The 72,089-nt window shown below is 38.9% G+C and overlaps 2 protein-coding genes across 5 annotated transcripts in view; one reads left to right on the forward strand and one right to left on the reverse strand.

Moving 5' to 3' along the window:
* Positions 1-2,771: 2,771 nt before the first annotated feature.
* On the forward strand, positions 2,772-57,936 carry npas2 (neuronal PAS domain protein 2). 3 transcript variants are annotated; one of them, XM_058627003.1, is made up of 21 exons: positions 2,772-2,993; positions 41,822-42,018; positions 42,667-42,723; positions 43,129-43,283; positions 43,395-43,486; positions 44,373-44,462; positions 45,205-45,325; positions 46,824-46,937; positions 47,100-47,218; positions 49,416-49,498; positions 49,594-49,700; positions 50,459-50,606; positions 50,705-50,789; positions 50,870-50,996; positions 51,722-51,819; positions 52,746-52,982; positions 53,996-54,262; positions 54,582-54,763; positions 55,120-55,212; positions 55,320-55,530; positions 56,472-57,936. In XM_058627003.1, exons 2-21 carry the CDS (start codon positions 41,963-41,965, stop codon positions 56,730-56,732), a joined length of 2,703 nt encoding a protein of 900 aa, XP_058482986.1. In that variant the 5' UTR covers positions 2,772-2,993; positions 41,822-41,962; the 3' UTR covers positions 56,733-57,936. The 3 variants fall into 3 exon arrangements, with proteins under 3 accessions (XP_058482986.1, XP_058482987.1, XP_058482985.1); XM_058627004.1 differs by lacking the exon at positions 2,772-2,993 and adding an exon at positions 32,650-33,220 and having other exon boundaries at positions 51,725-51,819; XM_058627002.1 differs by lacking the exon at positions 2,772-2,993 and adding an exon at positions 32,651-33,220.
* A 4,207-nt stretch (positions 57,937-62,143) lies between these two features.
* Positions 62,144-72,089, reverse strand: part of radx (RPA1 related single stranded DNA binding protein) — a 13,983-nt gene continuing 4,037 nt past the window's right edge. For both annotated transcript variants that reach the window (XM_058627006.1, XM_058627005.1), the window contains 11 exons: positions 71,179-71,279; positions 70,935-71,054; positions 70,761-70,856; positions 70,509-70,676; positions 68,227-68,384; positions 68,037-68,149; positions 67,561-67,605; positions 67,371-67,483; positions 67,055-67,291; positions 63,738-63,914; positions 62,144-63,642 (listed from right to left, as the gene is read on the reverse strand). In XM_058627006.1, coding sequence (XP_058482989.1) covers positions 63,506-63,642; positions 63,738-63,914; positions 67,055-67,291; positions 67,371-67,483; positions 67,561-67,605; positions 68,037-68,149; positions 68,227-68,384; positions 70,509-70,676; positions 70,761-70,856; positions 70,935-71,054; positions 71,179-71,279 — 1,465 coding nt within the window. In that variant the 3' untranslated portion in view covers positions 62,144-63,505. The remainder of the gene's footprint in view (positions 63,643-63,737; positions 63,915-67,054; positions 67,292-67,370; positions 67,484-67,560; positions 67,606-68,036; positions 68,150-68,226; positions 68,385-70,508; positions 70,677-70,760; positions 70,857-70,934; positions 71,055-71,178; positions 71,280-72,089) is intronic.

Below are 72,089 nucleotides of genomic sequence, written 5' to 3' on the forward strand. Positions count from 1 at the left end.
TGGATCAGGATCTGCCCCCCACCAGACGCTCTGTCTCCTTATTTCATAATCATTTGAATCATACTGTACATATAAAGAACTGTAAGACCTTGTTCGACTCTGTATGATCAGGAAAAGCGTATATCTTATTGTTTTGTGCTGTTCTTCTCACTATAATGACAATTTCAGACAAACTAAGACTGGGCCTACAAAGGCAACTGAAAAACACCAAAATGCATTTTTATTTCCATCTTCTTCTTTCAATTCATTCATGTATTTTCTCATCGTCGACACTCACATGGGTAGAACACAAACTTCTTTCAGAAAGACCCTCAGTCGCACTGGGAACCAAACTGGTGACCTTCTTACTGTGAGGCAATTTTTTTTTAAATTCCTCTTTTAAGTATTCCTTAAAGTATAAAATAATTAATTCTCTTGCCATGTAGTTAGAGATCAGTAAATCACTTTGTTAATATGTTTATTCATGGTTATTTGTATTATTCAATCAGTTATTGTGTGTAAGAGAAAAATGGAAACATGACCACCTTGGTGGAGGTAATGATTAGCATGTCAACTGGAGCCGTCATCATGTATGTGTGACTGTAATGCTAAACCGGAATTCTCAGGACACGTGCATCCTGGTGTGGCCAAATGTGAGCACCAGTGGTGAGCACTGTTCCTTTAGTAGAAAACGGTTACCGAGAAGTGACGATTTGTAACATTTATCCAATCACCGTCTAGCTCACCACAGTGATAAAGAGCTATCTCATCTGTCTCATAGAGACTAATTGAAGCTTCAACTGGTTTTAATGTGTGGTGTTGCTACGGGAATGTATAAGAAGAGAATTGCATCTGACAATATGTGATAAACGTTTCTGAACGCACAAGTCATATAGTTCATCAATTTCCAGCGTGCTTTTAGAACTTAAATGTAATACACCAGTAAATATTGACCATTTATTTTGTCTTGGAGCTATCACCTCTGATGAAAACCTACCTCGGCCTCTGTCATACTTTCTGCATTCCATGTCAGCTGAGAGCCACTTTGCATTTCATCAGGGTTCACACTAGCAATCGACACATATGCAATCGGTCTCACATTCCATTCCGTTTCAGCATCAGAACTAGGAGTTCTTCCTTTTTTGTATGTCCTTGCATTTTTATGGAGCTTTAGTTGTACTTGTGTGGGTACCGGCGGAGTGTCCATGGTTACCATCTTCTTTGTTGACCAAAACAAGAGTGCTATGGACTGAGAGAGTGTTGTGCTACAGGGAGCACACACAGTCTGCATGAACTCAAACTTTACATTACATGGACCCTAGTGAACCTCTGCAGACAAGCGGACACGGAAACCTTACATTTTGTGACCCTGCAGGGTGTTCTCTGTATCACATGCTCCCTGTAGCACAGCACTCATGTTTTGGTCAAAAGATACAGGAACAGGATGACAGACTCTTGCTTGAGATTACGTATGTGAGGATAGCTCAGCCTTTTTCAAACTCTGGGGCGGGTGGGGGTGGGGGGGTTCTGTTTTTTTTAAAGTCCTAACTAAAGTTTAGCAATGTTTCAGAAACTAACAACAAGCCAACGTCAGCCCAACGGAACAATGATTCACGATGACCAAAACCCAAGACGAGAAAATGCCACCAAAGACCTCTGTGTGTTGTGTCTCAAAACATTGGCAGGGAACAGCATTTGTATTGCTAAAACAAAAAAGTGTTTGATATTAGTAAAGTATTCTTTGTTATACAAATGTATTTACTGTTTAAAAAAATGACACTATTATGGTTATAATTGCACATTTCATATTTTTGTTTGAAAATTGCTTTCTCACTAAGCAGTATTGAGGTTATTTGTATTGCTAAAGCAAAAATGTTCTTTGCACAACAGATTATTGAAATAAAAGTGAAACGTTGGTTCTAATATTGATTCAATAAATGTTATACTTGACACTTTGTTACAAATTTGAGAGAGTTGCGGGGCCCCCGGGAAATTTCTTCCTCCAAAGGGGGGCCCAACAGAAAAAGTTTGAGAATCATTGGGTTAGCTCAAAGAAAGGGCTCACAACAAAGGACAAACTCTTTCAGAGATATTATGTGAAATACATTTTTAGTATGAATGGAGCTGTGGCCATGCTCAGTATGCACAAGTGGAAATGTGTGGGAGCTCTTTGCAGAAATAGAACATGGAAAGAATGACCCACACACACATGCATACGCAGGTTTGTGCATCTATCCTTTCATGGACTCATGCATTCACCTCAATTCAATTAAACAGCCTACATCAGGAACATTGCTCATTGTTAATTGGGCAGCCTAAATTGACTGCAAAATAAATACAATTAAACAGTACAATATGTCTAACTAATTTAATGTGAAACAAATACGACAAAAGTGCTATTAATGGTAAAAGTAGTAGTGTTTGTATGATGGCAGCCATCTTGGAATCCCAAGATGCCAGGTTGGTGAGGTTGCTCTGAGTTTCAGCTTTTGGAAATCAGAGTTCAGGTGGTTGACCTTGACCTCAGATATTGTTAGATATTGAGTCCCGACTACAAATGGAACAAACCACAAACCCATTCCAAACTCTAAAACTACGTCTTAACCCTCGAAAGGCCTTTAAAGTTTCGTAACACAATTATGTAAGTCTTCTCAGCCTACTACTGCTACACACACACACAGCGAGAGAGAGAGGGAGAGAGAGGGAGAGGGAGGGAGAGAGGCACTTTATTTGGGAGTGTATGTAGTCCAGTGGGCGGGGCACATACCGTCTGTGGAGTCTCCACTCTGCTCTCTGTCAGTGTCAGTGAAGGGAACACGTCGCTCAGTGGATCGAAGGTGTGTGCGGTCTGACGGGACAGTGGACCCACTCAGATCAACTTCACCGGCAATTATCACTTGAAGACGGCGGTGAGTCGTCGGTGCAGTTTCGTGTCTGGAGAACTTTATTTTGGAATATAGGACAGTTTTCTTCTTCTCCTCCGGATCCTTCTGGACTGTATTACGCAGAATAAGGTAAGCAAGCACCTTCCTGTTGTAGGACCTAACGGTTCAGTATACACACACACACAGCGTCTGTCTCCTGTTAAAAATGACAGAAACTACAGTTTACTTTGTTTTCTCCTCCTAAGACTCATTTTCCTCAGCTTCATGTGCTTCACATATATGTAAAGATGCTGTTTGACAGTCAGTGTGGTCGTTTGTTTAAGTGCCAGTCAGTGAATGCATCTTTAAATGACTGTTATCGATAAAACATTACTGCCGTAACTGGATAATGACATTTTCCCTGCTTTTAAAGGTACAGAAAACACGATTTATTTCATGTGTCATTGGTAATTTCACAATGGCCCATTGAGCATAACGTTAACCAGGTGTTCTGAGAGAAAACAACACTTCTTGACCTCCTGTGTTTACAGCCTCCACATCTAATCTAATCTCTTAGCATCATGGGAGGATTTCACCAATCACAGGGCAGTTCAAACAAATCACTTATTTTCTCTATGGACTTTGCTGCAAGAGAGTGAGTGTTTGACAAAGCAACAGAAACATCAGTTTTCAAGGAGAACATTGTATAATTGTGACATAAGCCCACAGACAGCCAATGGCCAAGTGGAAATGGAACTTGGCTTGTAACTGGAGGGTTGCCGGTTTGGTCCCCACCAGGTCAAAAAGGGCTGGGGTACTCCTGAGCAAGGTACCCAACCCCCATTGCTGTCTGGGCGCAGCTCAGTGGCTGCCCGCTGCTCCTAATTCTAGGAAGGTTTCTAGGTGAGGATAGGTTACATGCAGAGAAGGAATTTCTCCAGCAGGACTGATGAAGACCTAATTTATAAACCAGCTAACTTTGGTTTTATATGGTCAACTTAAAACTCTAGTACGTATTTTTTATATATAGACATTCAAACCAGTGTCAAATTAGTTCACACAATGCTGAGTTTATTGTCTCTGCACGACTCTCTGTGTTTCTCTGTATAGCAGTGTTTAGTTTCTTGGCAATATTATCATGCTTCACACAGGAAGTGATTTATTATATGTCAAGACAGATGGCGGCGACTGTGCTAGTGAAGTGAGCCAAATGCAAAATAACACATGGTATATATGGTTATATAGAACTTCTGCAGTCTAATCAAAGCTGCTTTATATGTCCATCTATCACACATCTTTCACACCCATTCACAATGCATGGCTAAGTGTCTTACCCAAGGACACATCGGCATTTAAACTAGTGGAGCAGGGAAGTGAACCCACAACCTTCAAGTTGAAAGATGACTCACTCTACAACCCACAATTGACCAAAATCACTGAAAATGCCAAAACGCTCCCACGAAAAGTTCCTGAAGTGGATTTCACTGCTCAAAGAAACATGGTCACGCTCTGCTGCTGTATACACACAAACGCTCCCTCAATCAGGTCTGATAATATTCAGTAATTGCAGTAAAGGCAGTAATAACGCCATATGCTCCATTTATTATATCATGCCTCTTAATATTTGGGGCAGCCTTATGACTCATACAGTCTTCATCTGCCTTCTGCTAATTTTCTACATAAACAATGTAGGATAGAACTTGAATGGATGACTCATTTTCCACTGCCACTACTGCCTTGGCTTTAAACGGTATCCATCTGCATACATTACATATCTTTTAACAATCCATTTGTACCCATATTGCAATTTAAAAAATTCAACAACCACCACAACCTGTGACATATAATGTAATCAGTCGGCCCAAAGTTCAGTTCAGGAGTCCAGAGTCTCTCACACTGTCACAGTGTCATATGAGTCATAATAATTCAATTTGTTTGGTTGATGGAGCTGCTATCCACGTCATTGGTGCTCTGTTTATTTAGTTGCCTGTTTGGTTTAGTTGGGTGTTTTTCAGCTAGGAACACAGAGATGTACATGCTTCTCCCTCCCCTTCTCCCTCTTCTTCTTTACACAAAACATATTTGTCACAATATCATTTTACAGTTTTGCTGTTGTACTTGTACAGTCCAGCATGTGACAGATAAATCTTCTTGAATTGAATACATCTTACAGCACTATGTTTTTCACCTAGACTGTGAACTAGACTGGAGTCCCTCTGGAGATTTCTGCACATGATGGTCTGTTTTAGCTTAAGCAGAGCACTGCTCTTGCTGAAACGTATGCTGTGGTGAAGGTTAGTTAACTGATGACACACAGCCTCGTCTCTGATGTTACAGGGCATGTTGTGGGGAAAGTAGGTTAGTGGGCCATGTCCTGCAAGCTTAAACTGAACACTAGTCTGAATATTGCTGGAGCTGCTTAGTGTGACTGGGCATGCAGAAATGGGGCAGGTCTGTGCAGCGGCAAAGGGATCATTTCCCTTCTCTGTCTCTTTAAGAAAACAGTGTGGCGCTCCACACAGAATGAATGTTGAATGTTCAGCCTAGGTTGATTCATCTCAAACAGTCATGGCACAGAGAAATCTGACAACAGGTTGACAAATGACACAGGTTGATAAATGAAACCTTATTTACCTTAAATAGTTCTTTAACGCCGGGCGACATTGCTTATGAATAATATTAATATATTTTTAGGCTATAACGTGATATATGAGATATATAGGGATATAAAGCTACACACAGGTTGTTTCTCTGGACTCATGTAGAGTTTGTGCTTCTCAGTATACAGTGTATACTCTAAAATAAGATATCTACTGTTTATGATCTGTATGCATTTTGTGTATTTTGCTAATTTATTCAATATAATAAATATGATGATTATCAATGCTACAGCCTTTAAAACCAGGAAAAGTCATCACAGATGCCTTATCACGATATCCAAAATCTAACATGTAACAATATAGATACAATATCCATATTGTCCAGCACTATATGAATGGTCTCATCTCTTTGTATGTGAGCAGCCCAAAGACAATCAGTTACTTTACAGGTGTTAGCAAAATCCACAATCCAATTTACAATATAAACATCCGTGCAGCATATGAATACACGCAACAGTTGCAGTGCAGAACAAGAGGAGTGAGCAGTAATAGATAGACAGATTTAGGGTATATCCACATCCTAACTTTCTTTGTCGTTTTCTGTAAACACGGCATGGTTTCAGGAAATGTCTTCATCCACATGAAACCTCTAATACGACTCTTAACACTGGAGTACCTATGCCAGGCCTGTATGGGGCACTGTAGCGCAGCTTTATTCAAATAGATATACGTTACAATGTATACAATCACAGAATGAATGAAAAAATTTGGGTAAAAAATGAATGTATTTCAAATTATGGGCATACATGGACACAAGTAATCGAAATACAGGCCTGATCGCAATTAACATATATCATGTAAACATACCAATCCAAAATCTGTTGTATCTGTTCCGATACAGCCCATTTGGAAGCAAATTTAATTCTGAAAGAGAGTGCTGGTATATGCTGATTGTAATTCAGATTGGTGTTCATATAAGCAGTTGATCCGAGTTTTGTAGCTGCTGTATTTGCATTCCAAAAAAGTCACAGATGCGTAAGAGGAGGACGAGACAAGATGAGACACATAGCAGACAGCGACGGGACGGAACAGACACGTGCAGTGTACGGAAGTGAAGCTTCTCCTTCTGGTTCTACTTCTGGAAAATTAGACAATACTGCACATGTCAAAATAGTCTATTGAGACTGAACGCTTCATGCATGTGTACGCACGCCACAATCGGATCATTTGATTTTGCGTCCATGTGAAAGATTTTCCTTTTTGGAATGAAGACATTTTGCACAGTATGGACCTCATTGTTGTTGAAATAAATCTTGGACTTTGTCTTTATAAATAATTCAAACAGAAGGGCAGGTGTTAGTCTTGTGTATTGTATGGAAACTATCATGTTGCTGTCTTTGTACTGTACAGTAACCTATAGTCTTTGTACAGTAGTCGCTGAGTTTTTTACACACATGGCTTTAACAGTAGTTGGCCTTCGTTAAAACAAACTTGATATGGCGCCATAGTCTCCCACAGTGTTTTGTCGTATGATTTAAAATTGAAACTATATTCTACAGTAAACTGTCCACATAAACTGTATTTATCTAGGTTAGTAGCAGAAACCTCAGTCAGTCCATATACTGTACATGAGATACCTGACACAGACACCCGAGACTTACTTGGGTGAACTAAGCAACAGCAACAAAAAAACGGACAAAGTAAAGCAAGGAAAACCCGAGAAGAGATGGAAACAGACACTGTGCCTGTATTATACAGGTATTGAAAGTATTATGATGTTATTAGCTCCTGAACAGCATAGTTTCTGATATAGTTTCCATGTGTTTGGCCATAAATAATGATTATTATTATTATGATATGATTATATGTACACTTGTGTAAAATAATAATTAGGGCTGTCAATCGATTAAAAAAAATGAAATGAAAAAGGTACTATTTAATCGCACAATTTTCTGTAATTCATCGCGATTAATGGCTTTCTTTAAACTTTTCTAAAACTTTAAACACAGTTTCTTTTCTGTGAAGCACAATTTGGCACAAAAAAGGCATCTTTCTTATATTCTCGAATAGAAATAACAACAAAACCCAGGCCCATGTTAAAGTGCAGGTTGAATATCAAAACCACCAAGGCCAATAAAATTAGACATCAGCTGAAATGGCAATTATTTCTTATATGAACTAATAACATAAATGATAACAACAGAAATACAGTATGTTCCATCTTTGTGCCAGTTCGATTTCAAAAATTTACAGTACATTCAGCCAGTTACGGAGGCATTATCAGGGGACAAAGAAGCTCGCTTCTTTTGAATGATGTGGTCTGAGAGTGAGAAGGGTTAAGTGGGCTGTGCAAGGCAGGTTTTCAAATGGAAGTAGCTTACCATGTTACGGGCACTGTCAGTGCCAAATGTGGTTAATTTTGATTTTCCATTCGTTTGCAACATCCAGAAAATGGTTAGCACATGCCTCGGCATAGTGTCGCTCCAATGTTTTACTCGTGTTTTACTGCAGAGTCCAGTCTTTATCAATGAAATGTGCTGTGATGCCCAGGTAGTTGTTGTTGGTCACAGAAGTCCAGCGGTCTCCTGTGAGAGCGATGTCCTTTGCTTGCTCGAGCATGTTCCTCCGCCGTGCTCTCTCATCCTCATACAAAGTGTCTATTCTTGACACGATGGTTGCTCTTGAGGACGCAAACACAAATGACTTCTTTCAGCCCTTCATCTTCCACTGGGTCAGTCGCCACCGGAAGTAAACAAACAACGTTAACTGTGGTAATTTTTTTAAAGGCGACATAGACCGGAAGCTCCAATTAACGCTGCGTTTGTGTGTGTGTATCTGCGTCATTACCTCGTTTATGAAACCCTAAAGTTTCAGAACAACAGTTCAGCCACTGCTGAGAAAATAGTGTTGTATTGTTTTCCTGGGCTCTGCGAAGCGGATCGGCACTTCCCTATGCTGATGATGTCATCAGAAATCCTCACCACTCCTCTCACCACCGTAGCGCCTCCTGGTGCGGGCACTAGTCCGGGCACATCCGGTTGCGTACATTCAACCGCAGAAGAAGAAGAACTACTCTCGTTGTAGCTGCTGAGATGCAGAGCATCCACCGTGCCAGAGGGGGAGCTGTGTATCTGAGAGCTGGCCTATCTATTATGTCACTTCCAGGTACCTGGCCAATCACAGGACAGTAGGAAAGCTCTCGTTGGCTGGCCAATCACAACACAGTCCACGTTCTGGGGGTGTGGTTTTGGTCTGAAACAGCATGGCTGACGAGAGCATCAGTGAGGAGATATTTTGATCGGCTCGTTTGCAGCGATTAGGAGGTTTTTAATCATGAAAACAAGTTAATATATGTAAGTAGACCTCCATAACTAACATATATGTGTGATACAAGCATTCTATGTCGCCTTTAACATGTTAAATTATTTAAATGAATTGCCAAAATTAAACAAACTGAAAAAAGATGAATTCATTTATTTGCAAAGATATTGCGTAAAAGACACAGTGAGATGAAATAAGAATAAGAGCAACAACAAAGACAAATAAAGGCAAATAAGAGATGTTTGATTAGAGCATCTTATGAAGCTGAGTTGTTATTTGGGCCATAAAATGTTAGCAAATGGAGATTGATCATTAGTGTTTCCCAAACTTCACAATCATATGGTCATTGATTCATTTGATATCCACAAACCAAAGATATTCAGGTCACTATTACATCTTCTTTTATGTAGTAAGATTGCACTTTAATTGTGAGATGCACACTTGTCTGTTGTAGAAACATGGTGGCTCAGGCTGGCAGCCTCCATAAAGCAAGGCCTTTGACTAAAGTACATACTGTAGAAATGTCTCATTTAGAAGCTGCGAAAACCAAATAATTTTTATGTTGAAATGATTAAACACTTATACAAACATTCCCATGGGTAATGTATTACGTTTCTGTTCTAAATATACACATGTTGCAGCTGAATATCCCCCACCTCATACTTCCCTTCTAAGCGTGTTGGAGAACATAGCCTTCAGTTAGCACCTAAACTCAAAAGAAGTTTCATTTGTTTGTTGTGGTACAAAATTGTGGCCTCCATAGAGCTGACCTGGCTTCTGATGTATAACAGGCTGATTCAGGGGGTAATGAAAGGAAATAATCCATACAATCAGGCTATTGTATGCTTATAATATGTAAAGAATATAAATTCTTCACACACTTCATACACTGGACCTTTAAGTGATGAAGGATTGCATTGTTGCAGCACATGATTTTAAATGACAACTGCTTGTCTGTATTTATAACCAATTACTCTGTCTATTATTTTCTCGATTGATAGATTAGTTCTTTGGTCAGATCTTTCAAGAGGCTGAAAGCTTGAGAGCTTGTCTTCATTGTTAAAAAATACAATCAAACTGATTAATCCATTGTTAAAATAGTTGACCATTCATTTAGTAATTGATTCATAATTAAGTCATTGTTGCAGCTCAATTAGTTTGATTATACCCCGTTCACAGTCCGATTAAGTATTTTGTGTGGAGACACGTCAGCATGGGATTGAACCCCACGACCTTCCAGTTAAAAGACAACAAACTGTACCCACCGAGTCATAGTTGTTGTACTTTTCTAAATATATTGAATGAGTGGCCTGTCTTCACTGAAGAGATCCTTTTGAAGCCTTGACTGAGGAAAGTGGTGTGACATGATAACAGCGCACAGTAGATTATTCTGTGTGCTCCGATGCCTGGCTGATGTCTTGGTGAGCTGGAACTATGTTGCACATGACTCCTGAGAATATGACTGGTATTCATGTCACCCTCTGACCTCGTAACTATGACAGACAAAATGTTCAGCTGGAGTTATATAACTGCATCCACGGACGTCATCATCCACACAGTCACCGTCCTCACTGCTGATCTCTTGCTCCAAAGCACGCAGTCATTGCACTGAGTGGCTTCAGGCTCATAACCACTTTCCCATTTCTTCTGCCTCGTAGACTCATGACCTTATGTAAAGTTGCTTCCTCCCTTTATATTCATGGTATGAAAGGCGTGTCACAAACATCTGAACATTATGTGAAACCTTTTTCAAAGACTCTGACGTTATAACCCATAAGGCCCAAAAATGAACCCTCATCAACTGCGAAATGTGAAGGGATGAACTGATACCATATTCAATATCGGTATTGGTCCGATACTGGTCAGAATTATCGGCTCGGATTTCGGACGGATAAAAATGTAAAATACAATACAATACAAAAATGTAATATATGGCATGCTTCACTATGTACAGCCTTTTAGCTGAGTCGTGTTGTGGTTGTTTATTTCTAATTATTGGAAGAAAAATGTGTTACACAATTGCAGAATTATCTTGAAATGGCACAAATGTGTTGTTGTTTTAAAAAAGGTCTAAAAGACTGTATTGAACTGATATCAGTATTGGAGGTTTGTGATATCCTATCGATATGCCATCCCTAGAAATGTGTTGTGTAAATCTGTAATAAAATAAACTATATGAAATATTTATAAGATTATATGAAATATAGTGATTTGGACAAGTCTGTCCTGGATAATTTTGTGCACATTAAAAAGGTGGATGGCAAATCATATCCATCAGCTAAACACTTTGGTCCATTTAAAGTCTAAAATCCATCTCATGTTGATTCCGAGAATGATCTAAAAGGAGTAGTTTGAGCTGTGGTTGTGTGAGGTACTGACACAGCTTTAGACACAGACGTTCACATGGCTGCCAGCACAAAGAAAAACTAATTTATGCTGCAGTCCATTTGTATTCGTAACTTTCGAGGGCATGAGGTATTCTATACACAGGAAAGCTGTTATGCTTGTTGTGTTGGTGTGTTTGTGTTTTTGCCTCCACTCTACATGTAGATGTCTTTTGTACAGCACATAGACATCCTGTATTTAACTGTGCTTTAGGAATAATTACAAAGAAACCTTGTCTGCGTACTTACTGCACTCAGTGTCTCCTGTATTTTGATTAGCTGACACAGCTTCTGTCGTCTGTCTATTGTTGGAGTTTGCTTTTTCTTCTGGAGACCCTGTCTATTTTATATAACTGATTCACAGGACTGGAGGTCCAGCTTTATTGTGTCTTTCATAACAAAAGGTCACTGTGAAGAAGCAGGTGTGGCCGCACTGTGTTTCAGATGAAGGGAAAAAATGTTTCACAATACAGAATGAGTGGGCCCAGCCTCTGTGTGTGACCTAGATATGATTCACATCTTCAGCTCAAGGGGTGTTGGCTGCATGTGCTTTACAACCCTGTTTGATTTTGTGAAGTAAAATACACAACAGAGGAGGACCATAGATGTCAGCTCTGATGCTGAAATAAAGAAAACACTCCTAACACACACCCCTTAATCCTTTTGATGTCATTTTGTAAGTCATATGCAAGTCTGTGATGTCAACAGGCAAAACCTGCTCATTATACTGACTATATACACACACACACACACACACACATGTTGGACATTCACGACTTGAGGGGACATTGCATTGACTTACATTCATTTCCTGGAGACTTACTCTAACCTTAACCACAGTTACTACTGATTCTTGGTGGCAAACAAAAAGGAAGGTTTTGGCTCAAGGTAAAGCTTATTTTTCATAAAGTTCTTCTTCCACATCGTTTTAACATAGTTGAACAACTTTTTGCTTTGTACTGTAATGGACAAAATAATTGCTTACAATTCATGTGGTTGTCTTTTATAGTGAGAAGTAGAAATTTGTGTTAGTTGTGTTTCTTCGTACGTAAAAAATATGCTATAAAATATATATCTTTTAGATTGATTAACAGGTGGGGCCGTCTGTCTTCTGATTTTCCTTTGTTAAGTGCACAGATATGCATGAATATCTGTTACAGAAGAAACAGTTGAACTAGTGACAAAAAATACTTACAAAATCGACCAGACCTGCTGTTGCTAAAAGGCATGACACGATATAAAGTGGCAAACCGGCAGTGCTTGAAGTGGGCTGGTACTGTCTGGTACTTAATTTTAGTATTTTGCGTGTCGGCACTTTTATTTGCGGAGTTTTTATAAATTAATATTAATCGATAAATACACATGGTGCACTGTGTTTTTGGGCTGTGTGTTGGGAGGATTTCTCATGCCAAGTTTGAAGCCTGTCAAGTGACCCATTGGACAGTTACACTATTAACAGATTGACAGATGTTTCATGCATTCATAGATACAGTATATAGAAGACCTGAAACTGGTGATAGAGACCATTAATTCCTCAGGAAAATGATTACTGATGTCACAAAACAAGTATATTAATTTTCTATGTATGGTCCATGGGTAAAATCTCTTGACCTTACATTTACTGAAAGTATATACACTGACTGACTACAGTAGACCACACTACACAAACAGTGTGGTATAGTAGTATTCATTATATAGTCTAGTAGTTATATATATTTATATATATATATATATATATATATATATATATATATATATATATATATATATATATGTGTATATATATATGTATAATTGTTAGTTAGTAATAATGTCACCATATAACCACTAGAAAACAGTCAGGACCTAACCAGTGAGGTAATGTCTTTATTTATTATATGTACTATATTTGTACTTCTACTGAAGACAAATATTTACCTACACCTTATTCTTGTTCACAATCATTTACAATCATTTCCCATATACATTCCAGTATAAATGTACAGTATATGGGAAATGACAAAAAGGCAACCCTTATAATTGTCGCACAGAAGGTGGTGCGTTGAAAAATATGGATGCACACATACATTTTTTGCTGGTGCACCTAAATAAAACAGTAAGGCACACTAGTGCGACCAATGCAAAAAGTCATTCTGGAGACAGCATTTAACTCGCCTGAGAAATCCACATCTACCAACTTACTGTGAGTATTTTTTATCATCATGTATGATAGAAAGCATATGTTGGCCCATCGCTAGTGCAATCATCCTGTCATGGATTTGTGTTCCTCTGGATTCTTGTGATTTCATGTTTATTTATAATTTAGAATGCATTTTTACTGAAATAAAGAAATCATTTAAAAGTGCTCAAAACTGGAGGTCCACAGTGAGTGGGGTCAGTGGACAGCAGGTTTCACAGAGTTGGAAGTGATTGGAGCAAAGAGGTTTGCTCAAGGACACACATGGGTGAAAAAAGCATTGTCACAGTGAATCACGGTTTTTGCATTCACTACATCAGTCTGCTCTTTTCCTCAGTGCCAGTTGCTATGTTGCATAATTAATGCATGTTCTACTCCATTCACACAAACTGTGGTCTTTTTAAGCAGCCGGTTTATCTATATTTCACTGTGTTTTTATCAGTGTCAACACTCAATATCAATGTGAATTTTTTTCCACATTCCCAATGAATATAGCTTTTTGCATAGTTTTTTCGCCAAGGAGGTTGTGTTTTCATCAGTGGGGGTTTATCTGTGAGTTTGTCCTCCTTATGGCAACTTCCTGTCCACTTCCTGTTTTTGACTGATCAATCTGAATTTTTGTGATGGTCGGTGATCACCCAAGTATCCAAAATCTACACTGCCTGGCCAAAAAAAAAGGGTCACTCACTCTAATGTGAATTTCTCTGTGAGATGAATAAAGTATATATCTATCTATCTATCTATCTATCTATCTATCTAATATACTTTAGCTTTGATTACGGCACTCATTCGCTGTGGCGTTGTTTTCATAAGCTTCTGCAATGTCACAAGATTTATTTCCGTCCAGTGTTGCAATCATTTTTCCCCAAGATCTTGTATTGATGATGGGAGAGTCAGACCACTGAGCAAAGCCTTCTCCAGAACATCCCAAAGATTCTCAATGGGGTTAAAGTCTGGACTCTGTGGTGTCCCATCCATGTGTGAAAATGATGAACCACTCTTTCACAATTTGAGCCTGATGAGTCCTGGCATTGTCATCTTGGAATATACCCGTGCCACCAGGGAAGAAAAAATCCATTGATGGAATAATGTGGTCATTCAGTATATTCAGGTAGTCAGCTGACCTCATTCTTTGGGCACATAATGTGGCTGAACCTAGACCTGACCAACTGTCAAGACTACCAACAATAAACGGCTACTTTATTTTTTGGCCAGGCAGTGTAGAATAGAATAGAAAAGAAAGCCTTTATTGTCATGGAACAGTATGCTGCAGGTACAACGATACTGCACTGAGGACGTCACTCAAAATGTACGGAATATGGATTTGGCAGCAATTTAAATGTAACATGGTTCAGCCCCATTTAACAACATCAAATGTGTATATCTCAGCAAATTCTTAACAGATCAGGATGAATTATGTCAAATGTATGTAAGGTAATAGCTCTAAGCAGGTTAAGTTCTATACAGATGATCCAGTGGATCAGAATGTAAGGAGAAAAAAGATACTATTGGAGTTCTACTGAAATGTAAAACATATGTTTAATAGTCTAGTTGTCAGTGTTGTCAGTTAACATGTCACTACTGTCCTTGACATTTGTATTTTGTGTATTAAACATAAGTAAGGATGGGGAAAATAACCTCAATTCTTAAATGTTTTTTAATACTCTCTTGAACGAACATCAAAAAACAAACGTTTCCGTTACCTGCCTCTGTGGTGTCTGCTAATGCCATGGAATAATCTGAGAGTTAAATATTCAGGAAAAAAACACAGTGATCAGCTGTGTCTCCATGAATTCTTACATTTGTAAGCTGCAGCTTTTGACCCTCTCTCCTTCTCTGTTCTGTTTCAGTAGGACAGTGTGGCTCTATAGTCACATGCTTTGCTGATATTTTATTTAACCTTTATTTACCAGGAAGTCACATTGAGATTAGAATGCCTTTAACAAGTCAGATTTAGCAAAGACAGTGTCAGTTAGCAACACTGTCATGGAATAGACCCTCTTTTAACCCACGTCACCATGGTAACTCAGGCTCTGAACATAACCTTGTCCTGACCAGGTTATGTTCAGAGTTTGGGATTTCATTTCACTCTTTCTCTTCTAGATGATATACTCTTTGACAGATTTAGATTTGTGGATTAAGAAAAAGGTTTTGTATGTAATTCTAGTAAAGTCTAGTAATAATGCTGACAGATTTAGGAGGTCTGTGCAGAGGTCTGCATTCTCTGAATGCTTTTTTTGTTTTTCATGTGACTCCTGTGTCAATTATATGTTCAGTACTTTTTCTTTCAAAAGGTGAAAAGAATATACCATCTTTATTCACAAAACCATTTTCTTATTAATGTAGTGTCTGAGGTGAAGAGTCACAGACCATGCTGAATATATCTTATCGTCTAACTGAATGAATGAGTATGTATAAAACACTGAGGATGATGATTTTATGGTCTTTGTCTGTTTCTTATGACTGGTTTTGCAGGTAATAAAATATTGATCAATTATTAAGTCTAATCTCAGGTCTGTATTACAGATGGTGAAATGGGTCAATAAGATTTGTTTAATGTTGATTTGCCCCAAAACTTTTGAATTTGCCCGCATCCTTTATTGGTGATTATTATGTGATATCAGTTTAAACAGGTCTACAAATGTCTAATAAACACATAAAAGGAAATAAATTACATTGCCATAAAATTAGACATATGGTCCTATAGTGCAATTCAGTGTTCAGCTACTTGTCTGTTGTCTGTGTTTTCTTTCAGAAAAACCATGAATCTAAAAAGAGAGATGTGTGTGCTTTAGTACAGATGGCAGAGTTTCATAATAAGGGAAAAACATTGCAATAGTTAGGAATGAAGATATTTTTTGACTGCGTGCAAAAGGCTACTTCATTTTAGAGTCTGAGCATGAGAGAGCGACACAGAGGGAGAGAGAGAGAGAGAGAGAGCTTTTGGTTTTACTGATCAAATCATAATGATGATATTATGCTGGTTATTAGCTCAAACAATCGATGCACTTCCAAAGGTAGGAAGTGAATCAAAGACGTTTCCTACAATAGAATCACAAAGAAAGAGCTGAGCTGCCCTTTCCACCCTTGCCCTACAACTGTGACCCACGTATTTTGCCCACACACTGCCTTAGGTAATTGCATCTTTTCCTGAGCAGCAGCATCAGACAATGACAGGCTTGAAATCATTTGGTGATAATTTGGTTTAGAATATCTGAAAAAGGGTGATTATGAGAACATTTGAGAGTAGGTCTACCTAGTAAAAGGAAGTTTGCTCTGTGGGTCTGCTTTGTCATGGAAATGATGCAGCCACCCACCACGAGGTTGTGCTTTGTGGCGAGCGTGTAATTACAAGCCACTTTTGGGTTAGGCATCCTCAAAATCATTGACCAGTTTTGTCAACTAAGCACAGGAAGTAAACACTGAATAAGTGAAAGGAGCTGTACAGTTAGACTCAACACTCAACAGGAATAAGCTAATTGTACACAAAAAAATATTGTGGAAAAACAAAAACGTTATTATTGTGGCTCTGAAAGGTCTGCAACACAGTACAACTTTTGGTTATGTAATGAATGATTGAATTAATTAATGTTCGTGTGTGTCTATTTTATATAATATATATTTGTATAGCTGTTTTCTTAATTTGTCTATGTTTACTTTGCATGTGATTCTTTAAAGTGATAGTCCAGGTTTGGATGTGTGAGGTACATTTTCAGTGCTGACTGAGCTGTGCATGTCCCTGGCACAGCCTTCAGTGTGGGTCAGGAACCACCTTGACACACAGACACACTTGCTCTCACTCACAACGTGGCTTCCAGCAGGGACACAAGGAAAAACAGATTAATGAAAGGCTCACCTAATTGAATTAAGCTTCTTTCACACTGACTTTAGGGGATAAAAAAAAAAAAGTTCCATTACCATTGTATGGAAGCGGAGACCTGCCACAGGGGAGAATATTAGAGGGGTAGTTTTAATGTGAGAAGAGTTTTTTTTTTTGTAATTATAAGGAGATTGTTTCACATTATAACCATAAATGACTCCACTACGGCAGTTCTTCACTTCAAACATTAATGCAAACGGCTGCAAACATTAATAACTAACATGTTCACCCAGGTCAATAAGGGCAGAAGCTGAAGACAACCCAAGTGCGTTGCAGAGTCATTTGACCTGGGAGTGAATACTGGTGATAATCCCATTTAAACCTGGGATTAAACAGTTTTTTTCCACCAGTGGGAATAAGGTATCAGACAGGCTTTTGGAAACTCCCTGCACCAAAGTCCCTAGTTTTCTTGATGAACTTTGGTGTGTGAGAGTGAGCAATTTACAAACTCCAGTTTCTCGTGTGATTAAGAGCGAGATAAAGCAGCAGTTGGTTCCTACAATATTCTAGACTTAAGCAGGAGCAGATTTTATCAAGTGAGCCTTTTGTTAAGTGGCACGATCTGTTTTTCACTGTGTTAGCAGACCATGCCAGCTGTGAAGAGATGGTAACTCCAAGAAACTTAAGATTCTCTACCATCAAACATTACATTAATATTTTGGCCATGGCCACCAGCTGCTGTTTGGTTGAGATGGACAGTACAGCTCAGCAGGGGAACATGATTTTTGTTTCTATACTGACCTCGACCTTTTCCCTTTAGGAAAAAAAGGACATAAGGAAAACATTGGCTAACAATCGATTTGTTCCCAGTCTCCTGCTATGCTGTTGGATAAGGTCTAAAGTTATAAGAAGCGATGCTCCATCTTAGGGGTGGGCGATATGACCTAAAATTAATATCACGGTATTTTTCATCTTTTGAACGGTGACGGTATAATATCACGGTATTACTTTTTTTGGTAGGTTTTTTTTTAAAATAATATTCTAATCTGATATTTGTAGTCCCCAGAGGAATCACGGCTAAACAATACTAACAACGAACAATACAATACTAATGTGGTGGCCTTAAATTTGTTTTTGTTTTCTTTTTTTAATACAAACAGAAAAGGACTTGACAAATTTTCTGAATATGAAATGTTAGGTTTACATAGTGTAACTTACCAATAGCGTTGTGCAGTCTGTGTCCAAAACATGCGAGTCTCGTATATTTATTAATTTCCAGAGCGCGCACCATGTTTGCACCGCTGTCAGTTGTCATGCACATCAGACGCGCTTCATCCAAGCACCAGTCAGAAACGCAATTATTGCTCCGGTGTGGTCTTCGGGGAAGAAGGCGGTCTGGAGGCATCTGCTGCGCAACTTCCAGTCATTGTCAATGAAGTGGATGGTGAGGCTAATGTATGGCTCAGTAGTCCGGCTGGACCATAAATCAGTAGTGGCCGAGTAGGCGTCAAGGTGGCGAATTTCGTTCATTACTCTGTCCCGTACCTCCGTGTACAGCTCTGGCAAGTGCTCGTTACGCTAATTTATTGGCCACTCCCCTTTTACCACCGAATATGTTTTACTTTTTTATTTGCAACAAGATATACAGTATATAAGGACAGGTATTCAGACCACTGAACGTTTGAAGAAAATGTAATGCATTATTATTTAGAATTAGGAGATTATTGGCGCTCAATTGATTTATCACGGTATTGACGGTATTGCAAAATCCATATCATGGCGCAATGTCACACCGGTGCTGACTATGACACCGGTATACCGCACACCCCTACTCCATCTATATTGAATTACATGGTACATATTGTCCTTGACTTAAATATTGCGTAACTTCAACCTGCCAACAGTGTGAATGGATGAGGTGTTATGTAAAAAAAGGGGAAAAAAGAGCAACCATTTCCTGTGACATGGTTCAGATAATACAGGTGGAACATCATTCACTGCTGCTGTTCTCATGTGTCTGAGGGAAGACAAAGCTGAAGGGTTTGAAGGACTGTCCTTGGTGAATCAGTGAGGAAGCAATTATTAATGAGTTATGTAAAATAAGTGTTTCACATCTACCAGCATATTTTTTTTCATATCTACAATAATGTGCAGGGAGTTATTTATTTCAATAGTGCTGTACAATATATTGCTATTATCTCCCTATCTTGACATGATATATTAAAGGCGACATAGAATGCTTGTATCACACATATGTGTTAGTTATGGAGGTCTACTTACATATATTAACTTGTTTTCATGGTTATAAACCTACTAGTCGCTGCAAAACGAGCCGATCAAAATATCTCCTCACTGACGCTCTCGTTAGCCGCGCTGTTTCAGACCAAAACCACACCCCCAGAACGTGGACTGTGTATGTGATTGGCCAGCCAACGAGAGCTTTCCCACTGTCCTGTGATTGGCCAGGTACCTGGAACTGACGTAATTGGTAGGCCAGCTCTCAGATACACAGCTCCCCCTCTGGCACGGTGGATGCTCTGCATCTCAGCAGCTACAACGAGAGTAGTTCTTCTTCTTCTGCGGTTGAATGTGAGAGGAGTGGTGAGGATTTCTGATGACATCATCAACATAGGGAAGTGCCGATCCGCTTTGCAGAGCCCAGGAAAACAATAAAACACTATTTTCTCAGCAGTGGCTGACCTGTTTGTTCTGAAACTTTAGGGTTTCATAAACGAGGTAATGACGCAGATACACACACTTCTCCTTAGGAAGCCATTTACAGCCATATCATTAACACCTAATATCATTTTGAATTGGTAAACAAATCATTACCAGTACACGTTTGGTAAATTAGTTATGCATTCAATGTATCCACATTATTAAAATCAGTGACACATGAATCTGAACTAAAAGGTTAGGGAAATTCAGCAAATGTGTTTGGGGACCCAAAAGAAATCTCCCATGACCCATCTGTGGGTCCCGATCCAGTGATAGAGAGACCCTGCTTTATCATACAGTATATTTATGCCCAGTTCAAAGACTGAGTTTCAGTTGTTATAATGACAAAAGTGCACAGACAGAAGGGCTGACTACCACATGACTGATATTCATTAGACGAAGAAAGGGTTTGAAATGTTTGGAAAATAACATTGATCTGAAAAAAATGGAAGTCCTTCCCTGAATGAACATATAGCTGCCTCGGTTGGGGGGGAAATATACACATATTGTTACCATGGGAACACAGAGCGAACAGCAGGACAGTCTAATTAATGGCAGTCAGTGCTTCGGCAGAGGGCCACAGTGATATCACAGATGTACAGTATAGCTAGAGGCAATATGGCAATTGTTCTTGTCTGGCTGATTATCCAAGTAATCCAGTTTTCCACCAATGTATATGCGAGCAGTCTGGACAATAGGTACGAGATGTAAAGACCCCAGAACTGAGTGTCTCCTGTGAAGTGAGGTCTCCTTACGAACACTAAACGTCACCTCATTATCCAATAGCATGACCTATATATCAGAGCACAACTAATCTCTGTGTAGGCGGACGGTGAATAATGCCGTCAAATGTGTGAGATCTTCATGAATTGTAGTTATCTCTTACTTGTTGGTTTTGGAACAGCAACAGTTAAGTTCAGAGTGATATCAAGGCTACATGCATATGACTACGTTTTTATTTAAAAACAGTGTGAGATACCCCCAAAAATCTAATTATATCCAATGTAATCTTTGAAATAAATCAATAAATGGGTTTGCATGTTCTACCCATGTGGGTTTTCTCAAGGTACTCCCACAGTCCAAAAACATGCTTAATTGGACACTAGGACATGGGTGTTAGTGAATGGTTTTTGTCTCTGTGTATTGGCCATGTGATTGACTGGCATTTCTGGGCCCACCACTGCAGCGGGTCCTGCACGGTGGGAATTTGCAGTGTTTGAAAAAAATCACAGAGCTCTTCATGTGCAGTCGAGTAAAGCCCCACTCTCCCTCCTTTTTTTGCCCCACATAGATAGTGTTATACATATGTTAGATATGTTACACATAGATAGTGTTATACATGTCAGGCTGTATGAACACTATCAAAAAAAAGTGGTCATCAAGACTCAATCCAATGATTTTGACTACCTAATTTCGGACCAATACTTAGGTAATTGCAATTAATTAACCAATTACAGTCATATTTAGCGCGTTATGTTTTTTAATCGCGTTAATCTAATTTTTAATCTCTAAATTTACTGTTTCTGTATGCAAGTTGCTTTTTTTTAAAATACGTTTTTATGTGTTGGGCTTCTTGTGCTGGAGTTGTTGGGGGTGGAAAACAATGGTCAGTCACACCCTGAAGTGGACATTGGCTGTCATTGTGTTTAGAGGGCAGGGTGAGGAGGTGATTACAGAGAGGAGCATGTGAGAGTTTTGTGCCCAATGAACATGACGTTTACCTTTCAAAAACGCCCCGAAGGCACCATTAATAAAGGTGAAGTGATATGCCTTCTGTGTAAGAGAGAGTTTGCTTACCACCAAAGCAGCTCAAGTTTAGCCTACCACGTTAGTGTAAAGCACCTAGTCGCGGGTGCAGCCACAGCTAACGTTAGCAGCCACGACGTTAGCAATTTAGCGAGCCATAGCAAAGCTCTTCGCCAAACTAAACTGTAGGAGAACACCCCACATATGAGCAAGTCACCCTAACACCATCCCAAACTAGAGTCTGAAAATAGAGCATTTTGTTTTCTTCAAGGGTTCAGTTGTAATTGTTATATTGTAGCAAGTAAAAACGTGGAACATCAGCCTTTATATCAGCAGCAGCCTGTGCCTGTGTGTAAAAAGGGAGCAGCTGATCAATTACACCGCGCCAAGGTCATGTCAAAAGTAGCCATTTAAGCTTAAGGCTAATCAAGAAAAGAGACAGTTGTGATAGAACATATCATGAGGGAAGGTCAACTAAAAAGATCTGAAGAGATGATGGGGAGAGGAAAGAGGAGCTCCCTCATTTGAAGCTCATTTTAAATCAGGCTTTGTTGTGTTGTGATAATGGTTGTTCATAAGCTTTCACAAAACACTTGTTTGTGTATATAAAAAGGCAATAACCTGCGGTGATGGGCTAACCAGCGCCATTGGAGCACATCCTAAAATCCACAGTTACATAATGGAAAATTAGATTAGTTTAACCTAGTTAGAAAAAAACAGTTTTTTTTCATAAATGTTGCCAATTTTTATTCAGAGTATGAGTCAATATCATCACAGTGTAGTGTCTCCAAAATCATAATCATATAAACTTTTCTTTTACTTGTCTCTGGTAGATTTTACTTCAACATCATATTTCTGGCTATTTGTCAGTCAGTCATCATCTACCGCTTTATCCTCTACCAGAGGGTCGCTGTGCCAATCTCAGCTACATCGGGCGATAGGCGGGGTACACCCTGGACAGTTCGCCAGTCCATCGCAGGGCCACACACAGATAGAGACAAACAACCATTCACTCTCACACTCACTCCTATGGTCAATTTGGAGTGTCCAATTTACCTATCCCCACATTGCATGTTTTTGGACTGTGGGAGGAAGCCGGAGTACCCGGAGAGAACCCACGCACACACGGGGAGAACATGCAAACTCCATGCAGAAAGGCCCTTGTTCCAACCGGGGCTCGAACCCGGGTCTTCTCGCTGCAAGGCGAGAGTGCTAACCACTACACCACCGTGTGGCCCTTCTGGCTATTTGTATTATTAATAATTAACAATAAATAAATAATCTAATAAAGGTTGGCAATATAACACAATTTTCAATTCAACACAAATATACTTGTGTTACTTGTGACACCAACTCAGACACTAACAACACCTAATCATAATTAGCTGTGGTTTTACCTGTGGCTGCTGATATCACCTTAGCAGTTTCATAGTGTAGCCACTTCTCTGGTACTGGATGATCTTCTGTAGGTTCATTTTAAACGTGAAAGTGAAAAGTGAAAGTGAACAGACCATTCAGTGGCTTCTTCAAATCTAAGGCTTTCAGTCACAGCGGAGGAGAAAAAAATTATACCGTGCTTTGCATCAACATTTTTAATTTGGCCACTGATCAAAACATTCCTGTTCCATTAAAGCCTTATGATAGCTGTTTTTCTAGAAGCAACATTATCTGTCAAAGTTGTTGTTCTGCCTGCTGCGTAAAGCTACACAACTACTGATCGGAAGTCACACACAAACTCAAACAACCAAATAATGGCAGACAGCTACTTACATGTTTGTGCCAAAAGTAAGGACTTTACTCTAGAGCAGGTAAGTAAAGTCTATAATGATTTAATACTACACTGTATTATGGTGTAGATATTAGACATTGGCTTCATCGGAATTGCAATTTACGGTCCCCATGTGTAGTGTCACAGCCAGCTGCTCGTACAGGATGGCTCGTTTAGATGATTGTTCACCTCACATTGGTGGGAAAAATCCACCACTTGTGTCACAAAAATAACAGTAATAATTAGGGCTGCAACGATGAATTGATAATTAATCGATTACCAAATTAATTGTCAACTCATCTTATAATCGAAACAAAACATTCTCTGATTTTTCAGCCTCTTAAAAGCTGGTTTCTTTGCCTCATATAACAAAGAATTCCTTTAAATTGATTCATTTTGGTTTGTGGAGAAGATTTGGAGATTTGGAGTTTTGGGAAACACAGATCAACATATTGCTTTTCACATTTTCTGGACCGAATGATGATTTGGTCAATCAACTAAATAATCCGACAGATAAATGGATTATGAAAATAATTGTTACTTGCAGCTTTTTACTAACAATAAAATAACATATAACAAAAAATAAGAAAAAAGATATGTCTGGCTAAAACTTACATATCTCGTTACCATGTGTTATTAATTCATGTTACAGTTACAATTACTTAGCAGGAACAACTGTTAATGAATGACTAAAATGATGTACTTTGTTCTGAATTTTAGTATCTTTAGTATTCTTTGTTGTAAAGTGGTCATAGAATAGACAGGCTGGTAAATATAAATGTGTTGTGTGGTTCATTGACATCATGTTGCTTGATCCTTGTGTTGAAGGTCAGAATTTTCAGTTTCCTCTTATCTCTTTATGGAGCCCTCATATCTTTCTTTGTAGTCTTGAACTCTTGTACCAATTACGCATCATCTGTTTCTTTTTAAGACTGTGATGCACAGTCTATGACACCATTCTGTAACAAATAATAATAATAATAATAATAATGATACATTTTATTTAAAAACGCCTTTCTGTCACTCAAGGTCACTTTACACTAGGGTTTTTGATGGGGGAAATTGATGAGTTTTCAATTTGGAGGTGAAAATTTGCTCTCAATTTTAGAAAGGTTGGATTTGGTGCCAATCAGAATAATTTCAGTTTTATTGTTGTTTAATTGTAAGAAATTTGAACTGAACCAGGCTTTTATTTCAGATATACAATTGGTGAGGGAGGAAGGTGGCAGTGAGGAGTTGGGTTTACTAGAAAGGTAGAGCTGGGTGTCAATCCACGAAACAGTGAAATTGGATGTTGAACTTGCGGAGGATATTGCCAAGGGGAAGAAGGAAGATGATAAAGAGAAGGGGCCCCAGGACAGAGCCCTGGGGCACACCAGATGAAACGGGGGAGGGATTGAGCGGAAGGTTTTAAGTTGTATGAACTGAGTGTGGCCTAGGAGATAAGAGTGGAACCAGTCAAGGGTGTGAGCAATGCCAATGGAGGATAGTCTATGGAGGAGGATGGAGTGAGAAATAGTGTCAAATGCAACACTCAGATCAAGGAGGATGAGTAAGGAGAGAGGACCAGAGTCGGCTGCCATGAGGAGATCGTTGGTGACTTTAATGAGGGCTGTTTCGGTGCTATGGCGGGGACGGAAACCAGATTGGAATTTTTTGTAGAGTTGGTGACAGCAGCGACAATCGTTTCTAGAATTTTGGAAATGAAGGGTAGGTTGGAAATGGGGTGGAGGTTTTTAAAGTCATTGGGATCTGAACCGGGCTTTTTTAGTATTGGGGTGATAGATGATGTTTTGAAAGCGGATGGAAAACTCCAGTGGTGAAGGATGAATGGATGATGGCAGATATGTGGGGGAGCAGAGAGGTGAGGCAGGATTTGACCAGGAAACTGGAGAGAGGCAGGCAGTGGATGAGATGTTCAGAGGAAGAGAGAGGCAGAGAATTTAGGCTGAGGTGTTGATGGATTTTTTCATTAAAGAAGAACATTCGGGAGTTGCAGGTGTTGCTACACGGGGAGTAGGAGCTCAGGGGGTTGGATAAGTTTGGTGAATAGTGAGAAAAGAGTCTTTGTATTTCCTTGGTTGGTGTGATTGAGGCCGGAGTAGTAACTGGATTTGGCTTGAACAATGGAGTCCTTATAGTGTAGTATCTGGGATTTGTGCATCTCTTTGTGAATAGTGAGTCCAGTTTTCTTGTGTAGCTGCTCAAGTTGACGAGCTTTGGCCTTCAGAAAAGTATGAAAAATCTCTAGTGAGAGGAAAGTTATTATTGTCAATGTGGATATTGATATCTGTGTGCTGTAATAACATGTTATTAGATGAGAGCATGTGTGTCTCAGTATCTGTAGGCAATATAACCCAAGTCAGATTGTGCTACTATTGCTTGTTTGTTAACAAATCTATGCCTAAATTGTGCTTCAGTTTTGCAAATCCAACTTCTGGAAAAAGGGATACTTGATGTTGGTGTGTAAGGTATTGACACATAAACAATACTGACTGTGCTGTAGAACCAGCTTGATATAGGGATGCTCACTCAAAAACATGACACGAGGAAAAAATGATTTTAGCCACTTCACAAAAAAGACATAATTTAATTTACAGTATGTGTCCTCTCGCCATTGGCCTTCTCCAGCTGGAACCAGAAGTTTGCAAATTGCACACTCTCCCACACCACAGTCCATAGAGAAAATGAGCATTTTTAGCTCACAGGGATGTAGGAGCTGCTGGTCTACTGTTGCTTCATTTGTTAAATTTATTTTTTTTGGTAAATCTGAAAGAAGGATTTCAAACACCAAAGTCACAAAATAACACACTTACAAATTTACAAATGTGTATGAGTTGATCCATCAACTGTTGATCCATCCATCATCTGTGATGGACCTTGTGAGTGGCAAAGAGATAAGGCACTAAACGTAATTCTTAAGATGTCATACTTCTTCTTTTCTTTTTTTGGCAAGAGTTTTTTTCTCATTGCTAAAATCTGCAAATTATTTTCCTTGTGTCCTTTGTGGCAGCCAATGAGAGTATGCATCCATGAAACTATGGCAAAGATTATGACAAATTTTGTGCCTGGATGAGTCAGATGAGACAATTTTGATTGTTTATTTTCATTCATTCTTTGTTCTTACTGTTCTTTTTATGTAAGAGCACTTTGCTATTCCAAAAATGCACAAATAGTTTAGCAAATGGTGCAGCATAACAGGAAAATTTGCGTTTGGTATGTTGGCGTCAGTCGCTGCTAAGGTGCTAAGGCTATCTTGCATTAACTGTGCTGTAACGCTGCCACAAAAATATGGAGACTAAGACTTGGAGCATGTGCATAAAGCTTGCACGCTGTGTATAGACCCAGGACGAAGACAACAAAGATGGTGGCAGCGAATGCAAGAGTAAGAGAGGTGGGGCTATTACGTTGTTTTTTCCCCAAAATTGCTTATTGGTTGTATAAACGAAACCTAGGGACCAGTTTTTCCAGTTCCATGTGGATAAAAACCTGATGGGATAAAAACATTGTGCGGTTTCTCCTAAAATGATTCAGTGTGTGTGAACATCATTATTTAAAAAGCTGAGGGAGGAAAACCTCAATTTTCAAAAATACCCACCTACATGTGGACTAGGTCTTAGATTTACCAATCATCCTTGCCTGAACATCCAGACTGTGAGAGAAAAGCAAAGGATTTGGGACTTAACCCATGGGGAGAACATCCAAATATGGGTTATTTTACAACTTTTCTGAGGGTCACATGAGGAAGTGGAACCCCAGATGGTGTTAAGTGGCATGTCACACCCTGGACAAGATGATGAGGATAATAGTGATGATGATCATTTTCATTAATGTTATTCATTTTTGGAATGCTCCTAGTCTTTAGCTTCTTCTCTTTCCTCTCGTTGTAAATGTGATGTTTTGTATGTAATCTGCAGAACTTCTGTACATGTGACACCTACTGTCTGTCCATCCTGGGAGAGGGATCCTTCCTCTGTGGCTCTTCCTGAGGTTTCTCCCATTTTTTCCTCACTCAATGTGAGGGTCTAAGGACAGTGGGTGTCACTTGCTGTACAGACTGTAAAGCCCTTCGAGGCAAGTTGTGTTTGTGATGCTTGGCTATATAAATATAATTTAGTTGACTTGACTTGACAAAATATAGAAATTAACTTGTGTTTTGTGAGGTAAATAAAGAGAATCTGAATGTTTCTGCTGGGCACCAAATATGAACACATTCGTAGTGGTAGTGGTATAAGAGAGACCACTGTGTCAAAACTATTGATTTTATTTACATCAACTGTGAATTTTTTTTTTTTTTTTTTTTTTTTTTTTTAAGAAACCACAAACATCGACAAGAATAATTATTCCTTTGGTGGAGCCATGGTGGAAAAAGTGTTAGGTGTAATTCCATACTTGTTCATACATTTCCAGGTGACTGAATGGAATTGTTTTTCCAGTCCTAATTTACTCTGACCAAAAGCATGTATTTTGTGTCGTGTCTGAGTTGAGTCATTTTCATAATATCCAAACAGTTTCCATATAATTGATGCTGTTGGGTTTTGTCATACCAGTAATTTCCTCATTTGGGAGGGTACAGTAACTACACCTCATCATTCCTGATGTCTTAATGGATTTTTTCCCCTAGTCTGTGGTTACCCAGTGCTCACTCTGATGGTTGACTGCAATGTGAGAGCAAACGGCAGCCTGATTATCTATACTGTACTGTGTATGCTGCAACCTGGCCTGCTACATTTCAGCAACACCTTTTAGTTGCCATAGTTACTTTTAAAAAATATATTGTGATTTACTGTGTGGTTCCTGGTGGCCTCAATGTGTTTAGTCTGGCTGAACTGTAACATGGTTGACATTTTTAGTCAATAAAAAGGTGCAGAATGAAGATTTTACTATTATTTTTTTCATAAACTACTGTGTTATAATGAATAGTCTGACTTTACCAGACTATTCCTGTATTCATAATATATAAAAAATATTATGTATTTAATTGGCATTCACTCCTGAGTCAAAATAATATGCAATGGATGTTGGGTTTAATTGGCTTCTGCTCTGCTCAGCATAAAGTCTGGTTCACACCGGATGCCTTGCCTGTGTGTTGCTGCTGCGTTCGGTCATGTTTTTAATTGCGGCGCTCATGTTAACAGATTAGAGTTTTCACAATCAGGTGTGTCTAATTTTGAGTTGCAGTGTCTTGCCTAATATTCATGCATTAAATGCACAGTTCACAGCAAAACTATACTGAGAGAAGGTCTGTTGATAGTGATATTGACATTCTACCAGCGTAATTACAGTGAAACTGACACCTCTCACTGTAGTTTTAGTGTCCAGGCTGAATTTGAATACATGAAAAACATTTTTCACAGTTTACTGTCAGAGATAAATCAGAATGTGAAGTCAAAATCATATTTGTGGTGTGGGGAGAAGAGCACACGCCAAAAGCAGCAGACACGCAGAGACACACATTAGACACAGAGCAGACATGGATGAACGCGTTATTTTTCTGCTTCTTATGCTTCATCTTTGTCAACATTACAAATGACAGCATCAGTTCTGGTGCAATGCTAAGACACACATTCATCTTCTGGCTGTTAGCATAGCCGTTAGCTGTGAATGTTTTTTAGTGAACCTGACTTTTTACAACTTTGGAAACACAAAAAAATTTAAAAAGTCTTGAAATATTGCATAAAAGCTTTTATGGTTGGGGGTGGAAAAGGTGGCATATTGATAAAAATACATTTGCAAATGAGTGGAAATAGATTCAGGAAATAAAGAATGACTCTTAGAAATCAGGAAACTCAATTGTGAATTGTTACTCAAGATTAATGGAAACCTAACTTACAGTATGGTTCAGTTCCTTACACAACAACACTGCAGGCACGTCCATTATGAGCTCTTGAAATTAGTCATGCACACTGCTGACCCACATTTGGGACTTAAGCTGAAACCAGGAAGTTGTAAAAAAAAACAAAAAAAACAAGGCATAGGAAGTGCATGGGGAAGTACTTGAGGGCAAAAACAAAAGCCCTCAGCTTTCTTGCTAGTGGAGTGAAGAGTAATCATTGGCAGCTCTGTCTTGTTGACAAGGGAGGACAAAATTTACCCTGACCTCCACCAGGCCGAGGTCATGCTCGATGCATGTGCAGTGTGTGAAGCATTTACTTATGAAAATGCCATAAATAAATATGCCACTGTACTGAGCTAAATGCCAGTAGTCTTTAGTATGAATTTATTTATAGCAGACAGGAGGTCACAAACAACATTAAAGTTTTAAGTCGTGCAGGATATTGATGTAAACAGCCTTGTTTAGAGAAACGGGGAGGGGGAGGGGAAGAGACATGAAGAACAGAATTTAGATAAAGAAAGAAAATTCTGTTAAGTTGCTAAAAGTGAAGCCATGTTGTTTTGAAACAGTGAAGGAGCTCAGACCAGATTAGCTGGACATCAAACATCTCCTGTTTCCCAGCGACTGAGTCAGGACTCACAGATGAGTTGAGGGAGATACACATTTGCTGTTTTTTTCTTCAAGACTTTTTTTATTAAATAACAAATGCAAAAATTACATCTTGATATCACATTGTTTATATGTGGTGAGAATACCTGACTGATCTATTCAAAACGTAATGCCTTGAATATAAAGTAGTGGCATGGACATGTTTACCCTTAGTGCTCACGCGGCATGGATCTGTGCTTCAGGTGCATCCATAGTAATTTGCCGTGGGATTAATACACAACTCCTTATATGGATATCCTGGGGGGGGGGGGGGGGGGGGTGTTTATAGGTCACATATTCAGGTTTTAAAAAAAATGTATATAGTTGGTGAAAATTACTTTTTTTTAATCAAATTACCTAAGTTGTGCTGAAAAAAAATTATAAGACACTCTATATTGCACATTTTTATAAACTCTGTATACTGTATGTTTGAACATAGTAATGGAAAAAAGCAATCAACATGCTTTGTGTTCTAAGGGTTAAACCGTTTAATAAATATGCATTTCTACCTCAAGCCTCCATCAGGATGTCAAACAGATAATTCCAATAATAGGAATCTCACATTTGGACATGTGTCGGTGGAGTAAAAAGGGTATAACCCAGTGTTTACCAAACTTTCCACATGAGGACCCACTTCTTAAAGATGGCAAACGATCACTCGTCACAGGAGCACATTGACAAAGGGGCAATTGTGAATTATTTTTGTGATTCAAAATCTGTTTAGTTCTTCATCTGCATTTCATTCAGTGATTGCATTTGTAACATCCCTTGAGTTTAGGTCCTAACCATGTTATTTGGTCGTTGGGTGGAGGAAAGTTCTGAACCAGTTTATCCTGTAGGGTGGAGCGTCTCTTAAAACTGATGATGGTACAGGAATCATCTGTCTGAGTTTATTGTCACTTTTAATTATAACCCAATTTCTTTTTATAATGTGCTTTATGTTTTCTGCCTCCATGTTGTATGTAGTGACAAATACCAACATGTCTTTTGTTTGGTTGTTGGTGTCTGTCCAGGTGTTTAGTTTGAGTGTATGCTATCCGAAACAGTTCATCATGACCATGCTACTGTACTAGAGCCAGATAGTTAATTATAAACTCAAAGATGTGATCGGGAACTTTGAACTATGGAGGGCAGCCTTTCACCGCGTAGTGTACAGCCTTCTGAAAATTATTATTAGAAGTTTCTTTGACTTTGTTTCTACGTGTTTCCCATCGAAATTGCCCCTTTTATTAACACAATATAATTCTAAGAAGCGCTTATACCCAAAGAGTTTTTAAAATTAGGTGCTGTACTCTGTAACAACAGATGTTAGCTGTTAAGCCCAATTCCCATCATACACGTGTGTCGCTGCTGCGTTCCATCATGTTTTTAATTTCGGCACCCATATTAGCCTGTGTTGCATGTCACGCATGACATGCACGGTTTCCAGCAAAAAAAAGGCAGAGGAAAGATAATGATGACAATGATATTGAGATTCTACCTGCAACATTACATAAAACTGACATTTTTAAGTGTACAGGTTGAATGTGAATGCGTGGAAAACATATATATCATATTTATAAAGCCATTTAGCAGCTGTAATAATTACAGTATATCAAGTGAAGGGTGAAGGATTCTCTTTGTCCATCTGAGTAAATCACGTGATGTTTTCTGTCAAGAGATAAATTAGAAACTAAAGACATAAACATTTCAGCGGTGTGGGGGAGATGCGGCAGACACGCCGCATAGCGGTGAAGCTCTCGCCCTGCATCCAAAGTCCAGGCATTACAGTCTGCAACAGCAAATTTGGTCAGGTAGTTTGTTATCTACGGTGCCCCTGAAGGTCAAAACATTTCAGAAAACACAACAACATTACAGTAAAAACAACCACATTTCACAAAACACAACAACATTTCACAAAACATGACATTTCACAATTAGACATTTCACAAAACGCAACATTTTACAAAATGCAACAACATTTCACAAAACGCAACAACATTTCACAAAATGCAACAACATTTCACAAAACGCAACAACATTTCACAAAACACAACATTTAACAAAACACAACATTTCACAAAACGCAACAACATTTCACAAAACACAAAAACATTTCACAAAACACAACAGCATTTCAAAAAACACAACATTTCACAAAACACAACAACATTTCACAAAACACAACATTTCACAAAACACAAAAACATTTCACAAAACACAACAACATTTCACAAAACATGACAACATATCACAAAACACAACCTTCAGGGCCACCGTAGTTACCTTTACGTTGTCTGTAAAAATTCTCTGTGGCTCTTCCTGAGGTTTCTCCCATTTTTTCATGTACAGGGTTTTTTGTGGTATTTTTCCTCACTCGATTTGTGTGATGTTCTTTAAAGTATAAAGTATCCCTGTATAAAATAATTTGGGTGAATTGACATGAAGAGTCAACAGATGACAGGTTTGTCAACAGATTCAGACAACCATTGTTCCAATAGTAGTGTTAGTGTAATAATGTAGTGTATTATTGAATAGTAGTGTTTACTGTATGACCAGTAGGTATGACCCCCCCCCCCCCCAAAAAAAAGGATAAAAAAATAATAATAATAAATTGAATAAAAAAATATATATATAAACAAATAAATAAATGCAAATTAGAAAAAAAAAATCACCCGTTTTTAATCACGCTTGTGTCCACCGCTTTCTTCTGACCTGGCTTCCTCGTGTCTACCACTCACAGTGAGACAAGTGCGTTACACAACCACAGCGTGATTGTTGTAATGACAGGTAGTGCGCAGTTATTGCCAGAGTATGAATTAAGCACGTGTTAACGATTAGCGTGTGTGTGTCCCCCTCCACTCACTCACTCACTTACTCATTCACTCACTCAGGGTCTCTCTCTTCTCTGCTGTTGCTTTTTCTACCGTCGCTGTTGCCGTCGTTAGCCCAGTATTGAGCTACCAGCTGACCTACTTTTCTCTCCTCAGCCTCTCACTGCTGTTTACAAGCCTGTATGTGGCAGCAGCAGCAGTGGAGGAGGAGGATGTTGGAGTCCGGAGGCTGGAAAAACACACGGACACAAGCGAACCGAGCACGACATACGACATTAGCCACTATGTTATGTTGTTGAAGAAGAGAGACTGCTCAGCGGAGATTCACAACAGCACCTTATTCACTTCTAGACCTGGTTATTCAATAGAAGGCTTCGCCTCCTGTCGCCTCCTGTCACTCAGTCAGACGCTGGAGCTGCTAGCTGCTCTCCGCTACTATGTTCTACTTTCCTCCTTTTTTAAAAAGATAACAAAAAGAAACATGGCAGAAAGGATTAAAGTTAAACGCTGAAGTGTGTGTGTTTTCTGCGCGGGAGCCGTTTTCAAGGTATGTGACTGCGCTTTCATTTATTTAAAGCTCTGAGTGTAGCGTCAGTGTTGTCAGAAAATGTCGCTGTATCGTCAAAGTTCTTCTTTTTCTCTATCAAAGTAGTTTGTAATCGTACACAAGAGCCGCCACTGTCAATACCGAGTAAATCATTTTCTACTCTAGTGTGTGTGTGTGTGTGCGTGTGCGTGCGTGTGTGTGCCCAGCTCTCACTCAGTCATCAAGTGTCCTGGTTATTACAACAGTGAAATAACCTATTTCCTCCGCCTCGCTGTAACCATTGCTGATTACATTTATGGCAATAAAAACACTGCAAGGATGTTTTCTCTTTTCTGGCCTCATATCAAAATGGTTGAATGTCACTGAAGAAGAAAAAACCCTTAAATGATTTCCCAGCAGCATTTCTTAGGTCAGGCTGATGTTACCTAACCTGGCAGCTTAGTTAACATTTCTCTGGCTTAGCCTCTCTTTTCTCCTTCTTCTTCTTCTCAAGACCTGTTGAGATTTTTCTCGTTTGCAGCTGACATTTTGTTTGTCTTTTTCTTTATTTTTCGATTTCCTCTGTTTGACCCTGAAGTGGCACAATTACTTATTTACTATGTACATAGTGTGGAGTTGAAGGGTCATTGAGTGCACTCTTTGCCCTCCCGGTGTTTTTCTTTCTTAGGTGATGTTGCCAATAGAAGTGTTTGCTGTTTCCTGAGCATCCCTTGCACCTGAAATCACTAGAACCCTAGTGGCGTGGGGGGTTGATTGCTGAATGATATTCAGTGCTGTATAACTAAATGCGCATCTCGATTATGATGCTGCGCTGTAGAATGTTCCTGTATAGGTGTATGCAGGTGTGTGAGAAAGTGGATATTATATACTAGTGGTGCTTGCCCCACCAGTGAGCAGTATGGTTGAGTGTGTGTGTGAGTGAGAGAGAGAGAGAGTTTACAAACTTCACTTTACTGTCAGAAAAGGTCAAACGACATAAAACAGCAAAAAACATTTTCAAGATATTGTCGGTGGCTAATGTCGTATAGGGCTGTCACTTTTTATTTAAAATTTGTTGTCATTTTGACCATAAGATGGAAAGTTCACATTCAAAATGTAATTACACAATTTAAATGCTGCAATTTTATACAGGCCTATTTAAGTAGTACCCCTTAAAGTCCACCAGAGGGTGCACATAAGGTTTCCTGCCACATCATATGACAGTGCTTAGCCACAGCATTGTGTAGAAACAAGATGTTCAGAGGAAGACACCGATCTTTGGTGAATTAAAACCTCTGCCTTTGGTGGAAAGACATTGGGTGCAACAGCAACTCTGTGTAAGCTGATTCATAAATATCTGTATCCTGATCAGGTTGACAGACTTGTGTTTCTGGCTAATGATTTTAGAAAGTATGTTGGGCTTGACAGTGTTGACAGTATTTTACTTTCAGGGAGTTTTTAATTCCATCCCACTCTACTGAGCAGTTTTGATTTTCTAACGCTAGCAGCACTGTTAATAAGGCAACAATTATTAAAATTGTTAATAAAGTTATGGAAACTGTGACATTTGTGTTGTTCTGCAAACACATGAAGTCCACTAACTACTGTAAATGACTGGAGTAGAAACATTTGTTCTGATGAATGCAAATCCCAGATAAAACATTTTTTTTCCATATTTTTTAGTTGTGAATAGTAACAGTAACTGTTTTGACTTTTTATAATGAAGTGAATAATCAAATAAAAATGCACATCTTACGTAAATAAAGATAATGATTTGACCAATTATAAAATGCAACTAAGCACAGTTAATGAAAAGATATTTTGTCTTTGGATGAAACCAATCTTGTCCATGCCTTGTTAATACTACCTGACACCTAACCTGTCTCCTCACAACCAGATAAATGTGGCAGAGAGTAGTAACCCAGCCTCTGGAGTTAGGTAAGACAGAAGCCAACATCCATCAGCACGTAAACAAAACACAGCCAGCTCTCTTACTGGAATGCCACAGTAAAATTTAAAGAATGTTGTTGGCTTACAGAAAGACAGCACAAAGCTGTTTCTCACCTGGTTTATTTTGTGTTTATTTGCTGTAGCACTACAGGGAAATATCACTAAAAAAGGACAAATATACATGTCATATTGAACGGCTATTGATATCTGCTTATTATTTGTCAATGAAGGAGTTCAGTTTGGGGGAATTTATTGATTTATATGTTTCGCTCTAACAAAGTCAAGCACTCAACTGCTATTTCACAAGATGTGCATGTTTTGTTCTTTAAATTTTGTTCAGTATTGCATTACTAAATAATCATCAACCAACCATTAATTATGTCATTGTTTACAGCTAACCCAGTTTAAAGACAGTTTGAAGACCGTACAGATGCTGTCATGGGGTTTGCATGCGGTCTAATGTGGTTTGTGCATTTTTATGGTTTGGATACTGTGGTTTAGACAAGGCCTGCTGCAGCTACAGTCTCTGTTGCTAGTATCTGAGATATGAGTGATATTTGCTGGGTTTATCCTTTTTCAGTCATTATAAATCAGTGATATGAGTCACCGAGATGAACATTTCTGCTTTGATGAAGAGTTGTTGTCAAGGATAACGTTTTCTTTTTATAGAAACAGTCAGTGTGTGAATCAATACGCATGTACGTGTATTCTACAGTTTATTCACCAGACTATTGAGGATTTTAATATAAAACAAGTTAATTTAACCATGAAAAGCCAACATTGATTATACAATCCTGCTGAGCATCCATGATTGTTTTTAGCAGTAGAATCCAATTCTTAAACTTTTTGTGGGTGCATTTTGGCATTTTCAGTGTAAACTGCGTCACTCACAGTGCAGCAATGTTGCAATGATGACACAAGAAAACCCTGCTATACTGAGAAACACAGAGAGAGTCATGGGAACTGATGTACTTAATCAGCATAGTTTGGACTAATTTGACATTTGGTCATTTGGTTTGTATGTAATGGACATTCATTTATAAGTATGTATGTATTTTACCTTTATTTAACCAGGTAAGTCAGTTGAGAACCAATTCTCATTAACAATGACAACCTGGGCAAGAGGCAGCACATGTATTATTTCTATTTATTCATTAGTTTACCTTGAAAACCAATGAATTGATCATCAAAATAATAATTCATGTATTAGTCAGTTAATCAATTCTTTGATTGTTGCAGCCCTAACAATGACATAAAATGACTTAATTGCAGGCTTTGTGATTCACTAATTGCATTTTTTTTCAAACTGTCATTTTGATTTGAAAATGATTAATTATTCAGCCCAATTTGGAACTGAACATGTCAGCTGTAATAATCAACTGAAAACATGATTCAAGGTGCCTCTATGCAAGTGGCTAATGTCACATCATCCCATGTGCTTGAATTTCAAAAGTTAAAAATTATTGCTGAGTAATGGATAGAAATAGGCATTTCAAGCAAAAGTGCTACTCAGCTATCCAAAATCCAGCACATGAGAGCTAGTAAAAGTAATGCAGGGTTCACAGAATATTGGACTAAGATGAGCAGTCAATGAGATGCATTCAAAGACCTTGATAAATCTCCTCACTTCTACAGGGTGTACAGCGTGTTGATCTTTGAAGAGCAGCTTCAAGATGCATTTAAGAAACATCTTAAAATCTTAAAAAAAAACACATGCACTAATAGATGCATCTCAAATAAGTTAGCTATTGGAGTTTTGTTTTTGAATCCCTCTTAATACATTTTTCATTTTGGTATCTTTAATAAAACTAAGAATAGTCGCATTAATGATCAACTTTTGTAATCAAATCAATAGTCGCGTATTTATGCTCATCCCTAGTAATTGATTTAGGGGATGAAAGCATCAGTGGCACTGTGGTGATTTTTGACGAGAAATATATATAAGTTAAAGTTTAAAGTTTAAAGTTAAAGTTTAAAGTTTTAAAGTTTAAAGTTAAAGCTACATTATCTACACAAAATATTTTAAACCTGAATATGGCACCTGACATGAGAAGCTAACGTTTATTCATCAGACTATTGAAGCAAAACTCAATATACTTGGTGTGGGGTATCGCCCATAATGGCTTAATATACCCATACATTGCTATTGTGATTTACATTTAATTGTACAATGTCTAACAGCTTCTCACTTTAAGAAATACAGAAAGAAAGGCAAATAAAAATCCAGTTGAATTATGAATAAACTGTGTCTGCAGGGTGTTACGGCTGTAGTTTGTACTGTACATTATGGGCAGTATAATGACACACCTCATGCCAAATATGATAAAGATCATCAGCCAATGTTTTCTTTGGTCTGTGGGTTTATTGGAGATCAAAGATAAACAGTAAACACTGCTTAAGCAGTTCTAAGCACTGACGTAGAAAGTCACAGTTTATGTGCTATGTAAAGCGTGAAAGAGAACTGTTTGTTTATGTGTGACTGTGTGCCGTGTTATCATTATGCCATCATAATGTGTTGACACTGACAGACGTGCCAGCCTCACCTCAGGCACTGATGTAAAAGCTAGTTTGTCTTAGACAGCTGCAGGAAAAGGATCTGTCATCAACATCTGTGCCAATGCCCTCTACAAGCTGTTGTCAGTATAAAGTTACTGACACTATCACCTGTAATAATCCATCCACCAGTGCTATAATCCATCATTGACTAATTGACACACTTAGGTTTGGATTAACTGTCATCATATCACACAACAGTGTTCTGTGCTAATGTACTATACCAAATCGAACTGTATTGTGATGGAAACACAGTTTAAGAGTACCTCTACAACCACACCTTAAAACAAACCTGAACAAGGCAATCAGAGATGGCAGACTTCACCCCATTCATGCAACAAGCCTCTGTCGGCCTGTATGTGTTACAGACTCTGTGGCGCAACGGTAGAGCGTCTGACTCCAGATCAGAAGGTTGCATGTTCAGGCTCAAACTTCTTGGGCAACGTGTGTGTCTATCACAAATTCTAACAAGCCTCTGTTGGATTCTGTTGCTCCTATTGTGCACAAGTGCGCGGACACACAGAGCCACCAAAAACAATACTTCACTCCCACTCTGTAACTATCCCTTTAATGTCAGATTATCAGGGAGGTTTAATAATTGCGGATTGGTAGCAATCAGTGTTGTTTTCATCAATGATGACGGGGATGAAATTATTTCGTTGACGCCAATTTTTTTTCGAAAAAAAAAATTGAAATACGTTAGAAAAACAGTTGAAAAGTTGAAATATGGAGATAAAAGGTTTCTGGCCAACAGCACTCTCCAATACTTATTGACCTAAATGAATTTGTTAAAAGACTATACGCCAAAAGGCAAAGACAACACGTAGCAATACAGGAAGTTTTAATCTTTATGAGATTATTTGAAATGCAACACTAGATGTAACCATTAAACTGGTGAACCCAAGCATTGTCTTGTAAATCAAGGGTATGGGTGACAGTCTTTTCTCATTTAAACTTAAAATGATTTTATTAATAGAAAGAATGCATTACCTTCACTAAGTCTCTTCAACAGAAGTTTATTTGCGGTAAGGAAGTCATAGTCTTCTCTTTTCTTTTTTTTACAGACTATTTACAAAGACAGTTTGGTCTTGAACTTGAACCTGTGTACTGACTTCTGCCAGGAGTTCAGGTTGCTGGCTAAAGGCTTTAAATACCTGAGGACACATGTGTAACCAGACTCGGGTGTTTTCTAGCAGTTAACCTTGAAAGGTGTGGTTTAACCTCAATACATTAAAAGAATACAGGCTGATATGTGAGGTTTCATTTTACACAGTGTGGCTGAGCTGACTGATGCAGTCCATCGGGAATTATATTTCGATTACTTAAAAGTTTAAATTCAGTTACAAATGTTGATTAATTTGTTAATCTCCTCCATGTCATAAAATATAACTGTTTCATGATAACAAATAATAAAAAAAAAATTGAACAACACTAATCTTCTGTTTATTGCAGTGTAATTATAAACAGTATTTGACTAAAAAAGATACATAAACTAAATATTAAATGCATGAAACAGGTCACCAAAAAAACTAAAAGAAATTAGGTTTGGTTTGTTTTCAAATTCAAATTCAGTTTTAGTGTCTTCAAAAAATGCCAGGTGACAGCCTGATTAATCAATCCACTTCTAGATTTCAGTTTCATGTTTTTTCTCTTTAATCCAATCAAACCAGTTTGGCAGAATTGTGGATAGTGGTGCAGTAAAGGCAGATTTTCTGTTTCTGATTAAGCATTTGTGTTTCCCTGAGAGATTTGTTTGTCACTGACCCTGAACAGATTATCAAGGTTTGTTTGCTCCTTCATTTAAAAATGGTCATGACCCCTTTAAATAATAGTGTGCATTTTCTGTCTGTGACAGAACTCCTGTCTTAGTTGATTGTTGTTGACAGTAGAAATTATCTTTTTTTTTTCTTGTACTGCTTTCTCTTATCTGTTTGTGTGTAACATACCAATATGTGTGTATTCATGCAACATACAAATGTGTGTTTGCCTGAACTATTACAGTGTGAGAGCACATTATATAGTGTCACAGACAGATAGTTTGTGATTATAGTTCTGTATAGTAAAGATCCAACACATTTTCCAACTATTAACAAAATATCACCATTTGGTCATATGGACAAAACCACTGTTTAGGCCAGAGGTTCCCAACCAGAGGGGCCCTGATCCGTACTAAGGGGCCCCAAAGATCCACAGGGTCATAAAAACCCTTTTGATTTTAATGATGTAATAATTTATATATGTAAGATCACTCAGATTTTTTTGATGTGCAATTATTTTCATTTGGCAGAAACTGGAAATAATTATGTCAGAAGTTGAGTCACCTAATGGAGGCGGCAATTTTGGACCACCATGTTTTTTTTTACAAAAGCCCACAATGACAAACTAAAGTTTTGATGCTAACTGAAGGCTACATAGTTTCTCCAACACATCTATAGGGGGAAGAGGAGGTGAGAGATATTCAGCTGCAACATGCAGCTCCGCCAATGCATGTACACACCTTTAAGGTTTTCCATGTGAATTAATGGGTCTTACACAGGGAAATATCTACAGAAAAGTATGTGTTCTGAATTGTATTCAGTATGTTCGACTTCTATGTTGGAATCAAAATATCGGATGTAAAAGATTCCCTCCTGTTTTTTGCGCTTGGGGTGCTCCACAATGTATACAACCGTAAAGATAAGGGTCCCTCGAGAAAAAGACCGCGCATGACTGGTTTAGATAAAGAGTGTGGTATGACTGCTATAGCAGTGTTTCTCAATGTGTGGGTCAGTGGGCCAGGTTGAGTGAGTCGCAGATACTGAGAAAAGTTGAGGCGAGCAAAAGTCTTTATCGTTCTTTTTCCTGTAGTGCACAGCAGTTTATTTAATATTGCTAAAATCCTGGGTCTGGTGGATAATGTCGACTAATTGTAGCAGCTTTCATGCAGGGCCATATTAGCATGTAAATTAGAGGAGCAAGGTATACAACCCTTGACCCTAGAGTTGGAAGACATCCCCCTCTACCACTGATCCACAGCTAGTCATATAATATTATAATACAATATTATTTTAAATCAAATTATATCATTTGAAAGGAAAGTAAAATGTAAAAACAAAATAGATGTAGTATATGTACAATATGTCACAGGTGTAACAACATTGTGGTTTATTAATTGTATAATATGCATTGTGTTATATGTCTTATGTATGTGATGTCAAATTCATTCTGAAATAATGTGTCATTTGAAACATAACTTTTCTAGTCTGCATATAGTTACATGAAGTTAAGTATTAAAACCAATATGGATCCAGATCCCATGATACAAATAATATATTATATTATTATTATATTATATTATTATTTTTACCATGAAATACCTCAGTTTCATTATTAGAATTGATTGCAAAATGACAAAAATGATCAGCTCAATGTAGTTTCCTTTAGTTAGTGAGAGGACAGACCAATAACATTCTAGTAATTATTATTCACATTATTCATAATTCTTTTCTCTCATTTCCATTTTGCAGTGTTTCTCTTTTGATAATGGGTCTCCTTTGACATGAAAATGATGGAAAATGCAATGATTGGTAATTTCCCTGAGGCCACTTGTTGACGACTTCCTGAACTCTCATTATGCTCCAACTGTAGTTACAACTTCGGCATGGTTTATTAATGAGGTGAAGTTTAGCCACAACACAAAACCACATAGTGTTCTAATTAAGGTGAAAGAGACATGCTTGTGTGTGTATTGCATTTCTACTGGAACATAATGGTAGGCTAATAATAATAAGGCTGCTCTCTGTTCTTGTATTTCAAACTGTGTTGGCTGACTAACACGATCCACATTAAGAAAAAAAGCAGATTTTGTGAGGTTTGAACTTTATGCAGATATGTCATTAATAACTGTAATAAGGTCAAATCAAATGTTGTTTTGTGATTCATTCGTTTGCAGGAGCTGGCTTCATCAGGTGTCATTTTATGTCCCCTTCTGTGCAATAGACCTCACACAGTAATTAAGTAAAAAAAAAAAGACAGGTTTTTTTTAGACATGAAATGTCTTGTGTATTTTCCTAAAGCAGATCTACTTAAATGATGTGAACAAACACAAGTTTGCTGAAATTGGTTTATCTGTGTTGACAGGATTTGGTGTTTCTCTGCTATCTTGGTGGCAGTGGTGGGCAGCTGGTCTGCTGTAGAATTTTCCAGAACAGTGTTTGGACAAGGAGCTCGGATGGGACTCAGAAGACTTCAGAAAGTGCCTGGTTGGGAAAGGGTGTGAATATGGACAACCTCTCTGACTTTGGTGTCCCCTGCTCGTCCGCCCACGGGGAATGGGAGTGAGTATCACATCAATTTTGCTATCTCATGTGGACCGTCTTCAGCATGTGTACTACTTTGTGTATTCTACTGTATATGGTGCACATTGTTATCCAGTGTTGCACTAGTTAAAGTGCAATATAACTAGATACCCATATACACTGGTTTATACCTGAAACTAGTGGTTTCACGGTTTAGTAGACTTTAAGCTTTAACAGTACACTATCCAACTGAAGCTCTTGGTCAAGGTACAACAAGAACCCAACAATATCAGACACCACAGTGATACCGGTTTAGCAGCACAAGCGACTTGCCATGAAGTCAGATATGACTGACACGCCCACCATCAAACATTAAAGCGGCATGTATGTGAGTGCAGCAGCAGCAGCAGCAGCAAAAGTGATTTGCCTTTAAGGAACACATTTTATACCATCTTGTCAGACACAGTCAGACAGTACATGTATATATATATATATATATATATATATATATATATACAGTATATATATTTGTTTTATTGCTTTCTCTTTATGTCTACTGCCATTAATGGACCAGTTATTGCACATTAACATTAAAGTCTACTGTGCTGTCCAGATAATATATGTGTGTTTTTGATAGTGATGGGTGACTGTAACATCATGTTGAACTTGTACCATTCTGTTTTTCAGCACCAGCAGCTGCATGGACGACTTGATTGATGAGGATGAGAAAGACAGGGCAAAAAGGTACTCACACATTTTTTCACCTTATATATCTCTGACATTGCAGGTAGTATGTATTTGTACAATTTTAAATACAGAACATTTAGGTTTATACTCATTTACTACTTACAACGTAAATTTCTGTCTCTGCTCTTTCAGTCATGGATGGATTGTTTGGGGGATATTTAATCATATTAAATATACATGTGTTCACTTTCATCATTAAGTATAAATTCTATAAAAATTAAAGACTATTTGAGAACCATTTGAGATTAAAGTTATTATAATTGTAATATTCCTAATATGTTTAATAGAATGATTTCTCAATAGAGCAGCTCACTTTCTTTTCTTCTTTTTTTTTTTGCTTAGCTGAGCTCTTGCCTGTAGCTACACTGATTCCTAATTGTTTTCCTTTGTCCATATGTTAAGGGCATCCCGGAACAAATCGGAAAAGAAAAGAAGAGACCAATTCAATGTGCTCATCAAGGAGCTGTGCACTATGCTGCAGGGCCAAGGACATCCACGCAAGATGGACAAGTCCACCATATTACAGAGAACTATCGACTTCTTGCAGAAACAGAAGGGTATGGAAATGGAAATATTTCTGTAAAAACACTTCTCCTCTGGAAAAATGTCAAGTTTCGTGACTTAATTCATGTTTATTGTTTTTTAATTTCACCCTCCGTCTCCTTCAGACATCACTGCACAGAATGAAACCTGTGATGTGAGACAGGACTGGAAGCCTTCGTTCCTTAGTAATGAGGAGTTCACACAGCTGATGTTGGAGGTAAAATTGTGACGATTATTGATAATAAGAAATAAAGGCTTACAGGGCCAGAGGAAATATGAGAAGAAGTAAATGTTTGGCTCAGTTATTTGTTTTTAAAGTTCTTTATTTAGAAGCTTGGTGGAAAATGTAAGAAGGACGAGTCAAGGAGGCACTTTGAAGCAGAATGATCCAAAAAAACAAAATACCCCCTCACCAATGACATGTCAAACTGCTTTGCACTGCTGTTATCTACTGCTGCTGTATGGTAAATAGTCTGTATTTATATAGCTCTTTTGTAGACAGCTCATCAAGTGCTTGACCCTGCACTTTTCAAATCTATATGCAGTATTGCCTCTATAACACCATTCACACTCTTACAGCAAAGCAGCCAGGAGGTTTGAGGTTTAAATGTCTCGCCCAGGGATACATCTTCATGTGGATTAGTGGAGAAGGGATCAAACACCCAGCCCTTCAGGTTGGATATTGACCCACTCTACCTACTGATCCACAGCTGCCCATAATATATATGATATGTGACAATTATCAGGACTTAAATCCTCAACTGACCTCCTCAGTTATATCAACAACTTCCTTAAATCCATCAGTTATCATTATCTAGAAAAAGTAAGACGATACAAATAGACAAATTGATGGGATGATACAATGTAAGATAACTAAAAGAGTTGACTGGAGGATAGTGTGTGGTTACCATGGAGACAACTGAAACCCCTTTTGGAGATGCACAAATTAAAAAATGTTTTTGTCCGAAATTGATAAATGTCTTTTTTGAGAGACAGTTATCAAACATGTGTAGCAATGGAGCATTCATTATCCTTAATTTCCACAGTTAATCAAACTGTATTTGTAGCCTGATTGACAAGTCCTGATGTCTTTTCACTTCCAGGCCCTGGATGGTTTCTTGATTGCACTAACCACCGATGGAAACATCATATACGTATCTGACAGCGTGTCTTCACTTACTGGCCATTTACCAGTAAGTAAGGAAGTGTTCTCTCTCTCTGTCTCTCTCTCTCTCTCTCTCTCTCTCACACACACACAGTCTCTCTCCTCATCTGTGTCGTGTCTGTCCATTATTCTGTTTTGAAATGAAAATCATTCCAATCTGGATCAGACACTCGACAGCACCACACCAGGAAGTCTTGTTCGAATCGACCAATCCAAATCACTATCAGCATATACCAGCCCTCTCGTTCAGAATGAAATGTTTTTCCGAATGGGCTGTATCTTTTATGCTTGCATACGTCTACAATATTATAAGAATATGCCAATTTATCTCATCATTAGACTCATTTTCTGACTGGAAAACTGAAGTTTGTAAACCGCTCAGTCTCCCACACCAAAGTCCATTGAGAAAATCAGTGTTTTTTAACTCATAGGGACACAGGAGCTTCTGGCCTACTGCTGCCTCAGTCTGCAAGTTTGTGTCACTAAGGTAAATCTGAATCAAGGATTTCAAACACCAAAGACACAACATTTTACTATGCACTTACTGATGAAAGCAGCAATGGATCCACAAATTCTATGTGCTGTGATGCAAAACCGCTCATTTTCTCAATGGACTTTGGCATAGGGTAGAGTCTAACATCAGTTTTTCCTTGTGTCCTGGTAGCCAAAAAAACATTTTCCTGATTACGTCAGACACATTTATACTTCTATAGCAGCACAGTTGCATATCACATTCTACCCAAAAGACTGACTCATCTTTCCTGTACCAGTCAGATATGGTGGACCAAAATATCTTGAATTTCCTCCCGGAGCGGGAACATGGGGAGGTGTATAAGCTGCTCTCATCCCACATGCTGATGACTGACCCCATTGCTACAGACTATTTTGACAGTGAGTATCCTGCTGCGCGGTCTCTCTGCACACGTCTGGCCTGTCTATTTCTAACACCACTTTCTACCATCACACCAGACTGTGTCTGGGTCATCACATTGAAGCACAACAGGAGTTAAAAGGTCAATGCTCTGTAGATTGTCTCCCGTTCTCTCAGGAGGTCACTTTCAGTGTATCGTAGCGTTCTCATTTGTTGCTCAGTATTTTGTGTAATTTGTAACGTTTTTGATCTGAAATCCAGAAACAACAACACTCACTTGACTCTTTAAATAAGTCTCAAGTTCTTTTTTAGTGTTTCAGATCATCTCAAAATGGCATTAACACTGTAAATACCACGTTAAGCTCTTTATATATAGAGCAAGTTCCTGAATATGGGTCTGTACTTTATTGGATTGCTGATTAGTGTGTATCTATGATTAGCCTTTCAGCTTATAATAGGAGCTAGCTTAGTATCATAGTTAAGACTTTAAATCACTGTTAGGTTGGCACAGTAATCCACAGCAATGTTGTATCTAGGGCTCAAGACACTGACCTTAATCCTCTGTCACTATTGAGCTTTTGTAATAAGGAGAGTCGTCTCAAACTGTTCTTAACAAAACTGTCTCAGTATGTCTCCATTGTTAAAAGAGACATCCGTCCTTGGTCTTTCCTGTGTGAACATTGTCTGGATAACTAACTGTTCAAATTACACCCGGTCATGTTATGTCAAATGTGGAATTTCAACATAAAAATATCTTCAAATGGTGTTTGAACTTCCTTGGCCAGTCAATCCAAAACATGTGGCCAAAGTGGGTCCATAGTTATTGTCATAATGTCCAATTATTGGCATTTAGAGAGGTAATGGAAGATTAATCTGCATCTGCATTTGAAAACACATTTTTACAGGGTAAGCCTTCACTGATTTCCTCTTATTTTGAAAGGTCTAACATGACCTTTGTATACATGTATTGGTTTCATGCATTGGTTTTTATCAACTGTGCAGCACATACAATTCATGTTTTTAAAAAATGCAACATAAGGCCCTACTTACTTACATACTTTCCTCCCCAAAAGAGAGTTACAGTTTGGCTGGAGCAATTTATTTATTATTGATCAACTAATTGCACTTGATAATCAATGTATTGGTTTCAGTGTTTTGTTTTAAATAAAATACAATAAAATGAAAAACACCATTTTGTAGTAATAATTGAGTTTGCACCATTTTCTGAATTTTATCAACCAGGCAACTAAATTTGATACAGTGTCCGACATTAATCTATAAATATAATCATTAGTTGCAGCCATATTATGTAGCAGTGATTGTGTTAAAATACGACCTAAGCAATTATGATGTTGTCTTATATCAATTCTACTTAACTCTTTTCCTTATTTGCACACTACACTACACCTCTGTCAAACAAAGCAAACACAATTAAAAAGTACCTCATTAATAACTCATGGTGTTATGAAAATATGTGTATTGAAAAATAACTATACTGTAAAAATTATTGTTTTTCAGATGAGGCACAAATTGAATTTTGCTGTCATCTCGCCAGAGGTAACATTGACCCAAAAGAGCCGCCTGTGTATGAATACGTCAAGTTTGTTGGAGATTTCAAGTTTCACAACAATGGTATGGAATTATTATTATTTTGTCCTTGTTCTGTCAAAGTTGTGCACAATGTCTCTTTACCTTTATTTACTAAACAGTGTGAAAATAATATGTAAAAAGTTATTTTTCAGTGGAGGAGATAATGATGGATGTCATAGTTATATTGTGTCTTGTGTCACATAGTGCCTAGACCTTCTTGTAACGGGCTTGACATGACCTTACCAAGAAGCCTGCAGTCAGCCCTGGAGGAGCAGGTCTGCCTCATTGCTACTGTACGATTAGTCACTCCACAGTTTCTTAAGGTAAGATCACTTGGGATTTTCAAACTTAAAGAGACAGTTCAGGTATTTTGAAGGGTGGTTTTATCAGATTCTGGCACCTGAATGCAGTGTGTGTGCCCTCTTTGCCAGTAAACCAGAGACATGAACACTGGTTATCAGTGAAAACATTGCTGCGAGCAGGGACACAAAGAAAAATATTTATCTTCACCTGACTATGAGCTCATCCCCGTATCTCACAGCTTTGACCGACTAGAAATTGAAATTTGTGAACTTCTCAGTCTCCCACATCAAAACCTGGAGAGACTGTCTATGACATTTTTAAGAATGCAGTATGTTAGCTGCTTAGACAACCTTTCCTGACTGAAGAAACAAAAGTTTTTGTCACTTGGTAAACCACTCACTCTCCCACACTAAAGTCCATAGAGAAAAATGAGCGCAGCACACAGGACTTGTTGATCCCCTGCTACCTCCATCAGTATGTTCAAATGTGTTGTTTTAGGTGTTTTAAATCCTTCAGTTACCTCAGTGACACAACCTTACCAAATGAAGCAGCAGTAGACCAGGAGTTTGGTGTGGGAGAATTAGTAGTTTACAAACCTCAGTTTCTTGTTTGAAAAAGCTGTCTTATAAGTGTTATATATTTAAGATATCATTGACATATGTAGGCATAACATTTATGAGGGGAGCCTTTTATTAAGTGGCTGAAATGTGTTTCCTTGTGTCTTCACTGGCAGTCATGCTCTCAGTGTGAATGAGAGTTTGTCCCAGCACAGGAGGGGTACACAGCTGAGTCAGTGCAGACCATGTCATTACCTCATACAACAGCACTTCAAAAAACCCTGATAAACGCTCTCTGTGTTTTCCTCAGTTTGTGTTGCATGTATGTGGCATCATTACCCTCAGAGGAACAGAATAGGGGCAGCACTGAAACCGATAATTATCACTCAACTAATCAATCAATGAGCTGTGGTCTATGATCCGGGGGGATTTTGAGAGTTGTGACACATTTGAGTTGATACTGACTCTACAGAGTTGAGTCCTCTCTAGAGATTACTTGTGGCACAACATGTACCTCCCCAATGATAAAATGACAAGCATACATCAGATCTTAAAGGTAATCAGATTTATACTTTGTATAAAATATAAAATAAACTGTATAAAATGGCACCACCTACAAGCATGGCTCCGATAGAACTGACCTCTGCTGCCTGTTAACCTTTTTGAGCTTGAATTGCATTTAATCTAATTCACTCTGTAATTTCACTCTGTAATAGCCTTTTCTGACGAGAGCTGAAGTTCTCTCCTGCGCCAAAGTTCATTGAGAAAATCAGTGTTTTTTAGCTAGCAGTGACACCGGACCTGCTGATCTACTGCTGCCTTGTTTGTCAGTAGTGTCGGTAGGTTTTTAAAACACCAAAGTCAACTCAGAACCGTCAGAACCGTACATCTCTCAGTGTACTGCCTGCCATGAATTATTATTAGAAGAAGAAAGAAGAACATCAACAGCAGCACTACCAAGCACTAGAAATAATGATCATAACGCTGCTTCCTGATAATAACTTATAGTTATAATGATAATAGCTATATGAGTAGTAGTTTCAGAGTTTGATCCTGCACCTCAGCATAACTAGGCTTCAGGCTTTACCAGAGCGAATCCTAACTTTAATCAAAGTAATGAGGAGGCAAGGCAAGACACATTTATTTGTATAGGACATTGTTATACATATGTGATGATTATTTGTAATAGTTTTCATATATAATGCATGACTGTCCTTTCTTTTCTTTTCCTCTTTTACTTTTCCACTTGTAAATGTCAATAGGTCAATAGATATGCTCAGAGAGCATATCTATTCTCTCACAGCTCCTGGGGTGAAAGACAGTAATTGCACATTTAGGTTGAATAGAACAATTCTTGATGTCATGGATCTTTTGATTTTGGACTTTGTGAGCTCTGGTTCTCGTGCAGACTAGTTTGTTTCCACAGTATACATACATTTTGAAAATTAAAATGTCAAAACAATCCAAATCTGCCCATGTGCTTGATGCCAGGTTATGTGTCGTCATGTGACAACATGGTATGAGTATTATTCTTGTCGTTGTATGCCTTGTTAAGTAGCTGATAATTAATGTCTGAATAGAATGTTATGAGTGCTAATTATTTGCTCTGTTGTGACGTTAGTAGTGACTCACAAGCTCTGTGACTGTTGCCTTTGTCTAGGATTTGTGTAACGTGGAGGATCCGTGTGATGAATTCACTTCCAGACACAGCCTTGAATGGAAGTTCCTGTTTTTGGATCACAGGTAAAAAGGTTTGCCTTCTTTCATTTGACCATGTAAAAAGAATGTTTTTTTTTTTTTTTTTTTAACATGTTGGTCATGTTTTTTTGTTGTTTCAGAGCTTCACCAATCATTGGCTACTTACCCTTTGAGGTTCTAGGAACGTCTGGCTATGATTACTATCATGTCGATGACCTGGAGCTAATAGCTCAGTGTCACAATCAGTGTAAGTTACATCTGCTTCTTTCTTATCAACCCTTTAACACCAGGACTCCATCCCAGAGAAATAAGCTGTAGTTAACTGAAAGGGAAAATTTGCATTTTTTTAAACTGTGGTTGTATGATGTAAATAGTCTGTGACATTCTGACACATATGCTGTGTTTCCATTATGGTATGGTGTTGTTTGGTGCAGTACAGTATGGTTTAGAATGGTAAAGACCTGGGTCAGGCTTACGTTTCAACTGAGAATAGTACCTGGTGGCCGGGTGTGGGCTGTGCCCAATGGCCGTGTAGCAAGATACGTAGCGTGATGTCAAACCGGTGCAATGACACAGCTCCACCCTGACAGTACCATACCATTTTACTCTGGTAACTCAAGGGAATCATGCCAAATTGAAGGTCGGGGCTGGTTATTCTGCCACTATTCCTAATGGAAACGCCAAAAAAGATGTACTGTACCAAACCGGACCGTTCCACTCGATGGAAACGCAGCTTTAGTCATCTTCTATAGTTAGGTGTTGGCGACTGGACTTGCTAAAGAGTTAAGTTTGAATCAGGGAGCCATGTTTTCAGTGAGAGCGAGCCTTCCTGTCTTATGATGGATCTTGGTGAAGGGGGTCTGCACAGCTCAGTCATTCACTAACTATCACATACATACATACATACATCTGTCCCTTTTTAAATGAATCCAGTGTGTGAGTGCATGGAAAAAGCTTTGATCAGTGACACCTGAACATGACACAGACTTTGTTCCCTCTCCTCAGTAATGCAGTTTGGGAAAGGTAAATCCTGTTACTATCGCTTCTTGACCAAAGGTCAGCAGTGGATTTGGTTGCAGACTCACTACTACATCACGTACCACCAGTGGAACTCCAAACCTGAGTTCATTGTCTGCACTCACACTGTTGTCAGGTAAGACTGACTGTTGTGGTCACTTTTTGTCACCTTTTGATCGCCCTGGTGTCCAACTACACCGGTAACATGTACCACCTCTATCTGCTGTCATTCAGTTATGCCGAAGTGCGAGCTGAAAGGAGGAGAGCGTTTGGCCTTGAGGAGCTGTCTCCACCCGAGAATGCTCCCTCCTCTGTGAAGGTAAAGAGTCATGAGCCCTTCTTCTGTACAAGGTCAGCCTTCATGAACTTCTCTTTCATATGTTGCTCTCTGTGTTCCAGGCTCAGGAGCTGTACTTGGACATCTGCTCCACACTGAACCCTACACCAGACAGAAACAGTGGTGCTCGTTCAGTATCGTCCCACAGCTCACGGAAGTCCTCCCACACGGCACTTTCAGACTCTGCATGTGAGTCACTCAGCGGCAGGTCCATATGTGCACACATCCTGTCCCTACAGTATATGACATTGAGTGGCTACTGTAAAATAAATTCAAACCATGGTGTTTTAATTTGACAAGATCTCGTGATCAGACGTGATACTTCTGTTACTAACCAAATCAGAAGTTAATGAATCATACTTTATTTCAACCATTCCCAAACTTCAGTGTGAAATCTACACACCCACACATTAAATCACCACTGATCAAAACTTAAGACTAGGAGCAATAATTCCCATATTATTGTTTACATGTTAACATGGGGATACAATCATACGATCATCAATGATCAGTCCTCTTCACTTTATTTCTGAACTTGCATATCTTTCAACACATACTGTACATGTGGTTATTACAGCTGCATGTCATATTTGAAAGATTTAGCTTCACAAAAAGTGCTCACTCTCAATATAAAAATTAACAAATAAATTAAGATTGAGGGCAAATACTGACATTAAACTTACATAAAATGTCACAATATTGCTATATACAGTATATTACCTGCTATACTAGGTCAGATAAAATAACATTCCCGCGAGTAGCCATGTTTTCAGTGGGACGGCAGAGTCAGCGCTGAGATGTGTCAGTACCTCATACTTACATACTCATACCTCAAAAATACCTGAACTATCCCTTTAAGATCTAAGTGAAGATACTGTCAGATACTGATTGATTGAGGTGTGTCTCCTCTGCAGCAGCTAACTCCTACACAGAGGCCTGCACTCCATCATGGCAGTCTGCCTCCATTACAACAGAGAAGACATCTGCCAGACTCCAGTCCAGTGGTTCAAAGGTCAGTTGATCCACAGACATGACGCTCAGTGAAAAAGAGCCACACCAGATTGGTACAATAATGTACCAATCTGGTAAAACGTTGTTGTTTCCCCCTGTAGAATTTGGCCCAAAGACAAAATTCCTTTGACCTTGTTCCCCAAATGAGCCTCCCTGTCTCTCTTACTTGCAACAAGCACTCCACATTGGTCAGTGTGTTGACCTCCTCTCCTGCCCGATTCCCCTCCTCTGCTCCATTTGTGCACAATATCATTCTGTTTTATGTCATCATCTATTGCTTGTGTGCAGTAGCTCCAAGAAAAAAAAAAACTGTTAGAAGATAATCTGTAGGATTAAGTCTGAATTTGTTTGCTTGTATCTTTCCAGATTTTGCTTGTTGAGTTATTAAGTACTTATCCATAAGATTTTAACCAGGGATGCATGATAATATTATGATCGGCCGATATTGGCTTAAAAATGTATTATTGGATATCGACAAACATGCCAAAATCCCCTGACTGACTAAAACAGTAGGCTGAATACACTGCTACCTCCTTGACTTGGCGTCCTCTACAGCTATTCTTTTTTTTTTACATTTATTTATTTTGCACACTGAAGAAAATGCATATCTACATCTGCTGCAACATGAGTATGAAAAATATAACTGAATGACCTCTGAATGAGTATGGCACATGGAAATATGTATATACAGTGTATTGGTATCAGTTATCGGCCCAAGCACTCCCGATATATCGGATATTGGCAAAAAGTCCAATATTGTGTATCCACAATTTTAACTGCAGGTTCAAAGTTAAGACTGTAGTGGTTGACAAGGCTGATACCAAATCATAGTCTCTATGTCAAAAAATTAAATGTAGTATAAGAGAAAAGTCACAGGCTTTTCCTCATGTATGTCCCCACTTAAATTTTTCAATCCTGTAATTACAGCAACAGCAAACCAAGCAGCAGCAGCATCAGCAGCAACAGCAACAGCAGCAGCAGCAGCAGCAGCAGCAGAAGCAGCAGTCTTCGTCCATGTATCAGCTGCAGGAGCCTCAGCTCGGCATCATGAACCAGCTGAAGGAGCAGCTGGAGGAGAGGACACGGATTCTGCAGGCCGACATTAAGACACAGCAGCAGGAGCTGCATGACATCAAGGAGAAACTTCAGCTGGCTAACATCCAGGTAACACCAATGCCTCTCAGAAACATGAAATGATTAATGTCTGGGTTATCGGCCGCTGCATTTCAACACACTCTTCAATATCGTAAAGGAAAAAAAATCTGATTACAGAGCAGATTCCCAGACTATATTCCCAGAAAATCATCCAAATTTCTCATTACATGTTTGAGTTGGGCTGCTCACAAACAGACTGACAAATGGGGTTTGAACGTAACTTCCTTGTTGGAGAAGATACGGATAAAGAGATTTAATCTACCAAAGTATGTGAAAGTAGTGCAGGTGACTCATGAATATGATCATTTTATAATGTCTGTTTTTTTAACTAAGCTTGAATAAAGCTTGACCAAATGCTTTGCAAACTGTTAAGTTTATGTGAATGGATTATTATGGATCATTTATGTAGAACCTGAGAGTTCTGATTCAAATAATGTTTTGCCTGCATTACACTTTACAATAAGGGTACATTATTTACATTACTTAATGCTGTTATAAGCATTTACTTACAGTTAATGAATGTTTTATCTAATCATTTATTCATGTTATTCATGCTAATGAAGTTGTTATGCTGTCTATGCATACATTGTTTTGTGGTTCTACAACAATACTGCATGAGAAAAAAATACCTGAACTGACCCTTCAGTTTTGTGACATACAAATATTAGTCACATGTATATTCTTGCTGTTTGGAAAAGTCAACATGATTGTAGGCTCATGTTACCAAACCCCTCACTGTCATGATGGAATGACGCCACCAAGAGGCAAACACTAACCAGTTCAGCTGCAAGTTCTCTCATGACCTACATAACAGACAGAGAGAGGATTCTTCCGTCCTGTCGTAATGTTTGGTTAGTAAAGCCCAGTGATTTCATGTCTTTGCCTCCTGAGTGTGAAGGCAACATGAGCCATACACACATTTTCCTGCAACGTGTTACCAGAGTGTTACCTCCACCAACTGTGTCAGACACACTACTGTGTACCAGAATACACATAACACCTTTCACCTGTGTGTGTGTTAGATGTTGTTACAGCAGCCTGTCAATGACTTTGGCCCAGCCCAGCAGCAGCAGCAGCAGCAGCAGCCTCAGCAGCAGCCTCAGCAGCCTCAGCCTCAGCAGCAGCAGCAGCAGCAGCAGCAGGGCCCGGGCAGTGTGACCCAGCACAACCAGGCAGGGGTCATCAGACAATTGTCAGGCCCTCAGCCCAAAAAAGCAGCAGGCTGTGGGGCCCACTCTTCATCCCCACACTCACTCCTGAGAGAGAACAGCTCTCCCTTGGCAACACAGGTGAAAATGCAAATCTACAGACAAGACTAGAAAGATTACGGTGGAGCATTCGTGCCATACTGAAGAAAAAATATTACAAGAACAAGGTCGTCATAGCACGAGAATAGAGTTAAAGAAGAGAATGTAGTATTATTACAAGAAAAAATGTGTAATTATGAAAATAAAGTTGTTATATTATGAGAATAAAGTCATGATATGACAAGAAGTTAATCAGGTGTGAAGTTAATTTCAAAACCTAATTTGTGAGGTGATGGTTAAATGGTGAATTCTATTGTTTTTAAATGTTTTAACCAGAATTGCTGTGTGTGTTTGAGTACAGGTGCAGCAGAGGATCGCTCGAGGCGGGCAGGTGTCAGTGAGTCTGCCTGTACAGACCAACACCAGTCTGACCATGCCCTTCTACAGCAACCCCATGATGTTCTCTCAGACCAACACCAGACCTGTGCAGGACGCAAACCAAAGACACACAGACACTGAGTTCAACCAGGATGGACAGCTACGGTGAGTTTTTACACACACACTGAAAACAGATTTTCTCCATCATCTTCTTACTGTGAGCAGCTGGATTGTACATGACCACTGTTGTTTTACTTTATGAGATATTGGATAGGAAAACCTGATTCTGAGACTCACTGTTGTTTCTTTTCATGCTTCTTTTCCTCAGATTTATGTTGTCCTTATGTTGAAAGTAAATACGTCTGATCCGTTAATTATGAATCAATCAATAAATACATTCAAAGCTTTCAAAGAAAACTTAACTACATCACCCCTTAAATCACAATTATCTGTCAGAAAAATCCTCAGTTTGTTCAGTTATTAATGTCTTTCTTTCTTTTCTTTTTTTTTGAATTGTGCAGCATGCTTCTCAACCAACCAATGCAGACGCTGGTTCCTACAAGCACTGTCAATTCACAGCCTTCCCAGTGCAACATGGGCCTCTCCCAAGCCATGTGAGGACACACACACACACATTTATAGATTTAGGTCCCCACAACATGAGTAATACCCAGAACACACACACACCATGTCTGAGCTCTACATTGTTCCCTCCCCACAGATACACGCTGGAGCAGCAGATCATTGCCCCGTCGTTCTCCATGCAACAGGTCAACTGCAACGCCGTCCTGGTGCCGTCTCCGGTCTTCACGTCCCCAATCATGTTCCCACACAACAGTTTCATCTCCCCCCAGTCCCAGTCAGCGTACCACACCCAGCCGCAGGCCTCGCAGCACCCGCTGCAGCTGCAGCAGTCCCAGCAGTTCTTTCAGGTATGACCGCCACCTGCTCTGCAGCTGCATGTCCAAGTTGTTTGACTTCACATTTCATATTCAGTGATACATGTCACGTATAATAATTGTAGGCATTATGCTGCATCTGAATCCTTTAGTTACCGTAGCAACAACCTAGCCTGGCGTTTCCATTGAATGATGTAATGCAAGATTCAACAGGTCTGATATTAAAGGGATAGTTCAGGGAGAGAACCAGCTTATGAAATATACGCTCACTCTCCGGGGACACTAGGAAAAACAGATTTTAGTCACTTACGACTCACACGTACTTAATGAAAACTAACTACACCTGCTTAAGTCTGTGATGATCTTAAGAACATGTTTACTAATTTATTGTTTTGCTGCTTTGTAAAAGCCCTCACTCATTGCACCAAAGTCCATAGAGAAAATCTGCACTTTCAATGTCGTTCTGTCACTGCACACAGGAGTTGTTGATCCACTGCAAATGAACAGAACAGGCAGCAGTGGACCAACAGTCCTGTGTTCCTGTGAGCTCAAAACACTAAACATCTCTATGGACTTTAGTGCAGGGAGAGTGAGTGGTGAACAAACGTCTGAAAAGTCTGAAGGCAGACATGTTCTTAAAATATCAAAGACTTAATCTGGTGTAGATTAGGTGAGTCTTGGTAAATGGGCCAAATTAGTTTTTCCTTGTGTCCCTGAGGGCAAGCATCCATCTCTCAAGCTGGTTCTCGGTGCAGGGGGAGTGCACAGTGACTATTTGTGACTATTTGTATATATATAAATATATATAAATATATATATATTTATATATATGTATATAAATATATATATATTTATATTTATATGTATATATATTTATATATATAGATATATGTATATATACATATATATATACATATTATATTGGCAGGCGTTTGAGAAAATAGAAGTATATTCAAATTTTCTTTTGTCAACAGATGACTCAAGGACTTGTACCCAGTGGGTCTACTCCAGCATTCTTACACACCACTAATGTCCCACAGCAAAGCACTGTGGGATACATCCAGCAACAGCCGCAAACACAGCAACTACCACAAGCGCAGCAGCAGCAGCAGCAGCAGCAGCAGCAGCAGCAGCAGCAGCAGCAGCAGCAGCAGCAGCAGCAGCAAAGGCAATACCAACATTCCCAAAACCAGACTGGCAGTGTTTCAGACTTCAGAAATATGCTCACTCGGTAGCGCTGTGGACTGCTCTAGCGTGGCGCGCTCCCCTCTGTGTTGTTGCGTCGTAGGCGGCAGCACACTGTGGCATTTCCAGTCAAAGTTGACGTCAAGTTCCGCTGCAGAAACGCTTGAAAAGTGGGGAAAAGGCTTAAAGCCTTCACCTTTGATGTGAAGCAGCCTGACGAGAAGAAGGAGTGGAATTGAAAAAGAAGCCACGAGCAGAGGCGGCTCTGAGCTGCAGGAGACCGAGGACAGTCTGAGGTTCTGGGCCACGGCACGCTCACTCATCCATGAAAGACACTGCTGAGACATGTCAATTATCAGAAACTCTCAAGAGGAAAGTCACATGTTTACATGTGGATATGTTGATCCAACACAGAGAGTTTCCTTTCAAGTGTCAGTTTGCACTTTTGTAACCGCCTCCCACCCTAAAGTAGAATATTTATTTCTTCACTAATAATGGATCAGTTCTTCAGCCCCACACAGTGACCTGAGCTCAGTGCTGGCCAGAGTTTCAGCTCTCGTGAGAAGGAGAAACAGGCAGCTGACATATATACGCGTCTGACGCTTGGTGCTAAAGGTAGCTATCGGAGGTTAGCAGAGCAGTGTCGGTCATGTCTAACTACGAAGGAAGAGTTGTTAATGTTGCTATGGTGATGTGATTGCACTTTCTCTGACAAAAAGAGGAGAAAACAGCCTTGTTTGAGAGTCCAGTTAAGTGTTAACTTGATTTTATTAATTATATGCACACTTGTCACTTCCTGGTTTTCTCAAAGCTAGCCCGAGTATTTGTGGTAAGCTGTCAGCCAAAGATGCAGAGATGAAGAGGAGGTGTCTGCAGAGGTTCACCAAGTTGCTGAAATGTATTTAGCATTTAAGGCCATGTTGAATCCCTCAGAGATAACTACTAAAACGTAAAAGTACTGAAAGACATTATAAACATTTTCCCTCAAAGGTCCAATTTTCCCCTTAGCAACAACTGACCGAAGCACAGGGGGCTTAAACTCAAATGACCTGGGGGCCTCTGAGTGTCTAGTTTGGTCAGTAGGGGGCCAGTCAAGTCAAAAAAGAGTCCAACTTTTTGAAAAAAAGTCATCAAAATAAGTATGATACTTCCCATAATTTCAAAATAAAAGTGGAACAACAAATAGTTCACAATACAAATGTATTTATGATGCAAAATGAATCTATTAATAAAAACAAACCCATAGAGAAATAAGTCATTATAACTTGATATTCAGTGTCGGGCCCCATGTGACTTTGAGACCTCTGATTTAGCAGCAGTTCCAAGTGATGCTCCGTGCATGTAGTCGGTTAGCGAGCACCTGCTTGTGTAATGTGTTCTGACCGGCTGACACTCACACTGCCACTCGTTTGCACTGAACAAAGCTGAATATTCCTTAAGCTTGACGTGACATGTCGCTCCTATGTTGTCCCCGTTTAGACCTGGTATCAGCAACAATGACTGTTCACACCTGGAGTCATTTGTGTTTGTGAGAACATCGTGTTTTTATATATAAGTATACGAGACAAGAGGAACTGAGTGAAGCAAAGCACAGCGTGCACTGCTGTAACTTGTGATCAGATCAGAAGTTTAAGGAGGAAAAATGAATCATGTTGATTAGTGTTAAAGGTCCAGTATGTAAGAATGAGTCTCGTCTCATCTTGAAACAAAATAAGGACTCCCTCACTGATCCCTCCCATTCTAATGCATGTAAGGCCCGTTTTGCGCTGCTGCAGTGCTCCATGTGTTTCATCTCTGTTGCCATGGTAACACATTAGAGCTGTCTCAAGCGCGTCTATTTTTGAGTTGCAGCTGTCTGGCCTATTTTTCACTTCCCAGCAAAAACAAGATAAAGCTAGAGGTGTCAATAAAAAAGATTAATGTAAACATCGTACAGTAATTATAATAAAAGTATAATTTTTATTTTTTTTTTATACGGTTGCTTCAGTTTTGATTGGCCTAACTTGTTTCAAGACTTTTTCATTTTTCGTACCCTCACATAGCTGTTTCACGTTATACCCAGGATACCCAAATTCAGCTTAAATAAATTAGATTTTTTTTTTGTGGGGATTTGCTTGTGTTTATGTTGTCTTTCTCCAGATATAAAAGCTTCCTACTCCTGCAAACACTTTATTCTCATTTCATGACAGCAGAACTTTTTTTTTTTATAGCACAAATCAAATCATGAGTCAGGGAATCAAATCGTTAGATTCTGAAAGATTCACACCTCGAGAGAAAAGATCTTCTACCAGCATGATTACACAAAACTGACACCTCTTATTGTAATGTTAGTGTCTTTTGAACTACTTTAGTACCCATGCAGACTCTCTCTCTCTCCCATGTGTCAAAACACAAATCATGACACAGCAAAGCTGCGACGCAGTGTGAACCAGGCGTAAGGTGAACTACGGTGGCCTTCACATAACAGAAAGGATGTCGTTCCTCCTCATTTGCATAGTAAGCTTTCACTTCAAAATGTGCATTGACTGTGTGTGTGGACGCAGCATTTAACCACGCAAACCAAATCATTTTTTATTTCAAAGTAGTTTATACACATACTTATGGACCATAAACCATTAATGTCACACAATCTACCTATAATGTTACGGCAGAGGCTGCATAAGTGCGACAGAAACCACATCTGTCTTGGTTTGTTTTGTTTGTTTGTGGCGCATTCAAAGCTGAACTTCACAGCTAAACTCTTGTGACGGGATCACTCAGGGCGGATGTTAATACCAGGTCTGAACGGGGTGAAATATAGCGACTCATTGGAGATGCTTGTGTGGGTCTTTATTGCTGTGGAACATGCAGCGGTGGGATGACTATCACACCTCACAGGAGTTGTGTTAGTCATCCAGCTGTAACACTGGGAAAGTGGCAAGAGGACGAGGATAGAGGGGTTTCCTTCAATAACTCCGTTTTTAAAGTGTGCGAGTGAAGACGCGGTGATGAGAGTGACCCCGCTGACCTCTGTATCAGGAGTCTTGAAGCAAACAGAGAGGGGATAGGGGATAAATGTGTGCCTTTAACCGTGGTCCACGTCCATGGTGCGGTTTGCTGGTTTTGTCTGACGATGGCTTTAAAAATGCAGCTCAGGTCCATTTGGAATACAAATGATATTTTCATAGGTCCTAATTTATTATTTTCCACCCTCAGATCAAAACAGAAGCTATTTAGATTTATATAGGATATCGTATAAAGACATTATATACTGGATACATTTTGCACCCTCAACACCTGGAGGTCCAAACTCTGTGTGAATGAAGACTTTCTGTAATCATTGTATATCTGACAAAGCAAATTATTTAACTATTTACTGAAACCTTATTGTAATGAAATGATTTCATTTTATTTATTCCAGATGTATTTTAAACTATATGTCTGATAATAAACTAGTTTTTATTTTATTTGATTGATTTTATGCATTCATTTAGTCACTGAAAGGTCAACACTGGTCTGTGCTGCGAGGACAAAGGACTCACCTCATCAGATCTACAGCTGCCTAACAGATCTACAGATCTCTGCTTGCAGCCATTTCCAATGAGACACTTACGTTTGTAAAGCGCTGCCTCACCTGCACCAAAGTCCAGAGACAAAATCTGTCTTTGCTGGTAAGTGTGTGTCACTTAATCCAAGACAAACTAAGGATTTCAAACGCTGAAGTAGCAGCAGTGGATCCACAACTCCTGTTTGCTGTGAAGTAAAATGAATGATTTTCTCCATGGACTTTGGTGTGGGAAAATGAGTGTTCTACAACATCAGTTACCATCAGGAAAGTTTGTATAATAATTAAGATAAAGGGGCGGACATATCCTTAAGAGTCTTTTGTTAAGAGGCTACAGTTTTTCCTCCATGCTCTCTGTGTCCTACTATGAGTCACAGTCTCATGCAGCTACAGTTGAAACACCTGGACTATCCCTTACATGTTTAATCCCATCATGGGTGAATCACCTGCGACCTGTCCTTGATCTGAAGACTTCACAAACAGTAAGAGATGATTTGGAAGATTCTGAGTGGACCTTGTTTTCAGCTCCAGAAAATGAGTTTGCTTCAGTCACATCATGAGTGCTCCAACAATGAGCTGCTGAGCTCATTTACAAGCCAAGAACACGCTTTTTCAAGCGTAAATAAACCCTTAAATCATTTTTCCAGGTGTTATCCAGTGTGTAATGGGCATCTGGTAATGTTATCCAGGTGCAAATAGTCATAGTTTATTGGCTATTTTAGTTCATGCTTGCATCACTGCATCTTGTCCCAGACTCCGCCCCCTTTTTCCCGCAGATGTGATAAAGGTTTAGCTGCATTACCTCGTGTATGTAGAGTAAATCTTCTTACACATGATTCAAGGCACTATGTTTTTTGCTAAATGAAACAATTTGAAGCATAAACTCATCAGAGGTCATGACAATGTCTTTTGAGACAGGTTTATGTTGGTTTGTTGATCTTTCACCGTCTTATCAGCGCTCGTCCCCACACTCCTAATCTCACACAGGCAGTGTGAACACACAGAGTAGGTGCAGATATGACACAGTGGACCTCAAGGTCTGAATGGTGCTGGTGGAAACAGATTGCCACTTGAACTGAACGATGTCTGCACAAAAAACCTACATCTCTCTCTCTGATAGTTACATTCTATATGTAAGCATGGAGTCTGACATTATAAATGAAACTCAAATTAGTCTTTATTTCCATAAAGAAGCTTTACATAAAACACAGTTTCCTTAAATTCTCAACCCTATGTCAACTGACAGGTCACCAGTCCATCACAGGGCAAACACACAGGGGTGAACAACCATTCACTCTCTCATTTACACCTATGGTGAGTTTAGCGTGTTCACCTCTGCAGGTTTTTGGACTGTGAGAATCAGGAGAAACCCACGTGCACATGTGGAGAACATGCAAACTCCACACACTCACAACTCCACTCGGTCAAACTGGGATCTGAACAGGTGACCTTACTGTGAGGCAACAGTGCTCGCCACTGCCTGTCAACCATGTGTGAGTAAAAAGAAAAGAAAAAAAAAGGAGAGGAAAGTCTTACGGCGGTTTGAAGAGTTCACAAATGTCCCATTTGTTATTAAAATAACTAAAAAAAGAACCTGCAAATAAATAGAACCACAAATGTTGCATTTGAGGTGCTAAGGCCTTTACAGCTCAATCTGTAGCATCACTGGAGACTTTGACCAATCACAGAGCAGTTCAGACTAACTGCTCCTCCCTCATGCAGCACACTCTGCACATCAGCAGAGAATTCTACAGCCTCACTTCAGCGATCATCCTGTGACCTCACCGACTGCAGCCTTAACTGCACTTAGCTCCATTCAAACTATGTGCAATGTCAATTTGAAAAAAAGTGAATGTTAATTTATACAGTTTGAAATGTATATAGAGGTGAAAATGATATGGAAGCAGTGACGACATATAAGATGCCACAGGTGACAATACTGACTTGCTTTATTATGACATTTATTTAAATGTTTTTGACTGAAGACATTATTGCAAAAGTGATTGAGCAGATTATCACTCAGTGGTAATAAGAATTCCTTCTTGAATCTTTATCATCTTCATGACATGGAGAGTGTTGAGCTCCAGCTGTGGACGAATCAGCAGAATGTTTGGATCTATGGAGCGCCATTTGATGTGCTTTCTGTTGTTATTGTTGTTGTAAATAATCCATCTGCTTAGTCACTACAGTGTTTTGTTATCGCTGAGTCATGAAAGAAAACAGAAGTTGATGCATTTTTGTCATGTTTTTTTTTTATTTAAGCATCAAGTGTCTGTTTTTGAAGGTGTGTGAGTTTAATCACATTTGTACACACACTCGGCCCATTGTTGTTTCATACAAAAAACATTGAATATATTGTATAAAAAAAAGGTCTAGACTACATAATTGTTTAATTTATATGTCCAAAAGATGAAATATGTATGTTTCATGATTTTAAAATGAGAGTGTTTTTGTAACAGATAATGAAGTGTCTTATTAAAAGAAGGTATTTTTTGTGCTTAATTTGGTGTTTGTACAGTCACTTCTCGCGTGTTTCTTTCACTCTATTAATTACCAAACTAAGCTTTAAAACTAAATTAATATTTTTTTAAGAAATCTAAAATTACATTCTAAAATATACCTTGATATTATTCTATACTGAAATATTTATAAATCAACCAGGATATTGATTTGAAAAAGAATATTTTAAACACACATGTTATTCTGAGTATGTTTCTCAGCTGTGTGTTCTTAAAGGGTTAGTTCAGGATTTTTAAAGTGTGGTTGTAATGACACAGAGTCTCTGTAAACTTAGCTGCCAACAGGCACACAAGGATGAACTGATTTTAGTCCCTTAACAATAGATTCTATGACTGCTTAAGTCTATGATCTCTTAATAAGACATTTTCCACTTCATCTCACGGTTAAACAGCCTTTTTGTGACTGTAAATTTAAGTTTGTAAACTCCTAGGCTGCATTTAATATTTCCTGTTTGTGGTAAACCTGTTAAGGCGCGTGTTTACCAGGGTCCACGATACATCTGTAAATCGCGGGCTTAAGCCTGTGCAACATCTGTAAGGCACAGTGAACATACGGTTGTTCAGACGGTTAGAAAATAGAGTTTATTTAACCATTTCTCTACCTTCCAATCTCAAAGCACTACTCTAAGGTTTGTGTGACAAGTAATCAGAATTTACAAATATGAAAAGACAAGAGCACTCGGTTTCTTTTGCTCTTTCTCTCCATCTGACATGTTCCATGTACGCTGATGATGTGTCATTCTCTCTGGAGGTGTAGCCGTTAGCTGACAGAAACATCTGTCACTCTGTAAACCTTGTTGATCAGGGCTTCCACCTTATCTCCTCCTAGATGGCAAAGATCAAGGACACACACGATGTGCGTGTCCTCCAGCTCGCTGGCGGTCGCCAAGATGTCCTCTGCAAGGACGAGACAAAACAGCAGGATCCTGAATATGGCGTCATGTTTTAGTGAGTGAAGGCTGCTTCCTGTGAGGTGTCTGTTGCTGTCCTACCTGGCTCAGGAGCAGCTGAATCACTGTGGTCGTCTCTGAGAGGGCAGAGGAAGCCTGAAGAAAGGCACGACAGCATTGTGTTGCCATGGGGATCCTGGGGAAGTCCTATAGCCCTGGGCTCATCAGCACTCACCACAGGAAAATACGCAGCATCAACAGCTATCTGCTTATTAATGCCTGACAGGAAGATAAAAAACAAAACAGTGTGGAAAACTGAGAAATCTCAGTAATTCAAATAAGATGGAGCTGTGGTATGTAACATTTGTCGAGTCAATTTAAATCTGTAGTTTACCATGTTTTTGCCTTCAAAAGGCAGCTGTGAGAATCATAATTGACCAAACGTGTTGTCAGAAAGGCCTGAACCAATACTAATACCTGACATTGAATGGAAGCAAAGACCATTAAAAAGATGTTTTACTGAAAGGAACCGTCAAGCTGGTTCTCACCACAGGGGGCAAACCACAGGCATGTACAGCACAGTCAGGGCTATTAATGTGTCATCAGCTCATACAAAGATATATGTGTGTATACACACACACACACACACACACACATACATATATATATACATATACACACATATATTCAATTAAATTTTATTTGTATAGTGCCAAATCATAACATACATTATCTCAAGGCACTGTACACAGACAACATCAAGGAGATGTCTCTGAGACATTCCTGGAGTTGAACAACCTGATTTATTTCATCCGGCCTCATTGATAAATATAGCTGTGTGTCATCTGCATAACAATGAAAGTGTATGTTGTGCTTTCTAATAATGTTCCCTAGAGGAAGCATATATAAGGTAAAAAAGTATAGGCCCAAGCACTGAGCCTTGTGGAACTCCACAATTAACTGTTGTTTGTAGTGAGGCTTTATCATTAACATGAACAAACTGGAATTTAAACCAGCAGAGGGCAGCACCTGTGATACCAAGAGTCTGCTCCAATCTCTGCAGTAGAATATTATGATCAATGGTGTCAAATGCAGCACTAAGATCTAACATGACAAGTAAAGAAACTAGACCATTATCTGAGGCCAAGAGAAGGTCGTTACTAACTTTAACTAGTGCTGTTTCTGTGCTATGGTTTAATCTAAAACCTGACTGAAAATCCTTAAACAGGCCATTAATGCGCAAATATTCACATAATTGATATAAGACGACTGCCTTTTCTAAGATTTTAGAAACAAAGGGAAGATTAGATATAGGTCGGTAGTCAGCTAAAATATCTGGGTCAAGGGTCGCTTTTTTGAGAAGGGGTTTAATAACTGCTATTTTAAACGTTTGGGGCACATATCCAGTTAATAAGGATAGATTAATTTGAGACGTCTGTTTAAGAGCACGAGTGTTGGAGTTAAACCATGGTGCTCGTCTCATCTGATTCACCACTTTCTTTTTCAGAGGGGCAACGCAATCTAATGTAGTACGCAGTGAGGCTGCTGTACTATCAACAAGGTTATCTATGAGGGCGGGAGTAAAATCACAAAAGGTACGTTCAGATGTACTGACATATGGCACCGAGTTAAATAAAGGTTGCACTGTCTCTTAGAATGTATTAATATTATTATCAGACAGGCACCGACTGTAGCTGTATTTCTTATTTATGTTATTGTAGTTCATTATTGTACAGTTAAATGTGAGTAAATAATGATCAGTAAGGAGAGGGTTTTGAGGAACTATGTTTAAGTTATCAATATCAATACCATACCAAGTTAAAACAAGATTGAGGGTGTGACTAAGGCAATGAGTTGGTTTATTAACGTGTTGATACACACATTTCTTTAAAAACTGTTCCTTTAATGGTTCACTCCCTACACAAGGAATCCGCTTGTAAAACACATGCCAACTTAAGTTAATATCTTGAGATTATGTTTAGCCTTTACCATCTGGAATCTGTTGTCAACTTCTCACTGTCTTGCACCAAATTCCATAGAGAAAAATGAACATGTTTAGAGAGCAGCTGGTTTACTGCTGTGTTGTCTGGTAAGTTTGTGTCCCAGAGGTAAACCTACACTTCAAACACAGGGTCAGCAGTCATAATAACAGATTTGAGCTGCACAGGAACAATAACTACTGTGTGCCACATTTCTCTCCATGGACTTTGGTGCAGGACAGTGAGAGGTTTACAATCTTGGATGAACATATTCTTAATATGATAGACTAATGCAGGCACTGAGTTTAGTTTGGTGATCATGTTTTCAGTGAGAGGAACTGTCTGTGTCTCAAGCTGGTTCCTATATGTGACAACCTCATACAACCACACTTTCAAAAATCATTTATAAAACTTTGCACAGGATTGACATACACAGGAAGTGCTTCGACACATAAATATTATGATTAATAAAACCATGCAAACACGTCTCACTTCAGTTTCCCTTTATACAACAACTGGTGGCGACCATAGAAAAATGCCCCAAATTAATGAATAAAGTACTTGTTAGTGAAGTGGATGCATGCAAAACTATTTCATTTGGTGAGCACAGTATTGAAATCACTGATGACCAAATCACGTCACACTGTCAGAATGTGGCAGATGCTGTGAATGCAGCTACCTCAGACGGCCAATGGTGTGCTCCACAACAGCGCCACCTGGCTGTGCCACACATTAGAGCTCCTCTCCTCAACACTGGGTTGGGAAAAAAAAAAAAAGAAGAATAGCCACTGCTTAAGTGGGTAACTACTGTTTCCTATAAGGTTAGTGAATGGTTTGACTTTGTAAGGGAGGTTGTCAGTCAAATTGTATTTGTACGTATAGGAATCGTCATAGAAGACTGATTTCTGTGTGTGATCCTCTGTAATTCTGGGCTCAGTGTGGCACTAAGATCCAGCAAGACAGCACATGGAAGTCAGAACCAGTCATTCATTCATCACATTCAAAATCCTCTCCCCACAAACTCTTCCATTTTCCTCCACTAGCAGTGACAAAGAAGCCATTTTGTGTCTATACACACTGTGATTATGTTCCTTTTTATACTTAATCCACTGGATTGAATTGGAACAGCTTCAGGTGTAACGGTTAAACTGCTTCAACATGAATGTTCTGCACAATGATGGCAAGAACAATAATTATGTATAACTATAATAATGTTGGAATGAAATTAAACCCAAACCATGAAATCCTCACTAGATGCATAATATATGATAATTACGTCTGGAAATTTCACTCCTGTTTCTATCTTCTTATTCCTTTTGGGTTTGTAGGTCGGTGTTCATTTCAGAGAGTATCAGTTAAAAACATGTCTTCTCGGTTCTCCAAGACCTTGGTAGCAAAAATCCCCAACAAGAGCCCCGGATGTTCCCTTAACCGTCTTACCTAATATTGTCACTTGGTAGAATCCTGGACAGAACACAGGTGCGATGGTGTCAGTGGTTTGCTCTGGTGTCCACCACATTGACTGAAGGTTACTCCAGCGCAGCAGGATGTTCTTCTCATCAGTTGTGAACCTCTGAGAGACACTGTCCTCACAGAGTCCACCCTGACTCAAATGTTCAGACACTTCCTCTCTTTGCTTTGGCCAGCTGCTGCTTTCCCAAGACAAAATGTCAGAACCTGGTGAGAAACATGATACAGCATCAGACATGATCACTCGATCAGATCCTGCAGTAAAGGTGCAACTCCAGTAATTTACCCTCATTTGGATTTTGTGACTGTGGACTATGCACCACATCCTGAGCTTCTTCTGATTCAGAGTCTTTGTCTTCCGGCTCTCCTCCGTGTTCTGTGTTTTTTTGTTGCGCTCTTCTGTAGGAGCAAAGACAAATAAGCTTGGGGTGGTGGAAATAACTTCCTGTTAACAAAACAAGATAAATCTTAACTACCTTTTCGATGTTGTGCCACTGAACTCCAAGGACTGCGTGCTTTTCCTGGAAAACATGTTACATTTACAGTGGTTAACAAATTTATTGGACCACCGGTCACAAAAACAAGAAAACGTGAATATTTTAGAAATCTTTCAAAAAGTTCTAAAAACGTATGTTCATGTTCAGGAATGCAAGTAAATAACTATAATTTGACATCTTAATCAATCTTATTTTGTAAAACAATACATTTCAAATTCATGGATAACAACAATTATTATCGTTTAGCATTAAAAATATAATTTCTGTTAAAGAGCATCTAAATACTACATCTACATATTAACCATTAAATAAACATAAGCAATGCTGTTTTAGCTGTGGCTGCACTTGTGGCTTTGTGGTAGTGGTCTAATAAAATTGTTAAGCACTGTATATCACATTAGATATTACATTAACCCAAATTTAATTTAACCCTGAATCAATGCGTTCAATCAAACCTGGTATGAATTCTTCTTTTCCTTCTGCTAGGTGAGATTTTCTCAGTCTGCTCGGCTGCTGAGGGCTGATTGTGTGTGTCTGCTACACACATAACAGTAGAAATGTCTGACAGCTGCAGAAAAAAGAGGTGACTTTAATGTTTATTGATCCTTAACCTAGAAGAAGATGCTATGAATGTCTTTTTTTTACCTCTCTCTCTTGCGTTTCTTGCGACTGTGTGGTCTTTGGTGTTTTCATGTACGACACTGATGTGATCTGTCCTTGAATTGCCAGTTTTTTGTGTTCCCTATATTGCAGCGTCTCTAACTCTGTCTTCAAATCAGCCGCAGAAACCAGAGGCACTTGAGCTGAAGAACGAGAGGAAAGAACAACATGGACAAATAAAACAAGTACATTTGATGGTGTAATTCAGAATTTTAAATCCTCAATGTACTGCACTGGACTACAGATTAAGAATTCACTCCATGCAAATAAAATAAAAGAACAATTTCATATTTTTATTCAACTTTTTTTGTATGATGGGTTTGCATGAACACATCAGGTTGAGCAAACTGCTTCTAACTTAAGGAACGCATTTTCCTCAAGACAATCTCCTGTGAATGTTGGAGAGCAACCGTGGTAAATCATCACCCCCAGTAGAAGGCCACACTTCCTGTACCGGAAAGTGTTCAAAATGGCATCAAACAGTCACGAAAACAACAGCAGTTGAAGCTCTGCTTTCAGGATCCACAAAGAAAAGTCTGTTATTTTTGACAGCCTCAGTAGTGGAATATAAAATGTCTTATTTTAACACAGGTGATACAGAACAGCAATTACAGTTTGCTTCTAGACCAGCTGTTATTGCCGTGTCATCTGAAATACACAGGTAAATAAAAAGTCTTGTCAAAGGAAAGAATCTATGTTTGCAATGGAAGAAGGTGAAGGAGAAAAGTCTCTCACTGATAGGGTAAAAAAAAAAAGTGTTGCTCTTTCAGTCATGTCCAGTATTTATGACTTTTTTTTTTCTTTCTACCACTAGAGGTCAGTCAATCAAAAACAATAACAGAATAATCAAGAAGCAGAGTGGAATCATGGGAAGTGTTCTCCTGTGCATTTGCAATTAACAGGGACAACTGTAAGCAATTAGTGACAAATGCACACAATTAAATGAAAAACCAAAAAGACAACACACTAGTAGATTCAGTACAAGTAGTACTGAATCTTTCCTTCCTCACTCTGATCTTTTATTGGAGGTTTGACCCAGAAATTAGATGATAAAGCAGATCAAACGGTCCATTACTTTGAATAGAAATATAGATTTCCATGCATTTCGGTGCAACATTTTGGCTTACATTAATCAAGAAAATATATTAGACTCAGATAGAAAGCTTGGTTTTTAAATGAGAAATGTTACGTAATACAGTACATCCAAAAAAGTCTCTATGATAGCACACAAGCAGGAGGCCCATTGTCTGGTTATCCGGACAAGGGCTATAACTAACTATTCTTTTCATAATCGTTTAATCTATAAATTATTTGTCAAAATAATCGATTCACTTGGTCCATAAAATGTCAGGAAAATGTTAAAAATGGCTCATCAGTGTTTGCCAAACCTCAACAAACCTCAAATGTGTGATTTCTTCGTTGTATGGAGCATATGAACCACAGCTGCAGAACAATTCTGACCTAGATTTTGTTTTTTGCCACCCACAACATATTCTAATTATACGTCAGCACTGGAACAGCTCTCATCATTTTACTGACTGTTTTCAGACATGAATCACTGGAAATGCTCAAAAATTTGGGTGTGGACATTTAACATATGATGAATTTAGGAGATTGTGTGAGTCAGATGCATTGACAGAGATGGAGTCTGGGTCATGCCTGCAGGAGACAGTGACTCACTGAGATTTCTCTGGTTCGTTGTTCATACGCCTTTTCCAAGGTCACATTCAAGCACTTTTAAGTTTATTTTGAAAGCTTTTCCAGCACCTTGCATCTGTGGTAAATGAATACATACTCAAAATTTCACCGAGTGACCGTATTATGCTATAAACAGCCAAAATCATGTATTATAATAGTCAGAGTCACACTCACAAGCGAGGCCCAGACCCAGTTTTTATTTAGAGTCCGATTATTATTTATTTATTATTATAATAATAAATAAATATTTTATATTTTAATATCCTTCATCTAACAAGCAAACTATTCAGCCAATAAGCTATTTTTGTGAAGAAAAAAAAAATACAGTCAGTATGTCAAGCATTTTTGAGCACACAAAATTCAAGGATTTCAAGCACCTGCCTGAACCCTGCATGTTGTGTTACCACATAGGCTCACATGTACATGTTCCTGAAATGTCAGTAGGAGTCTGGCTGTGAAGTTCCAATTCTACACACACAAAATCCCTCTGCACTTCAGTTAAATGTCCAGACTTGTCTCTGAAGCAAAAATGTTCTGAAACCTGCAAACAACTGTGTTTATCTCCTAACCTGAGGCATCAGCCGTTGACTGTGTGAAAGTCCTGGGGGGGTGAGGGTAGCAGTAATGGCCACCAACAGCCGTCTTTTGTAGGACAACATTGTCTTTCAGTGTCTTGGTCCACTGGATGAAGCTCTTTACTCTGGGTTCATTTACATACGGTTGACCTCTGTGGTAACCTGGAGATGGATGATATAAGAGTTGAGCTTTCACTGCAGAGACCAGTACTGTCACCACAGTACTATTGTTGCTGCTGTGCTTACCTGAGATGAACATCTCTGTCTCGCAGCTACTTGTAAGGTAAGGCAATGAGCCTTCGACAGGACAAACCCTCATCTGCGTGCAAACCAGGTAGGTCACTGTGGGACGAATGATGATATACTGAAACAAGTGAAGACAGCAGAACAATCACAAAAAAACTGGCACAGCTGACTTACTTGGGCAAATAGAATTGAAGATTTCTGGTTGAGAAGAGGAAAAAATCTCTAGGATAAAGGGATGATGAGATGTACCATCCACAGCATGGACCCAACGATACGTCCAATATTTTTCCACAGCTAAGTAATAAAAACATCTCAACATCAATGAAACTGAATCATGATCACGGAGGAAATTTGCCAGCTTTCCTCCAGGCTTCGCAAATGATTGACATGTCATAGCTAAAAGGTAAACATTTCCTACCCATGTTCCCTTTACTCTTGACTCTTTCAACACGGCCAACGAATGTTACCAGTCCAATAACATCACATGCAGAATTGTTGGATAGTTCTTCCAGCTGTGACCTGTAACAAAAGTACAAAGCATGAGGCCATCTCTGGAAGAAAACTGTTCATAATGATAGGTTGTGCGTGTGCTGCATGCACAGAATAATCATTACAATCACTCAATCAATCAATCAGTTTTCATTTGTATAGCCCTTTACAACACCCATAAGGTAGCCAAATAGCTTTACATAAAATTATAAAACATACAATAAAATAGCAGATATAAAGCATATATTATAATCAATAAAATAAAAGAACAAGAATATATACTTTAAGAGCAGAAGGAAAGTGTCAGCAACAGCAAACAGACAGTCTTTCTTTTTTTGTGTAATCCAGTGCAGCGATAAAATCCATCAAGAATAGCATATTTAGCACCACTGAAGGCCTAGAAAAGGACCATGAAGATCATTACAGGTCCAGGGTGAAACATTTAAGAGAGTTCTGTACTGGCACAAATTTAATAGTAAATGGTTTGTATTTATATAGTGTTTTTCTAGTCTTGATGACCACTCACACTTACATCCAGCGCATCTATGTGCAGCACATTTTCTATCACTCATCTTTCATACCCACTCACACACTGCTGGCACAGCCGTCAAGGAGTAACATGGGGGTTAAGTGTCTTGCCCAAGGACACATAGACTCGTCACGTAGACTAGCAGAGCCGGGAAACGAACCCACAACCTTCGATTTGAAAGACAACTCGCTCTACCACTGAGCTACCATCGCCCCTAATAGTACACTATGAATAGTGTATGTATATTTGTTTAAACCTATAATCTCTAAATATATTCTTTTTTATTGCCTTAGATTAAACCTTTCATATGT

Source organism: Solea solea, chromosome 4 (assembly GCF_958295425.1).
Source record: "Solea solea chromosome 4, fSolSol10.1, whole genome shotgun sequence".
NCBI classification, from domain to species: Eukaryota; Metazoa; Chordata; class Actinopteri; order Pleuronectiformes; family Soleidae; genus Solea; species Solea solea.

What these genes read in the sequence shown, in the direction of transcription:
- npas2 (XM_058627003.1), top strand. Translation starts at nt 41,963, where the DNA reads ATGGACAACCTCTCTGACTTTGGTGTCCCCTGCTCGTCCGCCCACGGG. An exon ending in GAGAAAGACAGGGCAAAAAG is followed by an intron (nt 42,724 to 43,128) that starts GTACTCACACAT and finishes CCATATGTTAAG; the next exon opens with GGCATCCCGGAACAAATCGG. An exon ending in TGCTACAGACTATTTTGACA is followed by an intron (nt 45,326 to 46,823) that starts GTGAGTATCCTG and finishes ATTGTTTTTCAG; the next exon opens with ATGAGGCACAAATTGAATTT.